Raw genomic sequence first — 72,089 nt, forward strand, 5'->3', positions numbered from 1 at the left:
TTATTCGTGAACATTTCGAATATTATTCTAATGCTTAATATGACTTTATGACTTCGAGTCGATCTATATTATTTTTAAAAATCTTTTATTTGATGATCATGAATTGCGACATGAGTGACTTCTTTTTTAAATTAATATAACAATATACCTATACATAATATATATATAATATACTATTATACTGATATGGTTGTATAGTGCTATACAAATATACATATATAATTTATTATAAAACACTGTACACAATAATTTAAATTCAAAAACGAAAAAATGTCAATTTAAAATTTCACATTATCAGCAGGAAGATATTGACTATAGAATTTTTAAGATCACAAAACCAAGCACACTATATTATGTGATGCAAGAGAAAGAGAGATATAAATATTAATGCTAGAAAACGAAATCAGAAAACATGTTTTAAACCACACCCCTGTTGAATAATATTCCAGTTTTTTCTTACACACTTTTTGTTTTTGTTTTTCGTTTGCTTTCCGTTTCAGTTACACACAAATACTTTTATTCGCTTTGTCATACTAAAACTAAATGTAGAAGAGTCGAGGTTTTTTTTTGTTTTGTTTTCTTTCTCATTTTGTTTCCTGTTCGTTCTTTTTCAGTTTTCGTTTTTTTGATTTTGTTTTTGTTTTAAAAGATCATTTCAAAATTTTGTTTATATGGCGGTAAATCTTTTATTTCATCTCTACACTTTGTAGACTACTATTGTTTTGTTCTTCTTTTTTATTGTTATATTTTATTATTATCGTGTATTTGTTGTTAGTATTCCACATTTTGCTATTGTTTTTTTTATTGCTTGTTTTTTTTTTTTGTTTAAGATGCTTGCGGTTCTAAAGTCAAACAAAGAATGAATGATCATTTTTAATGTTCTTGAATCATATTGGTTGAATTGAAAGCTGTACTATAAAAAAAAAAATAAAAAAATAAAATTAAAAAAAAATGTAAAAAAAATGAATAAAAATAAGAAAAAAAACAGCGTGCGGTCCACCATTACTTATTTTTGATTGGTGGATTTTGGCATCATATTAATTGAATCGTAAATTGACTATAAAAAGGCAATCATCGACTGATTCGACTTCAATTAATCGTTTGTGTCCGTCTTATAAGTTGTTATATTTATCATAATCTATTATCATTCCTTAATTATTCTTGTTATTATTATTATTAATTTGTACGTTTGTTTGTTTGATGGTATATATACATAAATATTTTCGCTTTTTTTTTTCGTTTTGTAAAATTTCTTTCATATTTTTCGTGTTTTTTTTTTTTCAATTAGTTTAAATTAAAAGATATTATAAATTTTTATATATATACATATGAGTATGTATGTATATTGATTACATTTACTGCAGTTTATACCGTTACATAAATGTACATTATATTTTTTATATCAATATATAACTGTAATTCAATAATTCAATTAAATTTTTTTATTATTATTATTTTTGTTTTTTTTTTTTGGTGTCTAAATATCCATTAAAATATTTTTTTGGTTTTTTTTTTGTATTTTTCGTAAAGAAAATAATCCACAATGTAATTTTTACGTCAAAGAAAAAAAAAAAAATTTAAAATGGCGAACTAATTCAAATTACGAAGAAACAAAAAAAAAACAGCACAACTCGTCGATATCCGGATTTTAAAATCGAAAATTATAACAATAACGGTAAACAGTTATATAACGATTTCTTGTATACCTTAACGGGATTTTAATAAAAAAATTAATACAATTGTGACATTTTTAATTATTTTAACATTTTTAATTATTTTTTTACTTTTCTAAAATCATAAAATATTTTATTTAATTAAAATAAAAATTTTTTAACTATTTTTTTTTGTAAAATTTTACTTTTATTATAGTTTATAATATTTTTTTGAATATTTAATATTATTTCAAATTAAATTGCAAAAACGATAGAAAAAAAATTGTGTGTTTTTAGTTACACAAAATTAATAGTGTTGTCGATGGTGAGCAATAATATACTGTATATAATATTAATAAAAATATAACTACTCTTGTTAATGTTACTTATGCTACTTGCTGCTCTGTTATTGCTGCTACTGTTGCAACTAAAATAATAAAAAAAAAATTATTTTAACATTATACAGCAAATCAAAAAATATAAAAAAAAAAAAATATAAAAACACAAGAAATCATCAATTTGATTTCGGTTTCAATTAAACTAATTAACAAAATAATCATCCATATATGAGATGGGATCCAATTTAAAAAAATAAAGTGATTTCTGTATCATATATTAGCTATACAAACACATATACATATATATATATATATATATAAATTTATTATCCAAATGCAAACATATATAAATATATTTTGTAATATAAGTGTTTACTTTTTTCAAAAAAATATATATATATATACATTTATATATAATAAGAACAAGTAAAACATCAATATTTTATTATATTATTGTTGTAATATTAAAGTGATTACTAAATTACTTAGCGTATACTACCACAAATATTACGGGATTATTAGTAAATTAGTATACATACATAATAATATACATATAGTGTAATGTAACAAAAAAAAAAAAACAAAAATACCATCACTAAACAGCAGCAACACTGAAATTATTTGTGTATACAAGAAACATAAAAAAAAGAAACCAAAGCAAAAAAAAAATCAAAATTTTTAACATTGTGCCATTAATTAATTTCATTGTTCAATAAATTAATAATAATTTAAAAGTGGAAATATTTTTTTATAAAATGATTGTAATTGAAACAACTTAATATTAAAAAAAAAAAAACAATCAACAAAGTAATGAAAAAAGGAAAAAAAATTTTATAATAAAAAAGTAGATACAAGGAAAGTGAAAAGAAAAACCAAAAAAATTGAAAATCAAAATTGAAAAATGAAAGTGGAAATTGAAAACAAAAAATGAACAAAAAAAAAATTAAATTTTAACATTAACAGATAACATAACAGAAATTTTGAATTTTCTTTACTTATTACTGTTATATTCGATTTGCATTTAATTATTAAAATTATTTTGTTTTTAACTATTTGTAAACTATTTAATAATTATTATTAAAAGAAAAAATATAGGAATAATTTGTGGTTTTTCATTAAAAAAAAAAAATTATTAACATATTTTTGATTTTTTTGCATACAAGTACATAATTAATTAATTAATTTACCGTAATTAATATTTATAATAACATGTTATATAGCAATTTAAAATCTACCATATTATTAATTGTAGTTGATATTCTGAGAACTGAAAGAATTTTTTTATTCTGGATTTGGATGATTAAATTTTAGTAAAGAGTTTTAATTACGTGCATATTGATTAAATATTTAATAAATAAGTAAGAGCACTTTATGTATAATTTACTGGAGATGTTTTACATATTAGGGACCACTTAAAATATTTTATATATTAAAGTGAATGTTACGAACTTGTTAATTAATAGACCATAAATTAATTGAATTTTTTATGCAAATATTCATTACACACTTAAATGTTATAGTAGTTACTACAATATTAATATTTTTAAAATTTTAAATTTAAATTAATAAATGATTTGTGAAATTTTACAAAATCATATCAGAAATGATAATACAATTAACTAAATTTCTTTTCAAGATTCTAAATTGTTCGTTGTTCTACATTAAAATCTATTAATTTCTGGGCGAATGTTTAAAGTATTTCTTTTAGAGCTATATATACAATGAAAATATTCTTCATATAATTTCAAAATTTTTAATCTTATATGATCAATTGAAATTTCATTTATAGTCTTCTTCCAAACTATGTTTCTGGTACAATGAATACTGGGTACAACATCTTTGAAAGCTTAATCAAATGTTTCTTTTATCCAGAAATTTTTATAATATAAAATTAATTAAGTATTAAATTTAATTGCAGGACTCTAAATTTTTCTATTGCTAAAAGAAATTATTGTTTCAAATTAAACTCATAATAATTGATGAACAGTGATGAAAACTTGATAAAATATTGACGGAGAAACACGTTTTTTTTTTATTTTAAAATAAAAAAACTCTTAACAGTTTTAAAATATTAAATAATTTGTACACAATAATTGTGATTTATGAATAATTAAAAATTTATAGAAGTGAAACTTACTTAGTATGCATAATATTAAGAGTTTTTAAATTATATTGTGAATTCAAGACACCATTATTCTAAAAATTTCTTTATTCAAAATAAATTTGCCTGATAAAAATAAAAAAAAGGCACAAAAATGGAATCTGGTTTCGAAGATCAAATTTTTAGTGATTTTCCTGGGCCGATGAGTCCATTAGGACCAAAACAACTTCATCATCATCATCATCCAACACATCATACACATCATCATCCAACACATCATCAATCAACTGGTCATATACAATTAATGTTGGGTATGCCACCGCCAACATCATCATCAGCATCAGTTTCTTCATCAGCTACAGCTGTTGTAACAGCAGCAGAATTATGTCATTTACAAAGATTACCGGAAGTTAATAGTATTTTACCGGGTGGATCACCTAAAATGATATCAACATCAGATCCATATATAAAAGCAACAACAATTGATTATGGTAATGGAAAAATTGGATGTTTTACACCAAGTCCTAAATATGATTATATAACTGCACATCAATATTCACCGTCGGGTGCTAGTGGTGGTAGTGGCGGTGCCGGTACAATTGTTCAAACACAAAAATTACATGATTATGGTAAATTAGATTATCAGAGTCCAAATTGTAAAATTGAATATTCACCATCACCTGGACCACCTACATCACATCATCAGCATCAACAACATCATCATCATGGTAATAATGGTAGTAATAATGGATCAAATAAATGTATTGATTATGAACAAATGCAAATGTTTAGTAATGCTGGCGGTGGGCCAGGAAATGGAAATCAACAACAGCAATCTCTATCATCAGCTTTAAATAGTGCACATCATCAACAATTAGCTCAATCACAACAAACATTAGCAATTGTTGTTAGTGGTGGCGGTGGTAATGGTAGTGGTGGTGGTGGTAGTTCAACTGGTGGCAATAGTAACGATAATATTCAAGCAAATTCAATGGATAATCCAAATATTAATGGAATTGGTAATAATAATAACGTTAATAGCAACGGCAACAATAATAAGAAACAAAAACTTTCTATTGATGATGGTAATTGTATTAGTTCAACTGGTGGTAATGGTTCACAAACTGTTACAACAACTGATTCATCAGCTGGAACAACAATTAAGAAAAATGATAAGAAAAAAGGTGATCCCAATGGTGTTAAAAAAAAGAAAACAAGGTGAGTGGAACATTTTTTTTTTATTATTTGTGTAGTTAAATAAATTTTTATAGCAGTGAATGCATTGAATGTATTCATTAAATAAAATTTTTAAGAAATATTCGAATTGAAAGAAGCATTGGTATATGCAGTTTGTATTTATCAACTTGCTTTGGGAAATGTTTCTTCCCCACTCTTGTTCATTCTAAAGACCGGTTTTAGGAAAAATTCGAATAACTTGAGATCGGTTATTGAGCTTTTTCATGTTCTTTGTTACAATGTGGACTATGAGGTAGGAATTAGCGGATTTTGATCTAGTTGTCAGTAAAGTTATTATTCCTAGGTTCAGTTTTTAATAATTTGAATGCTTGACGGCTATTTATATACAAGTAGCTTGTGTTGTCACTCACTTTCTTGCTCGCTTTTGTTTTTTCAATAATAATAACAATGATTAGCCCATTTACCTTATGTATCTAATACTATCATACATTCTGATCACTACTGACTTTTAATCATCGCTTTCCTCTGCCTGTTTAAATAATAATCATCTTGATTAGCAATGTGAAAGCCGCATGCAGTATGTCTCAGTGATGATTGTTTTGCTACTCTTCCTAGAATTTCTTGATTTTGTTCTTGGACTTGTTGACAATTACAAGCCATGAAGAATATTAATCACTAATATTCAACATTATCGACAATCTCGTGCAACTAAACATATATATATGGCTCCTACGTTTCAATGAATATTAAACTTGGGGTCCACATCGAGACCTTTCACCATTTAAGATACGATGTTAAAACTATTTTACAATTATTGCTGCTGACTCGCGAATTTTAAGTCGTGATTTTTTCTTTTATTAAAATAATTTTTTCTTTATATTTTTTTACTTAATCCTATAATTAGCTTCAAGGCAATTAGAAATTTCATAAAAATAATTTTATTTATTTATTTTTTTACTTAATATTTCATTCTTTTTATACCTCCATTTTGTTTTCTTACTTAAATTTTCATGTTATATGCCGTCGCCATTTTTTGCTTTAAGTTATATTCAACATTTTTCTGTTTTATTTTTTTCTGCGTTTTTTTTTTTTTATATTAAACTTTCCAGTATCTTTCTATTTTATTAAAAAAGAAATTCTTTATTTTATATTTCGTAGAATACGAGAAACGAAAGCAAAAAAATGCTTAATGAATAATACACTGGGATATCTAAAAGTTTTGGTTAATCTAAGTGTGTCCTTTTTTTTTCGAAATTGCAATAACATTAAAATGAAATTTTGTTTTTGTTTTCTTTTGAAAGTGGCCTTCCTTTAACGAAAAAAAAAAACCAAAAGAAAAAAATAATTTAAAACATCTAAGGAAAAAGGGAGCCCATTAAAATATAAGCAAAGTGAAAAACAAAAACTTTCCTTTTCTTTAGAATTTTTTTTTTCTGTGTACTTAAATTTTCGTAACCACAAAATAAACGCTTATTTGTTCGTCCCTTTCTTTTTTATTTGATTTCGTTTTTTTTTTTTCTGTTTTTGGTCAAATATTTTTTTAATACTTGAATTTTACAGAATTTATTTTTTGCCTATAAAATTAAGTTCAGCAAAATCACCTCGTACCTTAAGGGTTACTTTTTCACTTAATTGAAGGAACTTGAACTTGTTCGTTTTTTTTCGTAAAAAAAAAAATTTTTTTTCATTTTCTGAGTGTTCTGTTCAGGATATTTTTCTAGTCTCCTTTTTTTTTTTGCTTTTTATGTTTTGTAAATTAAAATTTCTCATTATTTTGCAATGAGTGTGCCAAAAATAAAAAAAAAAATTAAAATTTTTTTTATTTTTCTACGTTCCAAACAAAACTAGGATACTAAACAGAATTTATTTTGAATGGTCATCTCAAAGTGGTTTCAAGTGTGAGATATTGGTTTTTCATATATATTTGTATAACAAGTAGGTTTAAAATAAAGTCATAAATAGTGGAAGAGAGGTTTTGCTTCAATACCGTTTCCATTGGAACTACTTGAGTTTATATTTAATTTTGACTGGAACTTACTATTAATTTTATTAAACTGAAAATAATAGAGTGAATATGATTTTGAACATGAAAGGTTTTAGTTTTTGTAATTTCCCAGAAAGGAAACTTTAGGTGTTTTAACACTATATTTTAATTAACTTAAAATTTTATTTAAAATGCATTGAAAGAAGATTTTGTATTATTTTTCACATGCAACATAGTACTTGGAGATCTGGAACTAGAATTGATTTTCTACTTATTTAGGCTCTCTACTGTATGAAATGTATTTGTATTGTATGAAATGATAGTGCTGCCTTTGATTATATTCAATTCTCTCTTGTCTCTCTCATCTATACATTTTGTGAATTTTTGTAGTATGTAATTATGTTGCGGAAACATTTATGTCTGTAATGCTTTTAATTATGGACAATTCACAGATACACGAAACCTTATAAATTTTGACTGTAGTATTTATAAAATTCAGTAAAATTATTTTGACTGACGTTTGCTAATTAACGGAAAGATATTAGTTTTTATAAATATTCATAACACTACGAAATAGCGAAAACAAAGTGTGATCAGATTACTTCACATGTGACATGCTTAATTAACGAAAACTTGATTTGTAATGCTGAGTAACATAGAATATGGCAAATCATTTTTTAGCGTGAATAATAAAAATTCGCTTTATTCTCGCGTTTCCGAACTCTAACAATGTTGTAAACAGTCCTTAAGGCTTTACTTAACCTTAAGTATTGAATTGAAGCTTAAAATATCTTTTTTTTAATATTTTCCATACTCTTTTTTTTTTATTAGGTGCTGTGAGACTAAAATAAGTGCCTATTATTCAGAATTTTGATTAATTTAAATTTTTGATCGATTCTGGAGAACTCATTAAATAATCGTTATATTTTTTGTTATTGAATCGATTAATTTTTTTTTTTTTCGATGATTTCGAAAGAGTATTAATTTTTCGGAAGAATATTTAAAAATATGTTAAATACAGGGTGCTTCAGAAGGCATACGACATTATTCACAATTGGTTGGAGGATCAAAAATGGGTAAAGCTTTTGTTCCGGACTAGGTGTGGAATCTCAAGGATTTCCGAGTTACAGGGTTTTTAACGAATTTTCGCAAAATTTTTATTTGTTCAAGTTTTTTTGCTTACAATTTCCGTTCCGAATATGTTAGGGCCCTCAACAAAGGAACTAATATCCACTTTTGGTCTTCTAATCAATGGTATGTTGTTGTATACTTTTCTGACTCACCCTGTATATTATCAAAAATTAAATATAATATTGAAATTAGACATAATTCTGCTTCTTTTCTATATTGTATTGTAAGATAGATCGAGCGAGTTTTTAAATTTTCGCAAGACCAAATTTTTTAACTTTTGTTTTAGTGTTTATAATTAAGTACTGAATTTCAATTTTAATAAAGCAATTAAATTTTTTTTTATTTTGTATTAAAAATCGATTACTCTTATTTGCTGTTTGAGTGATTCTATACAAAAGCAAAAGCAAAATACGGGATTAACCTTCAAATACGGAAAATAATTTATTTTGAGGTCGAAAGTAATTTGAAAGAATAAAACACAGAAAAGAATGAATAGAAAATGTTTCTTGGGTATTGGGTTTTAGTTTTCTTTTATTTGCTGCGTTTTTTTGTTTGCTTTTTCGCTTTTAAAACTGCTGTTACAAGTTTTCAAAATGAAATATACTTGGGATCCTTTTCTTTTTTATTTTTTTTGTTTAACTACATGGTCTACAATAAAACGTTATTGTGTAGAAGGAAGTTCATTTGTATATTGATTTATATACAAAAATATACGAGTAAATAAATATTTTACTCTGTTGTGTGTCTATGGTTTTTCCACAATTTACAAAAAAAAAGTTTCCTTATAGATATGAAGGTTAAAAATGTATATAGGTATGCATATTGTTAACTGTACTACATTCTTTCGAAAGAGCTCAATAAATTTACAAATAAGGAATTGTTTGTTATTTGCCGCTATTTAAGTATATACATGTATTTTACACTTGTGTAGATGCTGCAAAAGATACGAGAGGTACAAAGGTAAAAGTTTTATTTTTCAGAGTAAATATTTAGAGAATGTTATTGATATAAATCGATGATCATTATTGGGTACATAAGAAGAAAATATAGTTATTTAAATGCTTATTTATGTAGGTATTTTTCTTAATTTTTTTTTTAAGGTTACTTTATTTTTTGGTTTGCATCCACGTAAAATACAGACGAAAGACGGAATTTTAGGTTTTTGCCAGAAAGTTTTTGTTACTTATATGTTCGTTATATTGAGTGCCGGAAAAATTACGAAATTAAAACAAGTTCAATTTAAAAATGCTGACTATATATGAGAAAAAGAGTGAAAAGAAATTTATTATTTAAAATAAATTAAGAGCTGCCAAAGTAATGTTGCTTTTAGATTGTGTAAAAAATGAAAATAAAAATATTAATAGTACTATTAAATTTTTTAAAATTTATTGTTTCCTCCGTATCATTCCGGTTAAAATACCAAAAATGGAAAATATTCAACCCTTATACTTAATATATCAAGCGAATGTTAACATAAAACTCATTTACTGCTAAGTAATGCTAACCAGAGAAGAGAAGAGTTCATCACTTATGGATTTTTTCTGTGTACCATTTTAAGCGATTTCTGACTCAGAGTGTTGTACAGCACAATTTTTTTTAACAATCTTGTTATGAAAGGTTTAGAAATTGCGGTTTTTTTGGCTATTGAATTTTTCGTCTTTGTGATTCGTTATAAAACATAGAATTGTCAAAGTTTAAATCAACTAAATTTTGTTTGCCATTTTAGACAGACTTTCATTTAAGCAAAATTTCCAATATTTCGTTGGTTGGTTCGTTGATTTGTTGGTCAGTTAGTATAGTTGTACTGTTTTCAGTTAGTATAGTAGCTTTCACTACGGCGTGATCACCACCGCGTCATTGAGCGTATGATTACTATCTAAGCCACACGGTTCGCTTGAGGAACATATCTAAATCCCCGATGCTAAACTTCGAAATTTCGCCAAGTCCCGCTATGGGCGTTATTTCAATATTTAGTTTTAGAATCTATTAATTTTAAACTCCTTCCCGGCGGCTTTCCACATCATTTTTTCTTTAAGTCTTAAAATTGTAACTCAAAAAATGTATTTTTTATTTGTCAATTCAGTTAGTCGAAATAATAAGGTTATTCTTCATTAATCCAGAACAAATTTTTCTGTTTATCGACACTTAGCCGGGCTTTTTAATTTAAAAATATTTGAAACCATTTTTTTTTAAAACTAAAAAATTTTAAGTAGTCAAAGTTTCCCAACAATTAAGAAAGGGAATAAAAAATTTTAAAATTCAAATTTAATTTTACATTTACAAAGAAGTTGCTATTTGGGAAGATTTTCAATGGAAAATTTATGTTTAAAAAAAAAATAAAAACTTTAGAGAAAAAAGAAAATCAAAAAACGGTGAAATTTTCTTCTCCTTTTTTTTCGTCGAAAATTTTAAAAAGATATTTTTATAATTGTTAAAAAATAAAGCTACCGTTTCATTTAATGAATTCGGAAAAAAAAAATTAAAAGTTTCTTTCAAAAAGGATCAATGAATACAAAAAGAAAAAGTAAAAATGTTTTTTGTTTTTGTCCTTTTTTTTTGTTGTTGTTGTTTAGGTTTGAAAATTATTTTCGTTTTTCTATATTTCTTTTTTCTAATTAACGTATTGCGGTAAATGAGTCGAAGGTATTTAGGTGATTTACGTTGTAAAACAAAAAAACAAAAACCCCCGAAAAATTTTTCCTTTTTTTCCCTTCCCTCATTTTGGAAATTGTCTTTTTCTCTTTTACAAATCGTTGTAACCAATAGGTTTACAATTCGTTTTTTCCTTTTTCATTAAATTTTATTTAATAAAATTTATTTTTAATTCTTTTCGACATTTTTATATTTTTTAATGAATCTGACCCTGATAATGAATTATTTTCAAATTATAAATTACTGAAGGGCGGGCAGTCCAAAATGATAACATTGTTGTAAAAAATGTTATTTATTCTCATCTATATTCCAGACTTGGGGGATACTCGTATTTGAAAACTTTGTGCTCATGTTACAAATAAATTTGAGTACAACAAATTGAATTATCCTAATTGATAATCCTGTGAAAAATTCATTCAAGTGGCAACCTTACACAAATGGTGAAAACTTTCATATATATAAAAATATTTAGAATTAAATTTTTTTTATAAATCTCAATTATTTTCAACTCTTTTTATTCACAAAACGTTTACTTTGAATTTTTTTTTTTGAAATTATTTTTGATTTGGTGCATTCTATCAAAGATTTTTCGGACACTATGTCCAAAAAAATTATTATCCGGTTAAAAATTTATTGAATGTGAGTTATTTTTAGCAATATTAGTGAAATTTTACACAATACATAAATAGTTTATGTGCTCTCTTTGAAGTTACCAAATACGATAAATACACGATCTTATTTGCGAGAGTGTTATAAGATTGAATATGTTAACATTAAAATTAATTAACTGATTTAAGCAGGTGATTCTATCAGTTGTTATTTTTACAATTTAATTCAATATTGTATTAGGCAGCGGTAAACCAATATAAATTGCATGTCAAATCAATTTTGCTGTATAGAGATGTAAACGTTTTTCTACTGTTGTTAAATGATAATGCTGCAGTATTGATGGTCAATAATTATTACCGTCCCAATATTTGTGTGCAAAAGGAAGTATTCGAGTGAAAATTTTCAAAGTTACATATAATATGTAGATGAACTCGCGATTTAGTAAATTCCACAGATTTCTTCGGCAGGCTACCGAATATTGGGGAAGAGATGTCCTCTTGCCTCAATCGGTTCTCTTAAAAATCCAAAATCTACAAATGTATTAATTTACTCTTATTACTACATATTGTCTCTATAAACTTTTATGATAGATTTTTCCATGATTTTGTTGTGATTGTTTTCGACTGATTTTTATTTGTACATTTTTTTTTTCATTTATGCAATAAGAAAATCAACTCACGCGAATATATTAAAAGTTCAATATTAAAATTGCCTCGTTTTAACTGAACGTAGTTATATTGATTTTGAAAAACCTTTATGATGTTAAAAAACAAAGATCAAATAGATTTTTTTTTTTAATAAAAAAGTGTACATATTTGAAAATATAGTCAGAGCATCCTTGAGGTTATTTTTAAATTGTGAAATATTAAAGGTTGTTTACTATTTACTCTATGTACTTGTAGTTTGTTTTTATTTTCACAAAAATAATTTGTTCTTTTTCTACCGCACAAATCAAATATGGTTGAGAGAGAATGAGTGTGAATTGGTTGAGTTCTTTTTTTAGTCTAGATACCTTTTGAAAAATGTTTTTTTCTAATAAAATTAAATTTAGAAATTAAAATTGAAATTCAAAATGAAGAACATCAAATGAAAAATATTGTTATGAAAATAGCCAATAAAATTTCTTAACTCTTATCAACATTAAAATTTTTCATATGAAATTTGAGTTCATTGGAAACTAAATATTGACTTTTAAATATTATTTATGTATAGTTTCCTTTATACATTCCACTAATAAGGTTGCGGCCAAATGGAAGGTAAGAAAACAATTCCTTTAATATTTGTATACAAGGCTTATAGTCGATATTTTTCGTCCCGACCGAGTTTCTTTAATATTTTATACATATTTTAAATATTTTCATCCATACCACATATGAATTATTTTTAAAATCAAACATTAAATAGTGCGCCAGCGCTTATGACTGTATTTGAATTGTACCCTTTCCCATAACATAATTTTCGCATGCGAACAATTTTCTGAGGTTGTCATAATAGCAAATAATTGATTCTAGATACAGATTTCGAGTTTTTTATAAGTTTTTAAAGAGTTCAATGAATTGAATGCGATATTCGAATTTTAGTGTCATTATGAGGTTAAAAATGCATCTGCATGCATACACACCTCATAATAAATGGAATTACAAATTTTAAGTAACCGCATATAAAGCATTCCCTTATAATATATTGAAGTCTCTATATACATAATGTACTGAAGAATAAAGAAAAATATTTGTTATTTACATGGCTGTCTAAAACAAAAATGGAAAATTTAAATTTTAAATTTTTTATTTCTAAATTTTCTTTGAATCAAAATATTTTTGTGTTTGATCAGAATTTCTTTGTTATATAAGCTAATATTATTGCTCATAAAGGGAATGGAAAATGTTATTTAATAAAGAGTGGAAAATGTAATTCTAAAATAAATTTTACATTTCCATACAAAGTAGATTGAAAATCAAAGAAATATTGAATGTGAATGAATTTTCAAAATCCAAATCGAAAAAAGTTTTTATTGTAATCACCGCATTGACGAATTAAAAAAATTTTGTTTATGTAACAGTTAAGTGTGGTTTAATTCATGTCAAATTTAACAATATGCATATGTAGTCTCACTTAAGGTTGATTTTTTTTTGCGCCTGTAAAAAATTTTAAATTTTAAAAATCGTATTTGATATTGAACTGCTAATGCAATCGGGGAAATTGCAAGAAATTGGTTACCCAATCAATTTTCAGTGTCAACCACGTACTTATATTTCATGAAATTCCGTAAATAAAAAACCAAATTACCTAGGACTAAACGAGACTTGTTGACATGGTTCGAGGTTATCAGGATTAATGCCCATTTTCTTCAATCTACGACTTGTCACCTCAGACTTCTCGCTATTAATTCTTCTGAGACTAAAAGTTTTGCCATATCATCTATTCCTAAAATTATTTATCTACGATTTATCACCTTAGATTTCCCGTAATTAATTCAACTCTGACATAAATAGTTTTGCGATATTTAGTCTTGTGCTGTCACCACTGTTGAATTCAATTGTTGTATTTCCCTGTTTACATTGATATCACTAATTTGTGCTGTTACTTGAATATAGAAGTTCAAATCAAAAGTTAATTTTGTAAAAATACAAATGAATGGTTCTCACGTCTTTGCTTTTTAATAAATTTTTATTTGAAACAATGTGAATAATAATTGTTTATTTTTCAAATGCGCCTACTGAATATTGTGAATATTATGGTGAATTGAAATTGTGAAAATGTGCCTACGGATAAATCTATATGTTCAGTAGAAAATTTATTCTTCAGATATTATGGCTATATGCAGGCACTTGAAATTGAAGTAACTCAACAGAAATGAAGTTTTTAGTGGTTAATAAATGTTAGACCACAACTTACGTACACTTAATCATTGTTGAATTATAAAATTGTTGAATATTTTGAGTTTTTTGCATAAAAATTTTATTTACAATCATTTGGTTTGTAATGCTGCTAATAAAGTCCTTTTTAATTTAATGAAAGGAAAAGTGCTTAAGATTTTTTGAAATTCGTTTGTAATGTAAAATATTCTAGTTTCAAAATATTTGTATAAATTTTCACGTCTTCATTATTGTAGATATTGTATAATTTATTTACTCATAATTATTGATTTCTAATTTTTATAATTGTAAATTGTGCATGAATAAAGTTAATTAAAATTCTTAAAATTCATATAGAAAATTTTCGAAAAATAGTTGAACTAATTAGCTATGATCACTCTACAAACTAGAAACTATAAATTGAGATATTAACATTGACATATTAGTAGTTCCAGCGTGAAAAAATCGGCATGAAATGTTCAAATTCAAAAGTATAAATAAATTAATGCCAGGACAGTAGAAGCGAAATGAAAATTTCTAAGTAAAAATTATTCAGCAAAAGCAAATGAAACTTAACAGTTTACTGTCATTTCAAATTAGCGTTTAATTGATTAATGATTTTATATGGTCCATATCAGTTATATCTAAGATAAAATATGATGACGCATACGGTCAAAAGCTAAAAATTTTTTTAAAATTTTTTTTTGCTCAAGTGTAATTTATGTTCTTTATTTACATTTTTCATAGCAGCTAAAATGTCCTTTATTTGATTTTTTTCTGACGTATACTTGTAACAAGTGTATAAGGAGATTGATTTATGTACTTTTTGGCTGTGGCTCCATTTTGTTAGATTTTCTAAATCAAAAAGTACAGCTATGCATCAAGTAAATTTAATATGAATGAAATATTTTCTCTTTATTTCTGCTTCAAAATTAAATGTTAAATTGTAATATTAATGATTAAATTTAGGAAAATTTTTTAAAAAATTTATACAGTTCTTAAATGATTTAAATGTGAAAATATAAAATATATTGAAAACCTTTGAATTCTTTGAGATGAAATTATGATATTTGACTGGCAAAAAATAAATTTTTTAATTTTGATACCCTAATATCATAATGGCAAGGAGATTTATTGAGCTAGAGAAAAACGAAGAAAATTTCTCCAAGATATTTCGCATTTTCGACAGCCACTTTATATTCATAACTGTGTTATACATTAAAGATAATTGTAATCAATTGTAATACACTCATTTTGTATAGTAAAATAAATGCCATAGCTCATGTTTAGATTAAAATTAAATTATTGTAATTTATGCATTTTATAATTTGTAGTAAAATTTAATCATCCTCGAAAATGCAAATATTGGGTATTTAATAGTTTTGTTAAATAAAATGAAGTGAACGACAAATATTCAATGGAGTTTTATTACACGAACTGAATATCTATATGTACTGAATACAATTTCCAATAAGAGTGGAGCGCCAGTATTTCATTAAATATTAGAAATTTTTGCTTAAAAAAATCTTATCGCTAATTTCAATTTATCCCAAACAATAGATTCTGGAAAATCCCCCATACATTATGGATATTATTTGCATATATTTGATTTTATTTCAATGCAATATAAATTTATAGGCATAAATTCTTCTTCAAGATCTATTACATAACTATATATACGTTAATTTTCAAAAATATAATTATGCAATTAATTGTTTTTCAGAGATAAATTTTTCTAAAAATTAGTTTAATTCCAGTCAACAAAGTGTTAACAGATAATTAATAAATAACGTGATAATTCGTATTTCAAGAGTGATTTTATAATATAGTAGTGCTCAACGTTTTATAAGCCGCTACAAGCTACGGTGTACTAAAAGTGTGAATAGATTTTAGAGAATAAGTTTTACGTTAAAACATCCTAAAAATATTTTGTCATGTTCTTGGAATTTTTAGCAAAATATTTTATGTATTTGTAACACAAAATTTCTACATTATGGGCAAACATGACGTTCTGCTTGAGGGTGAATCGAATCTTCGCTTGGGGACCACTGAGAGATGTCATGAGACGAAACTGTTTCATCCATTTTGCTCAAAGAGGTTTTCTTGAAAGTTACTGGAGATGGATTGAAATCGTGTTTCAGCTTTTATTGACTTCTTCACTCGGCACTACCCGGTGAAATATCATTTGTATAAACTGGGTGAATTAGATTTAGTGGGCCATATATATTCTGTGTGATTCGACCGTCAGAAGGCATAGATCGTTTGGGTGGAGCTTTCAAAGTTTTAGTGAGTTCACTTTCAACTCTCTGAGGGTTATCTCCGAATATTTACTTGGAAACGCAATGGTATTTAAGTGGGATATGGGAGACCATGGTTGTCTGCAGTGGTTATCTGAAAGGAAATAGTTCTTTGCTCATATTTCTCCCCAATTGTCTGAAATCTAAAATTTACAATATAAACTTTGAAATGTGTAATATTCAAGAAGCATTCAATAAAGAATTAAAATCAAATTATATTTAATTATTTAATGCATAAAAGATTTACGATTGATTTAATTAATTAAATTTCAATTAATTTTATTAACTCTTTAATATATTACGAGTGCAATGTGAACTGTACAAAGTATTTAAATTGATGATGAAAAATAATTTTTTTTCACCTCATAAAAAAGACCACATTCTTCTTAAATTTTTAATAGACCTTTCAATTCTATCTAGGTATGCACGTACATTTAAGTAAAATAAATTAAAATTCCAAATTGTATATAATATGTTTGTATATAGGTATGTAGGTATATAAAGTAAATGTCCTTTATATTTACCTAGAAAATAATTTTTTTTTGTACTGAGTACAGAATGGTTATGGTGGTTGTGGTCAACAACCTTTATTTTACTTAAAATATATAGATACTATATAGAGAGAAAATTAAATGGCAATTTCATTTTATTCTACCTTCTCTTTTCTATTATAAGTGTATATATTTTGAGTATATTTATATACTATATGCGTATTATTGTACAATATACATTTATAGTGTATAGCGGGCATGTTGTACTCGGCACGTGAAATCAGTTTATGAAATCAACGAAAATTTTTTATAACAGCAACATTAGATTTGAATTGTTAGTTCTATAATAATTTACCAAAAGGCAATACGAAACTGTTTTTGCCAAAGCTAGACATGAGCAAAGTAGAGGAGCCAAAGCCTTCTTCTAATCCTTGTCACAGCAGATCTTGGTAGTTAAATTATTAAATATATTAAATCTACCCATAGTTTTGTTAAGGTTCCTCACACCTGTCATACAATATGTGGTTGAATTTGTATAAGTATATAAATGATAAGTATGTATACAAAATATTCTTTAATCATTCCGAGTAAAAATGTGCATTTTTGCAGGAAGAAATTGATGTGTAAACACTCATGTGGATATTATGTGCTTATACTCGTATCTATTTATAATATTTAATTGGAAGAAGGAAATTGTATGACCACAATATGTACATACATTAACACAAGAACATCGGAAAAGCATTAAAATTAAATTCGAATTTCTATTGATCTGAAGCAATTTGAAAATAAATTTGAATTGAGTTTGGAAAAAGTGTTAAATTTTATTCTCTTATATGAATTTATGTAGGTACTTTTGTTATTTTAAAATATTTTAGTTGCTTCTATTGGTGTTGAGAAACCAAAAATTTTTTAGACCACAAAACATAGTGTACCTTTGATAAGGACCCGTTTATATACCAAAAATTTAGTTGAGAAACGGTTTAATTCCTTAACATAAAATTTATAGGTGGCCTTATTTCTCTATATGTAAGTAGTTAATTTCCACGTATGGCTGCTTTCTCTCTGTCATTAAGGTACTGTAGCGAACGTAAACTCTTTAGGTCGCTTTCAAATTATTAGTTTAGTCATTTTACATAAACTATTGAAATGAACTGGAAAAAATTTTAAGAATCCCGTTAAGAATGAGCATGAGATACAGGTACGTCATACATACGTTTAAAATTTCATTCATATTAATGAGCTCTGTAGCTTTCCTTACCTTTATTTATAATACGTGTGTATGTGCGCTTTGTATATTGTATAAAAAGTTGTCATTATATACCTACCACTACATATACTGGAGTTTAGGAACTCTAACGATGATACTTTGACCATTTTATTTTTTTTATTTTGTTCGCTCTCGTTAATGTTTGTTGTTAGCAGGAAAAAAATTATTTTATCTTTTTTTTTATATAGAATATCCTTTTCATATGTGATATTTTTTTTGTTTTGTTGGCTCGTGTTTCTTGTTGCTGCTAAAAATCTTTGGAAAGGAAAAAAGAAAAATGTTTTAATTTTTTTCTGTTCTGCAATGTTTTCGAGGTCTCTGAACGAGAAATCTAAGTTTTATCTTAATGTTATTCATGGTTTGTGTAAATGTTATAACATGTTTAACAGTTGTATATATATATTATAACATTATAATTATGTCATTCTTGCACGTTTCAAATAAACAGAGAATAGATTCATTTTATAAGTTGTCTGATTATAGCTATCTAGTGTGAATATTATGCAATTTTATATTATGATTACGTAAACGATTATTGTAATAGAGGTTAAAGAAATTTTTGTTTTATATAACAGTGTAAAGGAAAAAAGTAGAGGATTTACTTAATACGTATATAACACTTATATATAAAGGCATTAAACAATTAAAAATTTCATTTGTTTAAATGAGAAAATAAGGTTTAAAGTGCGTACAGCCTGCACGAAATATTAATACTTTTTTTTTTTATTTGGAAGAAGATGATTGGGGTGGCTACCAGTTAAAAATTCTCTAACTAAGGTTAATATTCCGGCTTCGGATGCAGATTAAGTCGTCAAATTTCCAAAATATATTAAGAAATAAATTTTTTAACAATTTATTTAAACACACGTGTAAGACACGATTAATACATGATACTTCCCTAAATGTATGCAATACAATATACCTCCCTAAAAGTATGCAATACAATCTGCGAAAATTTCAAAATGCAAAAATTAAAAAAAACCGTCTGTAATACAATTTTATAATTCGAGATTATACAAATTTTGATTATCAAGTGCTTAGTAAATATTACTATTATAATTATATCTATTCAATTTTATATAAGTATGCGACCTAAAGTGGTCTACTATATTAAGTACATACTTATTCTCAGCTGACGTATTTTCATTTTATGCGCTGTACCTGCAATAATATACCTTCGCATTTATTTGAAATACTCATGTTGTATGTATATAGCTATTCTTTCATGAAATATTCTGTAATTATTCTATATGGCTAATAAAAGAATGTATCTGGAAAGATAATACTCGTATAAAATGATAATGGCTGCTTTGACACTTGAAAATAAAGATGAAATTATAAAACAAACAAAGCTGTAAAGAAAGCAAACAAAGACATTTTATTTGCTGCGGGAGAACATTAAATTTTCGTTATATTGAATAATTGAAGTAATTTTTTTAAGTTTGGATTGATTTTTATTTACTTTTTTTTTGCTTTACGGCTGCTTTACAAAATCAAAGTAAATATCATTGAAAATTAAACTTAATATAAGTTTTTTTGAGCGAATTACATACATATACACGTCTGCATATTTTTTTCGTTGCAGCCTGGTAGAAAAATCGAGGTTTTAATTATCATGAAATTAATTTGTTTTTAATGGTTTGGTTACAACACATAATTATGAGTTATGGGTGATTAATACAACGAATAATCGCCAAATTTTGTGAAAATCAAGAAAATTATGTTGTTTGCAATCACTACTACCCGTCTTGGTTGGTTGATGTGGCCCATGCAGCAGGTTGATTGCACCTGAATTAGCACAAATGTGCCGTTTTTCTACCACTAGGCTCATCTAAACCACCCAGTTCTCTTGAGGAATCTATTTAAATTCCCGGTGCTAATATTCGATATCCCGTTTAGCCACATTTGCTCTGCACCACGATCAGTCCGGCCTCGCCTAGAGTCGCACACTTGCATCAAAAATGGTATGCTCTTATCAAATTTGGTGCAAGTGTTATAGTTTTTGAGATTTTCAATATTGAGTTTGTCCAATGTAATACTTCGAGCCAATTTTTAGTTATTGAAATGCCGGTCATTAGAATTTTTGGTATATAGTGCATTTTCTCTATGAAAAACATTGCATTCAAAATAAAGTTATACTGGTTAACCGGTTAATTCCCTGTTCGAAAGAACACTTTGTTTTTTATTGAAATTTCATTTTTTTGCATCCTCTTTCCATTTTTCTTTTATTTTTATTTTAATTTTTAAGACACGTTAATACAATTAAGGTACCAATGAGCTCACATTTAATGAGCTGAAATTTAAAATTTTCTCAAAACAGAAGAGAGAAAAGCAATTACTGATCCTTTTGAAATATATTTGAGTATGGCATATTAAAATGTTGTAAATGCGATAAGGAATAATTTCAAGTAAAAGTGTAAAATAAAAAACGAAAAAAAAAAAAAATTATTTATTACAACTGTTCGCGTTATCATTTGGTAATAGGATTATTTTCTTTTATTTTCCAACTAAATATTTTTATATTGGCCATTAATAAAAAATTACAAGGATAACATAAATTTAACCAAATGTATATAGTTGGTATGTACAATAACAGTTTATACTCGTATGTACAATAGCACTATATGTTAAATATTTGTAACCCTTTATGTATAATTTATCTCTGTTCTGTTATTTTAATGACGTTCATATAATTTTGTTGTAAATAAAAGTTTTATAGCATTGCCTCAAATAAAATGGAATGTAAGATTTGTTAAAATAAAAAACAAAAAAAGAGGATGTTGTTTTGTGGGCACAAGTGAAATAAAAAGTATTTCTAAAATTCGCAAGAGAATGAAAAGAAAAAGTAAAATTTTTAAATTTACAATTTTATTAAAAAAAAGTGAAGTTTTGAGATTGACCCTTTGTTTTTATAGTAAAATTTTTATTGTTATTTGTAAATCTGGTACTCATACAATAAAATTTATGATTTGTGGTCCGAATTACTGGGAAAGACTTAACGTACATTAGCATACAATTTCTTATATTTTTAAATTTGAATTCATATTGGATTCAATATAATTTCATGACTTTTAAGTTATGTCTTTCGGAAACTAGAAAAGATTGTAACGAAAATTCTGATATTAATTAGAAAGGCAATCCTGAGCTCCGTAAATTATTTTTAATTATGTATCTACCTGACGTAGTAACGGAGCTATACTAAAAATTTCGAAACCTTTTGAGCTGTGAACATTATTTCCATATAATTACCGACTTATGACGATCTCTACAATAGTATACAAGAGACACAGTCTGTGTATAAGTCTTCCGCAGAATCGAATTCTATTACTCACGATCAGTTGATTTGACTTTTGTATTACAAAGAGTTTTCAAACAAAAGCAGAGCTAGAAATTTCAGCCGGATATTTCTACTGTACATTGATCTGCATTGTGAATTACTAAAATCGAGTACCTGCTATAAAAATCATTAAAAAGATCCCATAAAGATACGACCGCGCAAGATTTTAATCTATTCATTTAAAAACTGAAATCTGTAATTTGTTGCTCAATGACACGTTTCAAAATTGGTGTCCATGTTACTTCAAATTCTGAGAATGTTTCCAAATATTATTCATCTTAAAAACAATTAAATTCTGAAGACATTTTTTAGCAAACCAAATTAATTTTTTTATTGGTTTATTTTACGAAAATTCATTACATTTACTTAAAGTAAATTCATTCTTAAAATTTCTGTGTCTCTTTGTATTCGAAATTAATAATTCAAATTTAAATGAAATATTTAAAAATTTCTATCAAAAAGTTTTTACGTTTTAAAATAGAAATCAGCATCACGTCCACCTGTCTAAACATCGATAACATTAAATTAAAATATTTTAAAAGAAAATTACCTATATAACCACCTATGTACATAACAAAGTATAATATAAGGATAAAATTATAAATTACATATACAAACTTCCAAATAACAATCCTGGGTAAATTTTGGTGTATTTTACATTGGCACATGTACAAATATACATAATTGCATAGACACGTGTTAAGTTTGTACATTAATACGAACTGTAATACAAGTACAATATCAAGTATATATATATATATATTTGAAAAAAAAGGAAATTATAAATAAATTTCTTTCTTTTAAAGTAAAAATTTGTATTTTTGGTATTTTTCCCAGTTTGCTTTCCAATAGAAGTGTTTCCATCACAGAAAATATTTTGTTTTAATTGTGTCATGGTGTTTTAGGTAGAGATTTGAATTTCTTTAGAATTTTTGTTAAAATATGTAAGATTTTAATGATATTTGCAAAATTATGTGGTATGGCTATTAAACTGGCACAGAATTTATAATTGCTTCTTTTTCTTACTAATTTTTGTAACGAAGGATTTTAGGTAGACAAAATTTCATTTTTTGGATACATATAAAATAATGGACTGGAACGAGCACCATTTTGGAGTATTCCAGGTGTACAATATTAAATTTTCTATAGGAGTAGGTACTACTGGTTTATTTTTAATTTGAAATTTTTATTGATAAAGAAATTTCTTATTTATTTTTATTGATAAAAAAAAAGAAGAAAGAATATTAATTCAGAACTGCCGCGATGTTCATAGAGACATTTTTATATGCTTCATTGACTACGAAAAAGCTTTCGACTGCGTGCAACACGACAAATTAATGGAGGTTTTGAATAAAATAGATCTGGATGAAAAAGAGATTCGGTGTATCAAAAACTTATACTGGAACCAAAAAGCTCAAGTTGTTACGAGAGATTTCACCACCGATGAGATAGAAATAAAAAGAGGAGTGAGGCAACGTTGCATATTATCGCCTTTACTTTTTAACCTATACTCTGAAAAGATATTCGAAGAAGTAGCTGATAGCGTAGATGTTGGTATAAAAGTAAATGGAGTAAATATTAACAATATACGATATGCAGACGATACCACCTTGATTGCTGGCAGTATTACTGAACTACAACAACTTTTAAACTCAGTAAATGATCACAGTATGCTCTTCGGTTTAAATATGAATATTTCTAAAACCAAATTCATGGTTATATCCAGGACCAACACATTTAATAATCTAGTTTTAACCGTGAATGTCCAAAATATCGAAAGAGTTTCAAGTTTTAAGTATCTGGGATGTTGGTTAAACGAAGACTGGAATTCAGATATGGAAACAAAATGCCGAATTGAATACGCGTGCAGCTCTTTTATAAAGTACCAAAATATATTTTGCAATCGGGATATACATCTCCACAACCGTATTCGATTTGTAAAATGCTACGTGTGGTCAATTCTCCTCTATGGAATGGAAGCTTGGACACTAAAAATATCAACAATGAATAAGCTAGAAGCCTTCGAGATGTGGATATACCGTAAGATGTTAAAAATCCCATGGATAGATAGAGTTACAAATGAAGAGGTCTTAAGAAGAGTAAATAATGACCGAGAATTATTACTAACAATAAAACACAGAAAAACAACATTTCTCGGTCATTTAATGCGTAACGACAAATATTTCATACTGCAGCTGATTTTGCAAGGCAAAATTGAGGGAAGAAGGCGTGTGGGAAGAAAGCAGGTGTCTTGGCTCAGAAACATCAGACAATGGACTGGCATATGAACAGTAGAAGAGCTGGTACATGTTGCGCAAGACAGGGAGGCATATAGAAATGTAGTCGCAAACATCCAGTAAGTGGATACGCAGAAGAAGAAGAAGAAAGAAATTTCAAAAATTCTTCGAAATAAAATTTTCAAGCCGATTAGTAGCCTCTTGTTTTTTTCTAACTGAGGCAATGTAAAATGAATGTATAAGAGAAATTTAAATGTCCTTAAGCATTCAATGCGCCCATAAATATGCAATAATTTTTTTTTAACAAAAATTTTGAAAAGATTTATTTTTGAGTTTGAGCACATCAGGACTTTTATATGCATTTCACTTCTCTGTTCAAAAAATTATTTTAAATAAAAATTTGTTTTTTTTTTTCTATTTTAATCCTTTTTGTTTTTTTTCTCTAGAGTATAGTATTAGTGAGGAAAATTTCATAAGTTTAAGAAAATGTCAAAGTTTTAAGAAAGTTTTTAATAAAAAAGACAACAAATCAAGTTTTTCAATTTTTTTTTCTCCCATCGTTTACTTTAATTTTTCTTCTTTTTTCTCCAAAAAAACAAAAAATACAAAGGATTTTTTGTCTGTGGTTTTAAAATAATTTTATTGCTCGTTATCCCTAAAACGTACATTATATTGAAAAGTCAAGAAGATTTATAATTTTTTTTTTCTTCTTTCTTTTTTTTGTGAAATGTTAACAGTTTCTGTTGAATTTTTGTTACATGAATAGAAAAATCATAAAGTTATGATATTTTAATTTTAAAAGTAAAACTCTCTATTCAACAAATTTGTTTTTTAATGTTATATGCATGTAGAAATAAGAAGAAAGCGACAAAAATTTTGATTTTAATGAAAAAAAATCTGATGTGGTCAGCACATAACCGACCGCAATGTGTATTGTCTAGTTAAGTGAAAGTGTTACAGAATATTATAAAAATGTCTGTTAAATACTTCTTTCCAATTTTTAGAACATTAGTAAGCTTATAGTTAACATACCTAGAAAAATGTAAATTTGGCTCTTAGTAGAGTTTTGCTTTGTGCTACCCGAATTCCCTGAAATGCTCGCCAGTTAGTTTCGGTAACAACCAGAACTCAAATATCAAATTTCAAGAAACTCCATCAATTCGTTCCGTAGATATGGTGAAAAATGTAAAATCGGCCCGCAGATCAGTTTTCGAGCCCTGATCTTTCCAAAAAAGTTATATGTTCATTGCTTTAATATGAGGAATTCATATATGAAATTTCAAGTAAATCGGTTGAATATGTTCTTCAATATGCTCAAAAATGTAAAACAGGCCCGCTAAAAAGTGCAGTTCCCGAGGCCTGATATATACCAAAAGTTGATCGATCCGTGCCATGGTGGAAACAAACTTACATATAAAATTTCATCAAAATCGGTTCAGCCGAACTTGAGATACACGCGTGCACACACAGACCGACAGACGGACAGACCGACAGACCGACAGACCGACAGGTTGCTAAAAATAGTTTATTTACACTTCCCTACTATGGAGAAGTACGTTCCCACCGAAAACTCGATATGCAAAATTTGTTGCCATCACATAACCTACCTATTGTTTACACAATACGGTCGGTAAAAAAAGTACTTATCAAGAGAAGTAAGAAAAACTCCAGTTTTTTGATGAGTAAGAGAAAATCTTATTTCTTCATAAGAACGGAATAAAATTTTGGAGCTTTGGAGGTATGAAAAAAATTTTCGTTTACAATACAGGAAGACTATTGTCATTGAACTGATCTAGCATAATTTAAATGCATGGGATACCGAAAATTAATCAAAGCTAAACAGCATTGTAAATAAGATGAGAAGATTTAAATCAGTAAGATGGTTTACCGTTATTCTCATGGTAATTTGAATAGGGCTTCAAAAAACTTCTAATTAACATAATATTTTAAGTGACTTTTACAATGAAATTTAAATTTTCTGTTTCAACTATTTTAATTAAGCTAGTGAAGAAATTAAATATATACTCCCCTCAAACGTCTTGAAGACGTCAGCGAAGAAATATTGTCTATTGTTTGTTACCGGGTTAATTTTCGGGTAATTAAATCGGAACTCGTGGCCCGTTTCTATAAATACAAATTCGTTTTGACTAAAAAATTATGCAAGAATTCCTCTTTTGTATTGGTCTTTTAAAAATCTTTTAATAGAAAGCGGATTTTGAAAAATTTTTTCTTCCTTTTTTGAGACTTTAACAGTCAATGAATTTTCGACTACTTTTTGATTCCTTTGCCTTGCCAATTAATTATTTGTATGTAGGCAATAAGAAAAATTAATGCAAACAATTTCTTAATTAATTCTTTATATATGAAATATTTGTATTAAAATCTATATAACACATTGTTCCCAAGTAAAAAGAAAAACCAACGGTATTCCAAAGGACGTTGTGAAAATGGAATTTATTTTGTTTTTTTTCAGTTTGTTCTTGTGCTTATAACTGTTTTAGTATTATTCTTGCAAATGCATAGTTTAAAAATTATTTTAGTTATAAAAAAATTTTTTCTTTTTGCAAAAAGGATAAAGGATGCTCAGAAAGTTTTTACTTTCTCGATATTTGAAAAAAAAAAATAGAAAAAAGGATTGAGAATGTTTGCAAAAAAGAGATTTTTTTTTGCCATTTTACTTAACTTTCTTTTACAAATTTGAAATTTCAATGTAATTTTTTTAGGCTTTTTTTTTTGTAATTCTGTAATTCAAAACAAAGTGAATCTAGAACACTTTTAAGGCTCAAACTTAGAAAAGTAAAATCCATTTCACACATAATTATTTCCCTCACAATTCTCTTACAGTAGCACAATTTCTCTCATATAGCTCGTATTTATTATTTTCTAGAATAAATTATAAATTTTTATGTAGCATAAGCTTTAATATCTTCAAATTTATGTTAAAAAGGTGTTATAGTAATAACACAAATTCAATAATGTTGTTATAAATAATCCAAACTTTAATTTATATAATTAAATTCTATAAAATATATTACGCACGTATTAATTATTCCGATGTTGTGTTTTTGATGAAATTGATTGATGGATCGGAAATTTATGTCAACGTGTTACGTGTGGAAAACAACAAAATCCTGTTACGTACTGATATACATAATATTAATTATTACACATATATATATATATATATATTGGAAGTAATTTAGAGAAAATTATATTAATTTCATTACAATTATATTTAATATTATATAGTTTATCATAAAAGGATAATCAATTATACGCACATTAAAATAATATTTATGCTCACGAATTACAAGAATAAGAAACAAGTATACACAAACATTTTACTTTGTTTATTATATTTAAGTAGAACATACACGTTAACCCAGTCTAATATATACGTTCTATACGTTCTTATAATATATTGAAATTTTGGGAATAAAGTTATTAAAATTTTGTAATTATAAGGTTTTATCGTGTATAAGGATCATATTATTTTAACAAATGGACTCATTTCCATATTATTTCCAAAGTCTAGTACACATAAATTATTTAAATATAGTCAATTTTAGAAAATTTAAATTATTTGATGTTATAGACACTTGGGTTTATAATTTTGGAGAATAATATTGTTATATTTATTTTGAATTTGTACGTATATCACGTGAATATTAATTTCTAATGAATAATTAAATTCATTTTAATGTTATTCAATGTTCGTATAATGCCCTTATGAAAAAAATTTAAAATTTTATTATTCTTCAGCTAATACCGTAAATCCTTTAAAGGAATATATAGGGAAATAAATTGTTATGAAAAATAGAAATTGTTATCTTAATTCTTAATTATATAATTAAATTTTTAAAATTAAATTATGTAAAATAATGAGTAATTAATCGAGATGCTTTAATTAATTGTGTATGCAGTTCAAAAATATTCTTGATTCAAAAAATTTCTTAAAATTTTCAATGTTTTCAAAACAAAATTTCATTTTTTAATTGAAAATTTTTAAAAAAATTTTTATTGTGATAACTTAAGGAAAATTTTAATTGAAAATATTGAAGAGAACTAGTTTAAAATAATGAGTACTTAAAGAATAGCTAGAAACTAGAAATTTAAGCTATTATTAAACAGTGTATAACATCGTTTCTATTAATATGTTTTAGGAAGTCAGAAATTATTAATAATGGATAAGACTGGATTTTCAGCTCACAAAATTCTGTTTATCACAACACAAACCAATTTTTGTCCCCAATTAAATTCTGGAACAATTTTAGGTTCAATTAAAAAGAAAATATCATTTTTCATCTTTTTATTATAAAATGAAAATATTATTGTTTTTTCTTCTTGTTACTATAAAATTTATTAAAATATTTTGCATAATAAATAAGTAAAAGCGTTGTCTAATCTTACAATATAGTGTAGGTACAATATGTATATTAAGTTAACTACTTTATTGTAACATAAATTTAATTTAGATCATAAATCTATCATATACACGAATACAGAGTGTTTTCTAGTTAATTATAATTGTTTTACTAGTAGTGTGCCATTTTAATGTTTCGAGTTGAGTGAATTACAAGAAAATGAGTGTTTTTCTGAAAATCCAATTGTTAGTATAGAAATCACTTAAAAATTTTATTTGTAATAAATCACTCAAGAATGTTAATCAAGATTTTCGTCCATAAGAGGCCTACAAAAAAAAAATTATTTAAAACAAATATTAGAAAAAGTGCTCAATAATAATTTTTTTTAACATTAGAATCGTCTCTAATAAATCACTCAAAAAATTTCACTCAAAAAAAAATACTCAAAAAAATGAGTGGTTTTTCGTGAAAACTTTCGCGACGGCCAATGTTGTTTTGAAGATCCAATCCCCAATTATTTACATTGATTCATTGTATAGGCGCTCAAAAAGTGCGTTCTATCATTTAAAAAGAAGAATTTGTTCAAAATAGTTGTAAAAGAACCAAAAATTTGCTTAATATTTTCATAGTATTAGCAAAAAGATTCCTGATTTTAAAGAATCTGATTAAATTTCTCGTATAAGATTCAAGGGAAGTTCTCTAAATTGCAACAATTCATTAAGCAATACGTTTTTCAATATAGAAGGTGAGCCTGCTTTTGTAGCATACCTGTTTAGAATTTCTATCACCCTATATATCTTGTATGTTTCTACATTTTTAGATGTCACGAGTTACGTCAAAATAATTTACAAATTGTATAGGTACCCCATTTATAAAATATAATTGAGAGAGAAATATTTCCCTTTTTAAAGAAAAGTAATTTTATTTTTAAAAAGAGATCATTTTTAATACGAAAAAAAAATTTTTTTTTAAGAGAGAAAAATACAAATAAAAATCAGATAGGATCCAGGAACAGTAAGTTAGGTACATACATATTTAATATTTTATTTTTAAAAATATTTTTCTATGTATGTATGTATGTCTATATTATGTACATGGATTTAATATCCTCATACACATATTTGATATATGGAAAAATTGACATGGAATTTACCTATATATTATTTTTTTAAGAGCATTTTATTTTATTGGACTGGAAATCATTTTGAAGAGGGAATAAAATTAGTTTTCTTCTCTAAAATATTTCTTTGCAATACTTCAAAGTTTCTGTGTAATAGCAATGTACATACATAGTTAAATGGTAATTTTCTTATAAAACATACAAACATTTTTATATTAACATATAACCTTTGTTGCTATGAAATCAAAAAAAAATTTTTTGAAGGATCATGTTTAAAATAGTTTGTCTACCAATATAACATTTTTATATTTTAAAATGTACTCAACTTAATAATATAAAAGAAATTTACTCATATATGTAGATTTAAATATTTTGTAAATGTAAAATAAAAACTCGTATATCATAAGTATTATAAGCCTGTAACATGAGTTTTATATGTGCGAAACTAGTATACAGATATATAGTAAAGAAACGAGAAAGTTAAAGCAAGTAATTGAGTACAGCTATAGTTTGTATAAATGAAACGTTAATTCTGTTATGTAAGAAGGCATTTCATAACCTAGATCATGGAGAAATATTAAAGCCATTGGAGTTTGCTAAAATATTTGTTCAATTATATTGGCAACTCCAAACATATCTATTTTGCATCAAGATTGATAAATTATAATGAATTATGAACAAGCTCATATTAATACAAATTTTTCATATTTTTTAAATATTCTTAGCTTTCATATGAAATACGTAATTTTTATTTTTATGTAACACTTGTTACAAACATATCCATTGAGGAAAGCTTCAATACTCCTTTACATTTGTAGAGTGTCCCTGATGACCACCGTGTAGATTTGTACCATGCATTGTCATATTCCATCATGTAGATCCTTTTTAGTAATGTAATTTTCCTTTTTAGAAATCGTTTCATAATAGATTTCTGTCGCAAACAGGTTAGGAGGTAGGCTTTTAAAGGCAATTTTTTTTTGGCAGACTTTATTAAAGTTGTACGATCCAGTTAATTCTAAAAGACGAATTGGTGGATAATTGGCAAATATCCTTGGTAGTTGAAAGTGTTATATCTGAAATTAAAGGACACAAATCAGGCTTTTTGAATCTTTGTTTTTGAACTAAAGGCGCTACGATGTTCGATAAGTGCTTTTTACATAGCCTATAGCACCACGTACCATTACATCTAACACAGCCAACATTATATACCTTATTTTCAATAAAGTCCGCCAACTTCTTGAGCTGTTGCACTAGAGGTCTATTATTCAATAGTTTTTTTTTTCTAAAGGAGCAAAGTAGTAAATATTAAAGCGTCACTACAGGCACACTCTGTTTGTATTCCCATTTAAATTTTTTTTTGTTTGGAACTATACCAAAATCACACTAAGTAATATAAATTTTGTTTAGGACCAAGAAATGGAACTATGTATGTGTAATAAAAAGTAGCAAAAATGGTCTATAAAAAGAAAGCAAAACATTCTTGTTTATATTATTTTATACAACCATTAAAATTGTAATAAAATTTTCACTTAAATTTAAAGCTTTTCCGTGCTTCTATGTTTTAAAAAATATATTACAGTATACATACATACAAAATAGAGTATACATACATAATAATGTACAAGCATACTTAATGTAAACATAGTTGTTAAATTTTAGTTCATGATGTCTGTTATATTGTGTATATGTAGAACAATTTAGGAAATCATTTAATAAAATAATATCACAAATGGCTGGTACTTCTAGTTGATATGGTTGGTACTTGTAGTACAATATCGTAAGAGAATAATTCCTTTTTGCTTAAATTTCTTTATTATATTGTGCTTTCTTTCTTAAAATTGTGCTCTGATATAAAAAATAAGTTTTTATACAGTGAAAATAAATGCATGTATACTAGATCCAGGTCCGGTTCTAACTTGTTCGGTACCCTACGCGGTTTTCAAAAATTGCGCTTCTATGTTTGTATATATGTAGGTTCATGTTAATGAGTTAATAAATATGTAAATAGAGATGGCAAAATTTAGAAACAATTTTTATTTTTTAAACTTAGTTTTTTTTTAAAATTTTGAATGGCGTCCCTGTTTTGCGGCGCCCATTGCAAATTATTACTTTGCATACATATGATAGATCCGTCGCTGACTAGGCTACAAGTACCTATAGAATATTGTTCATATACAAATAGTGTTGTATTTTAATTCTAATTTGAAAAACTAAAAAATTTTAGTTATGATGTGATATTTGAAAAAATTTTGAAAGCATTTTTATTAAGTCGGGACACAGATATCTTTCTTTTTTGTATATTATATAAATATATATACATATATATATATAGACAGATCAACATAAATGATAAAGTCATATTTTATAAAAGACAAAAAATAGTTGTCTTAAATTTTAATAGCTTTACAATTTCATTGTGTAAACATATAAGTCGTAGTTTTACACTAAATGTTATTTTTTATTAAATGATAACAATTTTCTCAATTAAAATGTCTAAAATAAATTTATTTTAATAGGGTAAACAATAAAAAGAAATGAATAAAAGCACCGAAAACACCATCAGTCAACTATGGTTATAATTCAAGATTTTTTAATTTTCTTAATATGAAAAGTAAATTTTGAAGTTATGAAAATTTTTTAATAATTCTTTATGATACCTATATAGGTACGAGTATATGGCAGCTCACATTAAAGTTGTTGATTATGAATTAAATTTAATGAGTGGCTGAATAATTTTTAACAGTGTTAGGAGTCGGGTGTTTGAAACGTTACATGTGAAACGGCATTACAAATCTTTCCAAATAATATTTGGTACTATAGTTGACAATACGAAATATTATTTCAAACCGAAAATTTTACAAAAATTTTGGAAAGTTTCATTTTATTTTAGTGCTTTGTTATATAATGTTTCCTGTGATGAAAAAGCTATAAGGCTAATAAAGTGAAGGGTGGTGGCAGTTTTCACTTGGTGTATTTCAATAAGTGTTATTGCGTACTAGAAAATACTTGAAGGGTTATTCAGATTTGATTAGTTGCAGTGCTTATTGAACACCTTCTCTCATTGATTTATCTGAAAAAGATGGTCAAAGTGGGGAATGGGCTGTGCCGTCTCTATACCTAGAGGATTGTGAAACGAGAGAGCATCTATTGTGTAAATGTAACGTTGTGACTCGCTTGTGGATGAAGTGCTTTGGATGGAGCTTAGTGTTCTTTTCTAAGGTGTTATTGCTAAGCGTGTATGTAATATAGATATAGAATTTTTCAGAGTCTGGAAATATCACTCACATAGACGGGACCACAAAGCACAAAATATCCTCTTAGTCGAGCTATTCTATTACGCGAGGGGAGAGGACAAAATCTTGTGAGAATAAAATATTTTCCAATATAATTTTTCTTGAATTAAATAAAAGTGGAAAAATCTTTTCAGTTATTGACGTGTAAATTATAGCAACAAGTAAAAGAGTTTTTATTTAGTCTTCTTAGTTTTTACTCTCGCGTGTACAACACGACAAAAGTTCCACCCACATATTTTAATACGCTTATATAGTTCACACAACCACTGTTATTTCGCAAGTTTTAGAATTATTTTAGTAGAAATTCAAGTTCAAAACTATTTCAGACATTTTGAAAATTGTTATTTTTCTTTGTTCATACAAAATATTTTTTTGCAAACCATATTGGAAAAATAATGTTCTATTTCTTTAAAACTTTACCTTATAATTGTTTTAAGACTTTAATCTACATGATTTTTAAAATTTTAGTCGAATATTCAACAAAATACATGCATACTCGTATATATATATAGAGATTTAAGTAATTCTCTATAATATACAAGATATACTCAATAATAAAGTAAATTGAGAATTTTTTAATAAAGTTTTCTTTCTACAAAATAAGTGTAGAGTTACATCATGAAATATGTATATATGTATGTGTATTTATACATTATATGGAACAGTGTGTATAGCTATTAAAGTTATTCATTTAATTTTTTATTGAAAATTTATTTTTTTGCATTGTTTCTTTTGAAAATTAACAAGTAATCCGACTATTATAATCAATTGAGCTTGAAATTGGCAATTAGATATTATGAAAAGATTTATACGTAATAAATTATTGTTTTAATATTTGTTATATAGTTTTCTTTATAGCATTGTAAGAAATTTTGAGTTTGTTATATAAAAATCTCAAATTTTTTCGTATACCTACTAGCTTATTATGTAATAAGCGTTTATATCCAATAGCGTTTTGTAAATGAGAATATTATAAATCGTTGTATTTCTCTTCTCTTTTGAATGCGAGTTGTAAATTTATTCCGCATGATATTTTTGAGTTTCCTTCACATTTGCGCCGCAGTCTAAATGTTGTAAATGAAAATTTTCTAGTTATTTTTGTTTCTAGTCATAATTTATATTTTCTAGTCATAATCATGCTTTTAAACAACAGATTAATGTGTTCTTGCAGAAAAATTTCTACCACTGGCAAAATGTAGTCCATTTCAATAGGAAAACTCGGGATCTTGTGCCTCCTCCACCCTTACAATTTTATTTATATAATTTTATTTTATTTTTTACTCAAAATTTTTCATAAAACTAGATTTTAATTACGAGTTTCAAATAACTTGTTCAACAACCTACTAAAAATTTTCAATATTTTGTTTTAAAAACTCATAAAGAACAATTTTTAAATTTTATACGTAGCTATGTTTTCATAAATTTTTTTTTTTTTAATACTTTAGATATCATGTTAAAAAAAATAACAAGAAAATATTAAGTTAAAAGGAGAAAAATCTTAAGAAACTGAAACCTTAAGATCTTTTTACGTATTAATTAAAATCTAAAATCAAAACTTTTTTAATACTATTTTGTAAATTTATGCGTTAAAAGGCAGAAAATCAATCTAGCTATATTGTAGTTAAAAATATTTTTCATTTACTACCTTAAAATTTAAAATAAAAGTTCTAATAACTATCTGCTCAATGCCGGAAGAAATTTTTAAATCTAATATGAAATATTCTAGAATTTTTGCTGAACTTTGTAGCTAGCTACATAGAATTAGTAAAATAATTGTAAGTTTATGTAAAATTGCATAAATTTGGGCGTAAATTTTTAATTATTGTGATTTTTTATGGAATAATACTGTCATAATAGTATCCTGATAATTTGTTTGTGTGTAATTAATAAAAAATAACTCATTTTTATTGAGTTATTGCATTGTAATCAAAATTTTATAGTCAAAATACACCCATTCTGTTTAGCTACTTAATTTTAAAATTACGAAAACAAAAAAGGACACAAAACTGCCATTATTAATATTATTGCATTAAGCATTTTATATTGATAGTTTTACAATCCTCGATTTTTTTTTGATTTTATTTTTTCACTTAAATTTCATTTATTGTCCGATTTTCAAATATAAAAGGGGTTCTCCTTATAAAAAGAAAATGTCGAGAAACCAAATACTTTTTTTTTCCATTTTTTTTTTTAAATTAATTCTAAAAGGTTGCGCTATGAATGAGAAAATTACTTTTCGTTGCCTTTGTGTCACAATAACTTAACACTATAATTGATGGTGAAATGAAAAAGGACTAAAGGAATAAAATTGGTTTTTTTCGTTGTGTATTTAACAAGGATTCAAAACAATTTAACTGTTTTTTAAAAGTTAAAAGGTGACATTTTTATTTATTGCTAGAAAAAACTTACGAGACGTTTTGCCGTTTTTGTTTTTACTTTTTTTTAATTTTTGCTTTATTTTTTTTTTTTACCTATTTATTTACTCCCTTTTTGTTTTACACTCTGGATTTTTTGAAAATTAAATTTAGTGCTAGTTGTAATAGTTTAAGAATATTTTAAACAGCATGGATTTTTAACAATTTAATGGTTTTAGATAAGAGCTAAGACAAAATATAAAGTATCTACTATATTAGAAATATAGAAAGGAATGAATAAAGATAAAGAAGTGTAATTGAAATGTGGGATTTAGACTCTTTTTAGTAGATTTAATTTAAAAGACTCTTTGAAGATGAAAAATATTTTACAAAATTACAAAAGTTATCTTTCATTTTATAAAAGAAATAAAAGTGGAGATTATTTAACAGAATTGAGTGTTTTGAAAATCGGAAAGAAAAATTAATGTAATCTTGTAAGAGAACCATGATTTTTTAAACTCACTTAGTTTTATTTTGTATAAAAGGTAATTCAGTAGGAGATACAAAAAATTTATATAAAATATAAATCATAATATTATAGATTTGGTATTTGAACAGTTTTCTAGCACTACAAAGGGGAAAAAACCAGAGTTTAGGTCATCAGAAAATTTTGTATAATAACAAGTTGTTTAAAAAATTGAATGGAAGGCACACAATTTCGAGTTATTAATAGAATGAAGATTAAATGCTATTGTCATGTCCAATTGCGACAGTAGTAGTAGAATAGACTTTGTTGCTCAGATGACATCAAAGAGCTCTAGCGTCTTATCGAAGAAATTTCGGTCTTTATTTCGACTTGGGACACCATAGTAAAAAAGTAAGATTAATGTATAACAGAATGCATTAGAAAACTTAATTCGCGTTTATCTAGTCAAATATCCGAAAAAAGACGAGCGCAGGGATTTTTGGGGCAACAACCAAATTCTTCGAACTTATGGATACTTTTTAGCCGTGTCTGTGAAAAACAAAGTTGAAAATTTATAATAAAATGAAAAAGTTATTATTCATAAATTATAGAACGATACCTAAAGTCAAATAGGAAGCCGCAAAATATAAGCCTTATTGAATTTAGTTTTGAAGCACTATTTCACCACAATGCTTCTTAATATGCAAATGTAACTGCCCTTGTGTATAGTGTTACAAGTAAAGTCTTAAAAGTAAAGCATTACAGTGAGGAATGTATATATAACTGAGTCAATTCCGGATGTAAGAAATTGAATAATTTAACAAAATTAGCCGGCTTCTAGGCTCTCATATAAATAAATAGAACACAAATTTTTAAAAAATTATTAAAAATTTTCTAATTTTATCAAATATTGCTTTCTTTCAAATTTATTTTTTAATTTTAAATTTAATATATTAAAAAATTTAAAAATATTTACCAACAAAAATATTGGACAAAAAAAAAAAGAAAAACCAAAGAGAAATTAAAACCAAAAAAATTTTCCTTTATTATTGAGAAAATTATTTTAATATTTCAATAAATATTATTTGGCTTTTGCGGTTTAATTTATGGTTTATCAAAAGAGTTTATAACTATTAAATATTTAAAATATTGTAATTTGTAATGAAACTTAAATAATTATAATATGGTTTCATTATAATATTATGTAATTGTTAATTTACATATATTTATATACGATCAATATATATATAACAATATCTTATGTATGAGTGTTTTATAATTCCCTTGGAAATGTTCAAATACATTCAATTCAAATATTTATTCGAGGAACTTTACTAAGTGACAATAAAAAATTTAAGTATTGTATTTTAAATTTATTTTGAAAATTCATAGAATGTTAATGGGAGCGGTCTTTATAAAATAATTCTTGCTAAAATAAAACTGTAGTGAGTAAGAACTCCTTTTTGAATTTTTAATTCAGCCGTCAAATATATAAATAGGAAGTTGCTTTAGTCATTATGCGGTAAATATCTTATTCGTATGCTGCACACTTTCTCGATTCTATCAAAATATATTTGAAATTGGAAGGCTGTTAGATTTTTTATTCCATATTAATATTTTACATTATTTAGCTTTGGTAAGGCTAGGTTGACGTGGCTCCCGAAGGGTACACATAGGCCAACTAGGCCCGTTGTGGTACCGTCGGATCTCTCTTTTTCCGACTTCCATTCGAAACAACCCGAGCCCCTTAAAAACAGATTCATGTTCATAACGCTTACATTTGGTATATCCGTAGCGCGCTCGAAGAAGTAAGACCCAAAATATCTCGGCCGGCATCGTACACAAGCATAGAAGGTTGGTTATCATTTCCTTCTCCTCTTTGTCACAGCAGCTCTTACACATATCATTTACACGGGATGGACTATTCTTCTTGCATGTTCGCCAATCACTTATCGTTAAGTTATACTCGTATCAAAACAAGTCTACGTCTAATGCCATAATTTATGAGGATTACAAGTGGAATAATAAATTTGTAATAGAACATGCGAGTTCATACAGGTTAAGAACAGGACTAAGCAGTATGTCAAATCATTTCTATATTCAAACTATTCCAATTTTAATGAAGTAAATCCGAATAAATATTTCTGAATAAAGTCTTTAATCACATTTCTTTCCTTTTAAGAACTCTCTTCTCTTAAACTAAATTTTAGTAAAAATTACTTTCTATTTTCTTTAAATTTTTTAGTTTAAAATTACAACAGCAACATAATGTAATTAAAATTTAATTTTCACGGCAATTCAATTTTTTTTTTTGTTTTTTTTTTTATTTTTTAAATAAAAATGAACTTAATTAATTATTGCACAATTTCATGATCATTTTTCAAAAAATAAGAAAAATAGGTGGAATGATGTAAAAAATAAATTATTTGTAATTTGTAAATAAATGAGAGAAAATATTTCTTTCTTCATTCCCAATATAATTTACTGAAGTAAAATTAAAAAAAAAATCTGATGCGGCCAGCACATAACTGATCGCAATTGTTAAAATGCTGCCTAAATTTATGATATTTTCAATAAATATTGATTTTAAATTCTAAAAAAGATGGGAAGTAGACTTTGGTTTTGGTAAAAAAAAATGAAAATTTGGTTCTTAGTAGAGGTCTATTCCTTGTGTACTGATTCCACAGAACTCAAATATTAAATTTTAAAAAATTCCGTAAATTTCTTCATGTGATATGGTCAAACATGTAAAATCGGAAGTAACCAATCATCAAGTTCTTGAGACTTGAAATATCCCAAAAGTTAATCAAACGGTCTAATTCTCAAAGTTAATTCAAATATAAATTTTCATGAAAATCCGTTCAGACGAACTTTACAATACTGATCTGCACAAACCGACTTATAAATAGACAGACACACAAACAGGCATAGAGAAACACGATTCCGCTGAAAACTCTACATGTGAAATTCGGTGCCATCACATAACCTCCTTTATTTTATGCAATGCAGTCAATAAAAATATAACAGAATAAAAAATGAAAATTTTATAAAAAAATATGTACATACATACATACTTCCTTATACGTATATATAATTATGGCAAATGGCTGTTAACAACAACCTCTTAACAATAATTACAAATACCCAGTAATACTCACCCATAATAATCAGGTTATACTTGACTTTTGTTTTTAAACAGAAACTACACTATATAACATTACACTAAAGTCTGTATAATTATATAATATATACTGTTAAAGTTAAAAATCTGTACATTTTGTGTATTTATGTATGCACAAGGTTATATAAGTTGATGTTAATTGTACCCGATGGTATCGTCATCATTAATTAAGAGGTATTTATTTTACCATATATAACAAACAACAAGTGGTAAATGGTAGTTGTGAGAAAAAAAAATGTAATAAAGGGCATTACAGTAAAATGTTAAGGACTAAACACACTCGTGGCCTGAAATTTTTTTAATAATTTCCAGTTTTCATGATAAATTTTCGTAACTTTATTTAAACAAGTAGAAAATTCTCAAATGACGTTTATCATTATGTCCTTTTTTAAAGGAATTTGCAGTCAGATGTCAGATCAATAGACAGATTAAATAGTTTTGATTGGAAAGGTTTTTATTGTGAACATAAGCTTTGTTTGAATTTGGTGTGTTTTATTATGAATGCAAGTTGGTGTACTTTAAAGAGTTGTGGCAAGAAAAATAATTGTGTTTCGTATGCTCTTTTAATTATTCATATAAAATTGATTAAACGCAAACCTGAATTTGGAAATTTATCTATGAAAGCCTAAGAGATCCTATGAAAGTAATTTCTAAACTACGTTAGGCTTAATATACAAGCTGATAGTTCGAAAAACTGAAAATAAAGTTGGACTTCCTTTTTTGTGTTGTGACGCGATTTAATTCTATTGTTTGGCTTCTGTGTATTAACGAGAGAATCATTAATTTCGTAATAATTTTTCATTAAAAAATATTTTATTAAAATTTATTACCTATTTATACTTCAACTGATAAAACCTTATTTTTTTTTTTCATATTGCAAAAGGTTCAAAATATTGCAGAAACAGTTAAACTGAATGCATCTTACGGCACTTAAAAAATAAATCAGTGCGTTGAAAGTGTAATTTATTTAATGATCGATTTATTATGATTTTCACACTCATGTTCTTTTCCGATAAGCTTTAAATTTTCCTTGTTTAATGTTTAACGTCATATTTCTTTTATAATTTTATGGCTGTCTGATAGGAAAATGCAATTTTCTTGAATTCAATAAACTTAAAAGAGATTTTTTCTTTTTCAATAATTTTAATGTAATTTATTATTATAAAATAAAAAAAAAATTTATATTTTATTGATATTTATTAAAAATAAAAAAAAAAAATTTTCTTTTAAGGACAACATTTACGGCATATCAATTAGAAGAATTGGAACGTGCCTTTGAAAGAGCACCATATCCGGATGTATTTGCTAGAGAAGAATTAGCATTAAAATTAAATTTAAGTGAAAGTCGTGTTCAAGTATGGTTTCAAAATCGTCGTGCAAAATGGCGTAAACATGAACCACCACGTAAAACTGGTTATATAAATACAGCAAGTACAACTGTTGCAACAGCATCTGGAACTTTAGGTACTAATTTAACAACACCATTTGCAACATTTCAACAAGCGACTACAGTTACACCACCTGGTAGTGTTGATAGTTGGACAAGTTATCAACCACCATATGAATTAAGTTCACATTTTAATCTTTTATCACCAAATAGCCCTTATGGATCATTTACAACAAGTCAATATGGTACATATGTTCATGATAGTCAATGGTTTACAGTACGACCAACTTATGATTGTGGTAGTCCACCAAGATTAGATTTAGCTAGCGGTGAAGTTATTGATACCGGTGGTGGTGGTGGTGGCAGTAATAGTGGTAATGGTGGTCATCATCATAAAACAACAAATGACCATCCATATGGTACATTGGATGATGGACAAATGGATAGGTAAGGTGATTTTCAATTTATTTTCTTGCAATTTTTTTTTTTGTTTTAAGTTATGTTTTATTTGATAAAAAAATGTGTGTGTTAAATTGCTAATTATAGTGCAGAAAGAGGATAGAGCGATTAGTAAAAATGCTTTTCTGCACTATTAAATATTATGATATGTAGACGCTTTTCTAAAATATTTGAAAAATATACAAAATAAGCCATTCATCAACGCATTTTTCCTGTCATACGACTTCCATGAAAGCTTTTGCTATTTAACAAAATGGCTATGTCATACAAAATTTAAGGGCAATCTTTAACTTAATAGTCATTTAAATAAATGACTTAAATGCATAGTCATTTATCTGGACTGGTTACCAAAAGCTAAACTTTTTTAAAATTTTCACTAATTTGTACTTTACACAAGAGAAGTGTAAGTTTCATTTAGTAGAACCCGTAGAATATGAAATTTTTATTCGAATAGGTGCAAGAATATACTGGAAGACTGTCGATTTTTTAAAATTATTTTACAATAACGTCTTACAATAACCCACACATATACCTGTAAAATAAATATCCTATTGTGTTTTTGTTAATTCCTTATTCACCACGCTTCTGCCATCTAATTCCATAGATGCTATCGAAAAAAAACGCAATTGCAATTTCTTCTCAAAATATTGAAAATAGGTCAAAAATCAAAAATATTCAAGTACTTCTCTTTACTCTATCATAATATATGTGAAAGATATTCTGAATATTATTAAAATAAATAAAAATATGCAATAAAATAATTATGAGAAAAACAAAATTGACAAATCGGCCCAACAATTTATTTATTTTATATATTTAGCCCCAAAATCTATTAATAGAATATTCTTTTATAGTTAATAATTTTAAATTATTTTGACCTTGCTCCCTTACAATATTCATCTCAAATCAACTCTTCTCAATACAAACACCACAAAAAAAATATTATTGTAGAAAAAAATAAAAAAAAAATATTTTAATGACTTTATCCCTTGATCCAAATGGAAATAAAAGGGGGGCAGGGGGAGGAAAAGCGATAGTACCAAGAGCAAAAATGAAAATATAAGAAAAAATAATTTATGAAACCATTGGCATCGAAAGTATATGACCGACCCATAAACAAAACAAAGACAACCCACACGATCATCTTTTGAACGTTTTGACTTTAAGCATTTTGTAAAATTTCTGTTTTTTTTTTTGTTTTATTTTCCAATTTCTTAATTTCATTATTTCCTTATTTCTTGCAAATGTGTGGGTGTGTGCGTGTTTGTATAATCAAATAATATGAGAGTACGAGTACAATATTTGTAAATATTTTTATGTCTAACAATTTTTCTCACAATTTCAACACAATTCTTTTTTGTTTTGCTTCTTCTTCTTCTGGTTCTTCTTCTTGTTTCCTTGTGCTTATGTTTTTTCAAATATAATTTTCTTTGTTTTATCCTTTATTGGTTACTGATAGTATTTTATTTTTCTTTTCCTTCAAAATATAATAATTTTCTTTTCATATTATAAATCCATCGTTTGTGAAAATATTTTTGTTAAAAAAATCAACCAGAAAATTATATTATGTTTTGTGTCAAATATACACTCATACTCACATATAGATCGTGAATATACGAATAATAATAAGATGTAGATGTTTATGTAGAAATAAACTGGTCATAACTAAAGATTTTATTAGTTTTTTCTTTCCTTTTTATATCCATTATCCTTTTTATTTTTGGTTCTTTATGGATTTTTTTTTTCTCTGTTTGTGTATTCTTGTATTCTTCGCTTTAGTTATTTTGGGTTGTCGTTATTTTATTGTTTTCTGTTTATTTCTTGATTTTCTTATGTGTTTAATATTTAGAAATAAAAAGCGATTTTATTGCTTATTTTTCTATATTATCATTATTATTGCTATTTTGTATTTTTTTTTTGAACAACAATGAGGCACAACATAGTTGTATCCAACTGATTTAACAAGCATATTTTTTATTTTTATCCTTTTTTTTTTGCTTTACCGCAAGAAGGATATAAACGGAAAAGATATATAATATACAAAAGGATTATTTTTCATTTATAAAAAAGAAAAAAGTGGAGAAATGAAAAACTATAGTAATAAACGGATAGAATAACATAGGCAATGGCTAGCTTTTATAGTATACAGAGATGAGAGGGAGAGAGAAAGAGTGAGAGAGAGACAGAGAGAGTGAAGGAAAAAAAAAGCTACTTTTTCTTTATTATTTCTATTAAAAGAATATTATAATAGCCTCTTAATGAGAAAAAATGAATAGTGTAGAAGAAAAAATAAGAAAAACGAAAAAACAAATCAGAATTTAAAGTAGTAAGAAATTTTTAATGAACTTACTGATATAACCGTTATAGTAAACCGGCTTTGACTTTACATATTGATGGGCTCAGAGGCAAAGTGGCCTAACCCTCATTCCAAAAATTTTCATCACAATGCGGGTTAGGTCACTGTTGCTCCAAAAAAAAATAAATTTTGAGTTCAGACCAAAAAAAAAAATTGTGCTTTCTCTGGGACTGGGAGGACGGGGTCCTGCCATTATTGGACGTGCAGATTTGAGACTATGAGGGTTCTCACTGCACACTGCCTCCCGAGGGTTCATCTGAAAAGGATGGGCAGGGTGGCGGACGAAATCTGCCGTTTATGCTTGGAAAAGGACGAAACCATGGACCACTTATTGTGTGAGCGCGAGGCAGTTGCACGCCTGCGCCTGAGATGCTTCGAGGGGAGCTTTGTAGCCCCGGAGAGAATCTCGCAGCTTGATGTTGCTGCCATATTGCGGTTTGTCAGGCAGGAGCCCTGGTGTAGAGCTAATGTAGGGGGGTGGAAATCACAAAAGATGCTATAGGCCGACGTGAGAAGGGCCTAGGGGCCTCGGTCCCCAGGACGAAAAAGAAAAAAAATATCGGAATATTGCCGATAAAATTAAATTTGGGACCTAATTTTATAACATATTTTTAACAAAAAAACAAAAATTTTGGGAATTAGGGTTAGGCCACTGTGTTTTTGAGCTCTATATTACCAATTAAAATCAAAAAAAATAATAAAAATTAAAACTAGCTTACAAATCTATGGTTTTGCGCCCTATTGCACTCGTATTTCTTGTATCTTAAGGATCTTGGTTCATATTGCTCCTTTCACCACGGAACAATAGTTTAGCTTCTTTTTATAAAGGATTCGTGAAGCTCGCACTTTTATTAATACATATAAAACATCGAGAATTTAAAATTTGCGAATTCCGAGGCACGATAACTTTAAACAGAATGGAAGTGTATCTAAAAACTTTTAAAATTTCATTTCCATAACATCATATGTTATACCATTAAATGAACACACCATACTTTGTATTGAACTTTAAATGAATATAAAGCTTAAAAATATAATATGTGTACAAAATATCTAACCAAAATTAATATACACATTTTATAAAATGAAACATTTTTATAGAAGCAAAAAAATGAAAACAAAGTAAATACGAAAAATTTATATTGAATAAATAGAAAAAAAAAAGGCTATTGAATTCAGAATATGTAGACTTAAAGCCAATGAAAACAGAAAAAAAAATTAAGTAATAGTAAGATATTAAATGAAAAAAGAGAAAGAAAAACGCCACGAAAAAAGAAAGAGAAACGTCTATATCAAACTCAATGGGTTTTCCTTTATTTTTTCTCCTCGATTTTCTTATAGCTAAAGCCAACTAAGAACAAAAAAACGCGATGCTTTGCTCAGCATAAAATTTTATTATGAATGGTTTTTAAGTACATTGTATTCATTTATACATATATATATATATATATATATATTTATAAATTTCTCTATTATATTACAATTTCCTTATATTATCGTTAGTTGTTAAAAAAAAAAAATTCCTTACATTAAAAACCTCTCACACATAGACAACGCATAATAATTTAAGTTATATAAGAAAAGGAAATCTGGTAATATAAAGTACGTGGTAGTTTTTATTTCTTGACTTCTCCTATATTTTGTATAACAAGAATAACCACGAAAATAACAACAATAATTTAATATTATGGGAAAATGACTGCGTTTATAATTCGGCTTTTTATTTTTGTTTATGAGTAACTCTAAAATATGATAGCTATAATAGTATAAGATTCAAGTGAATCCTTACAACAATTAAATAAAATAACTGTTATACTACTACTATTATTTTTATATATCATTATTATTTTTATTGTGAAACGGTTGACTTAGTTGATTTTATTTCACTGTGAGCTTCATAATTATTATTGTTATTGTCATTATTACTGTTATGTTTTTTTTTAAAGATGAGTTCCCTTTGTTTTATTATTTTAAATGAACGCGTTTATTGTTTTACATCAGATCATACTGTGCAAAAATTAGCTAATTTTTATGCTTTTGCTTTCATTATTTTTTTTTATAATATTATTAATGGATCACAAAGGATATTTTGTATAAATATCACATTGTATATAGAGTCTCGAATATATTGTATGTAAATATATATTATTACTGAAGCACTAAATGAATTTTTCAAAAATTAATTTAATTAAAATGCAAAAATAGCAAAAATTATGAAACAAAAATTAAAATGATGTCTAGCTGTTATTTAGCGCGAAGACAATTTAATTTTTAATATATGTCCTCGAAAAACGGTAGGTGAGATGGATGTTTAAAAATTTCTTCTTCTCTCTTCTAAATATATTTGCTGTTGTACGGATATAACAGTGTTAAAGACTAAGTACTTGTGTATCTGCAACGATAATAATATTGTTAGTTTTATGTTAATTATAAGACTAGACCTTGTAAATAAAATTTAGTTAAATTTTTTTGTGAAGAAATGTGTCTATTTATAAGAGATCTCTCTTATGAGAGAAAGAAAAAGGGAGATATGTGTATAAGAAACTCAATTCTCTGACTCATTATACAAGTCATTTTTAGGGCGAAGATTTTCGCTAACAGATAACAAAAACAGAGCCTGGAAAATACTATTTGGTTTTATTACCAGGCAGCTATTTGGGCGAGGGCCTGAGCATTACATACAAACAATAAACTACCGTGATTTAAATACAATTAATTCGTGTATCAATTTTCTTTTGTAAATTGAAATGTAAGAGCAAAAATTTCGGAAGGATTCTAAATTAAATTGTAATCAAAAGAAATTCCAGAATTAATTCCAAAAATGAAACATGCTTCTTTATTTTGCTACAATTTCAAAACAAAAATTTTTTATAGTCCAATATGGTAGATAAATACAATAAATTTAACGCTTACTTGAAACTTGTATAACTTGTATATTTTAATTGTATTTGCATAAAATTTTCGTATCTCTTCATTATTTCCCTTTATTAACCCAAATGTCGCCCTACAAAATTGTTTATAATAATTTAGTTAAATGTATTTTTAACATGCAGCTACTTTAAATTTTAAATTAAAATATTTTTTTTTATATATTTTTTTTGTTTTTGAAAAATAATATTAAATAATTAAAAATTAAATCCCAAAAGTATGAAAAACAAAAATTCTAATTCACTTATAGTTTTCAAATTTCAATTTCATTTTAGTGTTAATGGTACAATAACAATTGTTGGTCCTAATATTCCCACAAAATATTTAGATGAACAACAACAACAACAACATTCAGCTAATAAATATTTACATACAACATCATCGACATCATCAACATCAGGAAATAATATTAATAGCCTTGATGATAATAATAAATATCAAACAAGTTGTCATGTTGAACAAGATCAATCAACAATTACATTAAAACATAATCAACATCAACAGCAACAACATCAACAAACCGGAGAGAATACTTCACAACAACAGCAACAACATATAATACCACATCATCAACAACAATATTCAACAGTATCAGTATCATCAGCATCTATAATTGGAATATCAGCAGTATCATCATCATCAGTTGGAATAGGAGGAACATCAGTATCATCATCATCGTCATCATCATCATCCTCATTAAATAATATAAATATTGTTAATAGTTCTATTGGTAATAATGGAAATAATAGTACTGGTGGTGGTGGTAGTACTGGTGGTAGTGGTATTAATTTAAGTGGAAATGGTATTTCTATTGCAACAACATCAAATATTAGTAATAATAATTCAACGGTTAGTGGAAATTGTACACCTTCAGGTAATATTGTACATGATGATACAAATGGAAATAATTCTGTTACCATTATTGGTACAACAAATACATCATCAGCTGGAACTGGTGTTGGTGTTATTAGTAGTGGTGGTGGTAATAGCGGTAATATTGTAACTAGTATTGGTGATCCAACAATGTCATCAGTAATTAAAAATGATGATACAACGACGACAGGAGCCGCAACAGTTACACATTATGTTTTGCCATCATTTTTACATTGACGGTAGAAGGAAAATATCTGTTTTTTTTTTATAATTTTTTTATTTTTGTTCTTTTTTGGTTCCTATATTTTCTGTTTTTATCTTCTGGAAAAACAAACAAGATGGTTTTTCAAGCTGTCTATAGGTAAAATATAGTCAACAAAATTGATGATAACGTGAAAATTCGAGTAAAATATTAAAAAAATAAAATTTAAATATTAACACTGAATATTCTAATACTCGTATAAGTAGCTATAGATTGTGATGAAGCTATAACAGTTATTTGGATTTTGGCAATTATTATAATATGTGTATATAAATATGTATATGAAATTGTGTGTATAGAATAATAATTTGTTTATTAGTAAGCCGTTTGTTAACAGTGAAAAATATCATTAGGTATATATACCTTTATTATTGAAGGGTATTGAAGAGTAATATGCGTATAAATAGTGAGATATAGTATGTACTTATATGTATATTAGGTATAGGATGATTAGGTGCAGGTAAATCAATATGAATCTTAAAGAACAATAAATAATTTATAATATTTTTAATTTTTTTATCTCGTATGGCATACCATATACCATATACACGTTTGTGTTATGATTTTTTTATACTAGTAAATTTTTAAAAGATAGAAAATGTTATACTTAATTAATAAATCTTAAATCTCAATGATTGCTTGCATGAAAACCTTATAAACTTTTAAAATGGGCCCAACAAATCAGTGCTATCTTATTTTCTCAGGTGTAAGAGAAAATTCAACAATATTATTGTTTCCAGGAAGATAAACTTACAGTTCGAATAACATGAAAAACGGGGCGGAAAAAGCAAATTGTTGCTGTAACTATTTGTTCCTTTAAAACCACTATATCACGCTACTTCCAGAGCTCGATTGAGTTTCTAACATCTTGGACATAAAATGGATCTTTTGATGCACAAATATTTAAAATGATACACGTTATACCATACGAGTAAACAAAACAATTCGCGCTCGAATGACAAAACGTTCTGAGTGAAGTTGTCCTAAAAAATGTCAAACTTTCCAATGGAAGTGTCAGATTGCACCTGGCAGCACTAGTATTGCCAGGACCCGAAATATAGATAGTGACCCTCGTAAAACCATGTTAGATAATGGTAACTAAATTTGATATTTCAAATGAAATCAAATATCGCGTTTCGATTCTATTTTTTTTTCAAAGTTTTATTCATTTTAAATAACTTTAATATTGTGTTCCATATTTTACTATAGTTTCCTGTATATGTATACAAATAAAATATGGCTTCATTTTCATTAGAGAAAATTTATTATTAAATTATAAACATTAAATGATAGAAAAGGTAGATTCGCATGGAAATATGCTCGTATTTTACATATATGTACATGCATATTTATGTATGTATATATAGAATTATCAGGAATATGTTGAAAAAACTAGACAACATAATATATCAAACTAACTGTATTCGTATATTGTACAAATTCAACACATTTACAAATTGCATACATATAGGCAGCAGTTTTTTTTTAAATTTGCTATTATCATTGTTGTTTTTTACTTTCTTCATAGATATACATATTTTGTACATACATTATTTTATATTTTGCTTATATAGCTATTAGGAAAAATTTTACATAATATTCTTTCTATTTAATCACATACAGCTAAGATGTCTTTATTTAATTTTTGTAAGGTAGCTATACACGGTGAAAATTTCAAAAATTTATTAGAAAAAAACACAATGTGAGAATGAAAACATATTTTAATATAATAATATATATACATATATATTATATACAAACACACATTTATGCTCATATTTTGTTGATATTATGTTAATCATCAAGTTTTTATATTATGAAATATTTTAACTTTTCTGGGAACCTAAAGTTAGGGATTTAAATTGTAATAATATGTATAATTAATATGATGTATAATACGTTGAGTACATAATTATACATATACATACACATACACAGTATACTAATTATGTAAAAATATGATAGGATTATTTTCTACATACATATATAGCTAGTTTTTTGTAATTTGTTAAATATATATGTGCCGAGTATTATATTTATCTATATACATACATATAATATTACTAATTATACTTATTACATTTTAATTATGAAAGAGAATAATGAAGAATTTTTTCATTAATTTTTGACTAGAGGTGAAAATATTTTTCAAGTTTATATAATAAATCTTATATACATGTAATACAATACAGATTATAGGCATAGATTCCGCAATTTTTGGAAGAAAAATTTTCTCCTTTAAATTTTTAAAAGATTTAAGGATAATATTCTTTGCATACTTTTATAATATTTTTAAAAAATATGTGAAATATGATATAATTTAGGAAGGTGTAATATAGGTGATTCTTATTAAATTTGTTGTTTAAAAATGATTAAGGAAAATTTTCCAGTTTATAAAATATTTCATATTTGAACGTTTTTGAGTTTCAATAAAAGGAAAATATTTAAATTTGTGGCAATTTTTGTAAAAAAAAATTAAAATTTAAAATTAGTTATTAAGAAATTAAAGGTGACTTAGTATTTGACTAAAATTCATAATTTTTTTTTTTTAAATTTAAAGAGATTAATCAAATTTAAATGCGGGTTTTGTATGTTTTGTTCTGATTTGCAACTATGAGTTTGAGGATAAGAAATGCTTATCTTATCTATGAAGAGAAAATACCTTAATATTTTCTCAAAGTAGTAAATCTTTATACCGCCTGCTTATTGGTATCAATTACAAAATCAACTGAGTGTTATCACAAAAAGAAAACCATGTTATTGATTCAAAATACCCAAAATTCATGGACTACTCATATTTCTACCGATCGCATTGCATAAAATAAGGGTGGTTATGTGATGACACCAAATTTCGGATGTCGAGTTTTCGCTAGGAACGCAGACTTCCATTGTAGGGAAGCGTAGATAAACTATTTTGAGAGAGATATCGGTATATCTGTGTATGCATTCGTGTATTTTAAGTTTGGCTGAAGAAATTTTGATAAAATTTTATATTTGAGCTTATTTCGGGTTTCTTATGGACTAATCAACTTTTGGGTTGTCAGACCAGGAAGTGGTTTTGGGAAGTGGTCCTTTTTGCGGGTCGATTTTACATTTTTGCACATGTTTCAATTTTTTTTGAAATTTAATATCTAAATATGGGGTGTTAAAACAATGAATCTATACTTTTTTTTTTGAAAATATAAGGGGTCGGAAATAAAAAAAGAAGCCAATTTTACATTTTTTACCATACCTATGGGACGGATTGTTGGAATTTCTTCAAATTTCATATTTGAGCTCAGGTTTTTACCAAAACTAACTCGAGAGCTTTTTAGAGTATTTGAATGGCACAAAGTAAACCTCTATTATGAGATGAATTTACATTTTTTGAGGAATCTCCTGTAACACTTTCACTAAACTAGACAATATACATTGCGGTCGGTTATACGCTGATCACATCAGATTTTTTTAATATTTTAAATTATTCTAAACTATAAACCATATTTGTTCTTCTTTTTACTAATTCATGGACTATTTATAAACAATACGCAATCTTAAACTATAAAAACAAAAGTTAATAATTTATTCATAGTTTTTTTTAAGGACTTGTTTTTTATGTTCCGGCTATGAAAATGGAAGAAAAAGAAAATATCCTTTCATTTTCAAAATAAACTTGCAATGCCTTTTATAGGCTGTTTATTGTATACGTTTCGTCCTCAATTTTTTTTACAATTTACTTTACTGTTGATATTTTTGATTGAAATTTTGTTGTTTTACACAAAATATTATTAAAAATAAAATATTCAGATTTATTTTAAATTAAAAGGAAATCATTGCATGCACAAACATATCAAAATTTTCCATAAATCACTTCCATTTTATTTAAATCTATTCAAGCTTAAATAAGTCTAAGAAAAAAAATTGGCCAGATATTTTCACAACAATTTGGTTTTTCTTTGTTAGCTTGAAAAATTCATGCTATTTTCAGTTTCGAATTTAGAAAAAATTTAAGAAATAATTTTGTTTGTAATAAACAAAAAAAATTTACCCAAACTCGTTATTAAATTTAGAACATGCAAGTATGCATAAGATTCAAAAAATTTTAGACACTTTTGTTTTAACTCTAATTTTAATAAACCTATTCTGTAGCCGATCTCTTTACCATTACTCGTAAATCAAACAGCTAATAAAAGAAATTAGACTATAAATCTACTTTATAAAAAGCAATAACAAAAAAAAAAAAATTGCGGAGTTCCGAGATAAGAAACAGCAAAACCTGCATTTATACGTTTTCCATGTTATTTCCTTTATCATAAAATTGTACATGCATTTAAAAAAAGAAAATGAAGAGAAAAAAAAAAAATTATCGAGCGGAAAAATGACAAAAAAAAAAGAAAAAGCGAAAAAAACATAAAAATGTAAAACTTTTTTGCATAATTTTTTTCTTTTTCGTTTATTCCCAGACTCCCACCCCCTTCCTCTCTACTATATAAATTTTTGTCTAAGCTACACTAAGGATAATATTGCAATTCTTTATGCTTTTGTACGGCTTACTACTACTGTTTGTCGTCATTGCTGCAACTCAACTCAATGTAATCTTTATTGCCAATTATTTGAATATGAAAGTACAATGAATTAAAAAAATTGTGAATAAAGAAAAAAAAACAAATATTATTTAAAAAAAAAGAAAATAATATAAAGGAGAACAGACAGAAATGCATAAATTAAAGTAGATCGAAAAAGAGGATTCGAGAGTAGAGAGTTCGGAAGAGATCCTTAAAAATACATAAAATAATTAATTGAGTATTCTGTTTTACAAGAAGAATAAAAGCCCTGTACCAGAACCATAGTAAAAAAAAAAAATTTTTTTTTATCGTAGTTATGATGAATGCTATTTCTTAAATTTAAGTTTATGTTAAAACAAATAAAGGGAAATTTAAAACAATAAAATCAACAAAAGAGACAAAAACAAAAAAAAAAGAAAAATTTTTTATAATAATTAACATAGAAGTTTAATTATTTAACTTTAAATAACGGTTGAAAAAATATTACATAATTATAAATAGTTCAGCTTTTATACCGTAAATATTATAAGCTTATATAACGATATTATACCCCACATAATGAACACAATATAGTAATGTTCCAGAAAGGAATGAGTTTTCCAAGAGAAATTTCTAATTTATTAAAATCTGAATTTATAATTTTCAGACCTACGTTAGCATCCATACAAAATTGGACATTCCATGGAACAATATAATATATTAAAGCAGTGAGAACATTAGAAGTTAAAGTTGCATTTTATTATTGAGACGGAATGAGAAAACAAGACTTAATTATGGTGTTGGCTAAATTGTTGTTTTCAAAAATCTATATATAGAAACTCATTTATGACACAGATTAACAAAGAAAAGAAGAGAAGATGCGGGAATACAGTTTGTGAAAATGTTTTCGAGACATTAGCTTGGGTTATTTTCTATGTCGTTTTCACACAAAATGGCTATGATTTTTGATTTTGCTGAGTTTCCAATTATTAATTATTTTGAAAATTACCATAGTTTTCTTCAAAATCATCAGAAATTCTTATGAATCTCAAGTAATATGTGTTTATATATTAAGAATGGTGTGAAAAGAAATCCGGTTCTTAAGCACAACAAACTTAATACAAAACTTTGAAAATAAATTTGCATGGCAGCAGCTTTTCCGGTTTCAAATCGAAATTATAAATAATATGAGAATCTGAATTTTAAGTGTATATAAGAATTTATTGATTCTTGTCACATAATATTTGCTACAGCCTGTATACATTTATAATTAATTGAAAGAAAAAAATTCAAAATATTTCTGGTTTATTTTTAAATAATTTTTAATTATTGTGTACTAAATTATATTTTTTTTCTTCAAAAAGAATAACAAAGAAAATTTCATGTTAAAAAAAAATGAGAGAACAAAAGAAGAACTACTTCTGTAATGCTTCAATTCTAGCTTGTATTGAAAATTTTTTTCCTTAGACTCTAATGTTTGAACGTTACAATCAATTAATCTTTTCCTTTTCTTTTTATAATATTGAAATTTTTTTTTTCGAAAATCGCTTTTAAAAAAAATTCTATTTTATTATTGTTGTTTTTATATTTAGAAAATTTTAGTCTGATTTTAAGGTTGTTAACTTTTTGTCCCTATTTTAAAATTAATTACCTTATGTTGTCATAGTCTTGTAATAATTGATTAACTATGGTTTTTTTTGGGCTAAATTCAGATAGAAAGTGAAATTATTAAAATTAGCATCGTTTCCGAATATTCTGACTACTTATTGAACCACATAATACGGAAGAAATCCATAAAATTTTGTCATATTGTAGGAGTTTGTTTGGTTGCCCCGTGAAATATGCAATTTTATTTTGCAAAAATAAAATTTTTGTTTTAGTGCAGGTACCATTGAAATTTCAAATAATTTAAAATTTTGTGTTGCAATGCCTTAGCAAATGCCATGAAATCCAAAATATGTGAATTGTTTTTTCTAGAAAATCCTAACTAATTACAACTTTACATTTATAAACTAATTACAAAAAACTATTGCCTTAGAATTGAAAATGGAGTTTATTGACATTGCATAGTGCTCACCCAAGCATAATTTTGTGTTAATTTAGTGTTATTTTGAAATATAATTGTTTTTTTTTATTGTAATAGCTAAGCAACTATAATTAAATTGCCGGAATATTTAACATTAAGTTAGTAGGTAAATATTTTTTGAAGTAGAAGAAATCAAGTACATACGTATATACTTATTTTTATAGTAAAATAATTAATATCGTAATAATGTAATTTTTTCCCGTTATTTACCTTCACAAACAGTTCGCTTTAAAGTCCAGGATCTTTAATAGAAATCAAGTCATATTACGAATAATTACCACGATATTTCTTAAAATTTTATGAATTTCAGTCGTTTTAATGGCCTACTTAATAATGTGTTATTTTTATAAATAAGTGCTACTAGGTACATTTTTATAAAAATGTTTGCTTGAGCCTAAAAATAGTAAATAATGCACTGGAAATTATTTGTAAATTATTGTAAAAATTTTTTATGCTTTCTGTACAGAAATTTAATTGTAAATTTTTGATGGCAATTAAAAGATCTTATAAATGGAAGAAATATAACAGATTTTTTTAATAATAAAAATTTTTTAGCTCAATTATAACATTTTCCTTTAGTTTTGTTCATTCTGTTAGGAAATAGTTAATTTCATTAATTCGGTTAGAGTTTTGGAAGAACTTTGATTTTTAATTTACTCAACTTTATAATGGCATTTCAATATTTTTGTAACTTTGCTTCATGATTTTATTTTTTGTTGTATTGAGCCTTATTAACCAGTCAATCGTTATTCAAATTAAATCAATCCAGCTACAAAATTAATTTTTTAACTTAAAATTTTTTATTGCAAATCAAAATAATACCAACTTCAGTTTTGTTTAATTCGAAATTTGCTACCATTTTTTAATTAATTGACATTGAGCTGTTGGTCAAATTATTTGCACCATTATATACAGGTAATCCGAATTTCCAAGATAAACTTGATATATTTGTATATTTAATTCATTATTATCGAATGATTAAGAAAAACTGTAAATTTATTTTAACATTTTAAAGATAATAGGGCTAGTTAAGAGACATGCAGTTAGATTTCGTTAATTTAAAAAGTAGGTTAGAAGGGGGGCTTATATTTCATAATTCAACTGTTATACTGTATATATTATCGGTTGTTATACAATGTACAACCAATAAAAAGTTACCGATGAAGTTTTTTTTTCTTTTGACTGCTTGGAGGAACATTTAGCGTTAAATGAGCTGGGGAATCATCGAAACATTGAGAAGTGTTGCAATTGAGTTCTTTTTATAATATTTATAATATTTTTCATATTCATTTCAAACCTATCATCTCTTACAAAAAAATTTATGAATTCTCAATTCTTTTTCATAATTAAATTTTTAAATTGTAAATTTTAATAATTTAATTTAAAAAAATTTTTTTAGTATAAATTTAGTTTTTTTTTTTATTAATTAAATTTAGTTATTATATTTTTTTTTAAATAAAAATTTTGTAAATAATTCAACAAAAATTTTTTTTTAAATTTTTTTTTTTGTTGAAAAAAAAAATTCATACAGCAAAATCCAAAAACGTCTTACCATTAGTATTATATAATTTAATGTTATTACGGTAAAATATTCTTATACAATAGAATTAAATTTTAATTATTTTTAATATTAATTTTATTAAATTAATTTGAAAAATTTTATTTTAAATTTATGTGTATTTAGCAGAAATTATTTTGTATAATTTTAATAAAACATATTGAAGGTTATATTTTTTTTATACATTAAATCTCTTGTTGTAAATGTACAAGGATAATTGTAATAATGTTTAAATAATGTATATGAATTACAGTAGACACAGAATATTTTTTAATGTAAATTGATTAAAAATGATAATTTTTCGAAATATTGCACACTATATGGTTATTCTAACCGCTTAGACTAGGCAAGAAATTGTAATTTTGGGTATAATAAAATTGTGTAAGTATTTTAATTGTGCCATTTATTAAAATTAGAAGAAAACTGTTTATTAAAAATTATTTAAAATATTTGGAAATTACAATAAAAAGCAAATTAATTGTGTTAATTAAGCTCAAAATTGTTTTTTAATTGAAATTGTACAATTTTTAATTAATAGAAATGCAGAATTTTTTTTATATTTAAAATATTTTGTGAATAAGAATTAAGAAATTACTGGAACTCTTCTGCAACAGGAAATTTTTAAAATGATTTAAAAGAGAATTAATAAAACATTTTCATATCACAACCATAATGTGCTGCAAAAATGTTGTGCATTAAAAAATTCTTGTTTTTATTAGTTTATTTTTAAAATAATTGTAAATTACTTAAGCCTTACAATAATACCTTTAGTAATATTGTAATTTTAATGTTTTAACATTTGAATTCGGCGATAAAACAGGGCCTTTTAAAATTACAAATATTTTTTTGCCAATAATTTATCAATTTTTATTTTGCTGTTCTAGCCCTCTTGTCGTTTTCATATTAAATCTTATTTTTAATACTGAAAAAGATTTCCGGACATGCACACGCTCAATAAATCAAATTATTTCTTAATATTATGTTAAGATATTAGAATTTTGTAGATTAGTATGTATAGTACTAAAATACGAACTAAAATATTAAAAAATATCTCTTTTATCCTTTATGAGTTTCTGTTATCCTGGTTCAACTGTGTGTATCAATATTTTTATGTTATATATAGATACTGTTATATATATCAAATATATCTAATAAATAGCTATGTATATTTTAATAAAAATATGTAAATATTTTAAAAGTGAGATAAAAATTATTTTTTTTTTTTTTTTTTGAAAATTTGTATTTGAATTTTTGTCATTATGCTTTAATGCATTCCAAATGTGCCTTTAATACTATTATGAAAAAATGAAAAATTCTACACATTCGAAAATTGAATTTATATTTTGTATAAATATTTTTATATATTTTATGTATATTCTATTATAATAATAATATGTGTGTACATTTGTTTTAATTGTATTCGTATAATAGTGTTGTAAACGTTTGTAAATAATATTATGTATGTAAGTTATAATTTTAATATATGAAATATTTTGTATGTACACAATAAACATAATCTATGCGTATGTAAAAATTCTACAACGAACACAATTTTGTAAAAAAAAAAAAAATAAAATAATAAAACTATTATTTAAATTTTATTGTGAATAAATTTGTTAATTCTAAATGAAATTTTTGTAAATTACTTATACAATTATAATGTTTATAGGTGATTAAAATTATTATTTTGATTTAAAATTCCATATGTTAATATATTAGAATATTATAGTTATATGAAATATATATTTTACTTTATTTATATACAGTAGAGTCCTGGTATAACGAATTTTTAATGTTGTTAAAAAATTTTAATGTCAAATTTTTTTTTTTTTTAAATTGTATAGTAATTTTTTATAAATTCATTAATTTTTTATTTTTATTTTCTACGAAATTGTTATAATAAACTAAAAATTGTATACGAAAATTGATGCAATGAAAATTTATTTCAATAATTTTTACTCTTTTCCTAATTATATTAATAAAGAATAGCAATCGTGTTTTTGTAACCTATATTTTTTTGAGTAATATAAAATTAATTGTTCATTATAATAGAACTCTACTGTATTGTAAAAAATTATACAATCTATTATAAGGTTATTATTATTTTTTTTTTTGTAAATAGATAATGTAACAAAGACAAAATTAATTATTAATTAAATAATATGCCAATAAATTTTTCAAAAACATAGAAAAAAAAAATTTGAAATTCATTTTACAATAATTGTATTATTGCTTATATATATATGTATAATTACTTTAAATTAATTATTAAAAATAATGTTTATTTCATACAAAAACAAAACAAATAAAAAATAAAAAAATTTATTATTTAAAATTAGTATAATCATTAAAGAATAATATAATAAAGTGTTGTAGGTTTAGTTATTACAAAAAATTAATAAATTTATAAAAAAAATATAACAAAAAAATTTTATTTTATTTGTGTTTTACTTTAAAGCTAAAAAATTAGTATTGAGGGCTAATTAATTGCTTTGCAATTGCTCTAATAAAATTCCTATTATAAATCAAATTTTTTAATAATAATTATTATTTATGACTTTAAAATATAAGAGAAAAAACATTTGAATTATAAAATAAAATATTTTGGAATAAGTCAACGATTTTTTTGATACTGATAAAGCATTTTAATATTATTGGAAATTAATTAATAATTATTAGTTGGCAATTAATTATGAGGAAAATCCAATTTTATAAAATGAAAAATTATTTATGTCAGACGATTACTTAATACGAGCAATTAGTATAGCAAAATAAACTATCACTTAGCAAATAGACGAGGCTATACTATAACTAAAATCGTCATCATTTATAGATGGAAAGAGAAGAGATAGGGAGAAGGAAAAGGGAAAAATTTCATATTAATATTTAAATTAAAAATTAAATAATCAAAGCCAAGTATACAAGTACTCTATGGCGTGTAAATTAATGAAAATCTTCTAAATTCTATTCGTATAAAAAACAAATGAATAGAAGTTAATTACGTGGAACATACGCCCCATTAACTCTTATATCTCATAGTTCGTGCTATTGGATTACTGGGTAAGTTACTGTAACTTACTAATTTCTTACTTTCTGTAAGAAATTCGGCTCAATAAAACGGGGACAACCACATTATTTACCACAAGTTGATGAATGAAAATTGTATCAGAAAACACCTTTTGATAAAGAGTCGATGTTAAGTTTAAGAGCTGAAGTCTACATTTATAAGGGCATAACTTAAAAGGATCGGATCAATCCATATCACGAAAAGCAAAACTAAAGAAATACCTGCGCACAGCCACAGGCCCTTGTTATGGGTTTTCCTAAGGGCTAGTCCCGGAACGGGAACCTGTGGTCGTCCAGAACAGTGTGAAAACTGTAAGGGCGTCTCTTCTGCACCGCTTTCATCAGAAGCAGAAATGCTGGATGGGCCGGATCTGAAGGACGACGACGTCATGCATCTCCGCCTACAAAGGGGCGGAGAAGACATAGTTTTGGTCCAGGAACCCTGACTGGCAGGTGGAAGGATCTGCGGACTCGAACTATAAGCTGTTTTATAGCAACAGCGGCGGAAAGGTAAGATCATGCATATTAATTAAAAGTAACTTAAATGCTTTTCTGATGCCTCTTTATAGCAATGAAGATTTGACTTCAGTCAGTCTCGAGGTTGGTGGCAGGATCTTCTGGTGGGCTTCAGTATACCTGCCCTATGATTATCAGGGGATGCTTGCCACTAGTAATCTGAGAGACCTGGTGGAGAAGGCGCGGTCTCTTAGCACTGGTCTCATCATTGCGAGCGATGCCAACGTACATCGCGTGATTTGGGGAAGCTTGAATACCAACACTAGTGGTGAGTCACTTTTTCATTTTATCTTGAGTACTAACCTCTTACTATGTAATAGAGGCTCAGATCCCACATTCGTTACTAAAAATAGGCAGGAGGTTATAGACATAACCATTGCCTCACAAATTTTTTTTGGTTCGGTTACGAACTGGAAAGTATCGCAAGAGCATTCCTTTTCGGACCATCGCTATATAGAATATGAACTCGTTGCTAGGCAGATTTCTCCTTTGACTTTCAGTAACCGCAGGCGGACTGATTGGCCTAGGTTCCGAGACTCGCTAAGCGATCTCCTTGGATCCGGGGTCCCTTCACGTCCTGAGACGCCTGCGGACCTTGACAGTATGGTTTGTACGTTCACTGGAGCCATATATGGCGCCTCTAAGGAGGCGTGCCCGTTAACTTGGATAAGAGGCAACAGGAAAACACAATGGTGGTCTGATGGGTTAAACGCCTTTCGTAAAAATGTAGAACTCAGTTTAATAAGGCGAAGTTTTCTGGGGCACCATCTGATTGATGCGCTTATAGAGATGACCTAAGGAAGTACAAGAAGGAGTTGAGGAGGGCTCAGAGGTTGTTCTGGAGGGAGTTTTGTGGCAGGATTGGAGGGACCGCGGAGGAGACTGCGGATGGCTGCTGGTGGCTCCTGGACCAATTCCGCTTCGAAGTCTCTGGAGCAGCTCGTGGATACGCACTGTCCTGTAGATCGCGAAGAGCATGCTCCGAATAGTCATTTTGGAGAGTCCTGCGCGGGAGCAGTGATCACTAAAAGGGGAACACTCTGAGCCATTCGCGGCTTTGATCCATTTAAGTCGGCTGGCCCTGACGACATAGTGCCAGCAGAACTACAATGCGCTGCGGAGGTCATCCCTCTTTGGTTTAAGATCATCTATGAGTGCTGTATAGACTGAACCTACATTCCAAAAACGTGGAATGTTGCTAGGGTGGTCTTCATCCCTAAGGCTGTGAGAAGTTCTCACAGTTGCCAAAGAATCTTAGACCTATCAGTTTAACGTCTTTTCTATTAAAGATATTGGAAAAGTTTATGGACGTATACATAAGGAGTAACCTTAACCCGAGGCTTATATCTCCGGCACAACATGCGTATCGTAAGGGGAGGTCAACGAAAACGGCCCTCCACTTTTTATACACTACATTAAAAAATCTCTGTACTGCAGAGAGTATACAATGGCTGCTTTCCTGGATATTGAGGGCGCATTCAACAATGTTGAGTCGCGGGCTATCACTCAGGCGCTGTTGGGGCTCTCGATTCATGGCTCTGTGATTGCTCTGATAGGCAACATGCTGTCAGGCGGAACGATCAGGGCATTGAGCGCTCCGTTGGCAGGGGCACCCCGCAAGGAGGTGTGCTTTCTCCTCTTCTCTGGAAACTCGTAATTAATCAATTATTGGGACGCCTGGAGGAGGAGGGCTAGAAGGTGATAGCTTACGCTGATGACTTCGATTTTTCTGGGAATAAGTTCCTATTTATTTTACGAGATTAATTGTAGAAATATAAATATTTATAAATTTTTAATAGTAATTTAATTCGCCTCATATATTGTACAAGTATTAAGTCATTTAACATCATCTTTTTTATGAAAACAATGTTTTTGTAATTTGATTGATATTTTTTTTAATTTCGTTTTATAATTTCTGGAAACATGAGTAAGTACTTTAATTTAATTTTTCTTTTTCAATTTTCTGTTTGAATAATTTTTCAGTTTTTGTAATCATTTTCAGTTCGTTTTAGAATATAATGCTCAATCTTTGATCAAATATTTTGATTTAAAAACAAAATTACAAAATTTTGATTGCATCTATGTTAAAATAATATTATAACATAAATTTCTTATGTGTTATACATTTCTAAATATACTATAATACCTATACAAATGATATAAAATTTGATTATTAATAATAAATCCCGAATCCTTTTGGAGACCTATATCAAATAAAGTAAATTTATGTTTTATACCCATGTAATTTAAAAAATTTTTATTTTTTTTATGACAAACTTTGATAACGAAAGCCCAACAAAATATATGAGTTGTATAAGAAATTCATACAACTTCCTGTTAAACTTGGCGTACTTATTTAAAAGAAATTTATAAAGTGAAATTTGAATTTATTGCGTTGGTTTCCTACTAAATATTTAATGATTTCATTATTGCGAGTAACTCTTTTGAGAGTGCAACTATATATGCATTTCGTTTTAGCTCTCATTATACCTGTACAAATGAATGTTCGAAGCGAATTATAAATTTATAATTAAAAATTTTGCTATGTCTATATGTTTTTGATCATGGTCGAATTTTTAGTCGATTCAGCTAGTTCTGTACATCTATCCCCGTTGGCGATAAACGCTTTAATTGAAACATCGGTTTGAGTAGCTGTGATAACAAATTCCAAATATAATTACGTCATATCGCAGAAATCGTCAAGCATTGAGTTTGTAAATAGTCTACATAAACAGAGGTAAAAATCTCTAGTTATTGACGTTTGCTTTGTGTAGCAGGGCCACCACACTTCAATTAGGAAAAATGTTTTGCTAACATAACCCTGTGATCACTTAGACGAGGTTGAGCGTACGATTGTAGGTGGCCTATCTAAGGCATCCGGTTCTAATTCTAGCAAAATTTTAACAGAAATTATAGGAAAAATTCGCACAAGTCTTCCTGAGTTGACACAGCCAACTATTGTTTCTCATTTTTTTGTCAAAATTATGAATACTAAAAGAATTCCAATAATTATAAAAATTTATAAGTATATTAAACAATTCACATATTTATATTCTTTTCCAGCTTTCCACATGCTTTCATTCTTTTCGTTTAACCTTGGAGGATAATACGATGGATAAACCAAGAGTGGTCCAAATAGAAGTCTTTGTTAAAAATGTAATCTGTAAGAATTCAATTTGAAAAGGAATGAAATTTTTTTTGGGAAACCGAGAAGAAAAAAAAAATTCTATCCAATATTAAAACACGTGTTTAAAGCTTTTAATATTTTGTTTCGAAACAATAATCACAAGGATAAAAAGAATAACAAAAAAAAGAAAAAAAAAAAAACAACAAAAAAAAAGCATTAAGAAAGCGAGTAAAAATAAAATTGAAATTATTTTAGTAATACCATAAATCGAGTTGCTCTTTGTTTCAAACAGCTACTACATATATTTATAGGTCTATATGTACATACATGTATGTTGTGCTCACGTTACACACATTATGTATAATATGCTGTTTGAAGTAAATTATAAATATTTGTACACATGTGAAACATGTGAAAGATTAAAATAAAAAAGGTATAGCAAAAAATTCATCTTTCAAATCAATCCAGTTCCTTAATCAAAGTGGTAAGAATTTAACAAGGATACGGGTAACAAATATTGGTACATAGAGATGATGAATGCTTTCATTATGTGATGTATTTTTTTTGTCTTTTTTGAAGTTAAAATTGGAAAAAAGAAAATACGAACAAGTAAAAACGTTTCAGTCGGTATAAACCGATTGAATTATACCCTGCACCTTTCGTTGTTGTATAGGAATTACTCAAACCTGTGAAACCATTCTATAATAACTTCACGGATATGTCTGACCTATAATTGGACACACAACCGCCAAGTTTCATGAATCTGACTTTATTATTTTTCCAAATATTTAAAATAAGCTTAAATATAAAATTTTATATTTATAGCTTTATTAGTTATTGAAATATTTAATATAAAATCTTTGAGTTGTATGGCAGCTAGCCGAACCCGTTGTCCGAATTAGTCTAATTACAATAGTGTTCGTCCTTGGCACAAAAGAAAAATCTTGTGAAAGTTTGGTGTCGACTGTATTATTTGTTTTTGAGTTATCATGCAATTGGATGGACGAATGGACGGACATGTCTAAATTTCACAATTTTACGCTGAGCAAGAATATATATATATGTCCATGCCGCAGATGAGTCCTTCTAGTAGTTGCAAACTCCGTACCAAAGTTAATATACCCTTCACGAAGCAAAAAGACAGCAAAAGCGAATAATCAAATGAAATAGCAGTAAAAATATTTTGTTTTTCTTTCCTTCTTAAGTTAAAATTTGGCATTGAATTATTATTACTGGCGTCATTCATAATTTTAATCAAAATCATGTGATATTTTGCAACTCTTCATCGTGTAATATTTATCGACAATTTCAGTATTAATAAGGGAAGTATTGATTGTGTACATCTCTGTGTTCCGTAGAGAAATCCAAAGAAATATCTACCGTTTTGGGTATTTCTTTTACAGTCAGAATATCTCATATTTTTAACCAAGCTGCGAGAATAAAATTATTGAAAGTATTTGAAGTTTTAAACCTTGACTTTATTTCTTGAAAATTTAATACAGCAGGAGCCGTACGTCTTTTAATGGACTTACCACTATTGCCATAGCTAAGTCAATACATTTATATTGAATCAAAAATCATGTAATATTTTTGGTTTCCAATTTTCAAACGATCTATAAGATTTCGTCGACGTATTTTACTTAATAATAAATTGTCGATTTACAAGAACATTTGATGATAGCTTAAAACCCTTCGTAAACAAAAGGTATTGACTTGTAACACGAAATATTTTTGAAAGGAGCAATAGTGTACTACCAAAAAAACAATTTCTCATAACAAATGTTATTTAATTATCATACATTAAAATTTAATTTGTGTTGTTGAGAAGTTGAATGGAACTGTTTGAGATCAATCACGAATTAAATTTCAAACACAGAACCATCAAATCATCACCACAATATGAATATCATCAATACGTGCTGTACACATAATATGTAATTTAATATAAAGTTGGTGACAACATTGATTCTTCTCATTTCAGTTCAACATTGCCGTTTGTGACTATAATTTGTTACAATCATACAAGATTTAATATCTTCTCAAACATCAATCATACAACTATATACAAGATTCAGCAATAATTGTACAAACTATCAGCACTTTCTCAAATTTTTATTTCAATTTTCTAAAAAGGATAAGACCGATTGATACTCAAATTATTATTTTGTTTTGTTTTTTTATTATAAATTTATGAATTCTGTCAGTCAAATTATAAAGAAATGTTTTATATAAATTATATAGGAGTAATTATTTTAAATGTAAATTGATCAGAAATTATGAAAAAAAAACAAAAACCTTTTCAGTCAGTTAATTTCAATTCAGAAATCCTTCAGGATGAATGTTCACATTCATTTTTACAAATCATAAGTATGTACATAATGTTACATAACATATAATTTTTACAAATATGTACAATACAATACAAAATTCAGCCTGTTCTACAATTATAATTATATTCTGTTGTGTAAATGTTGGCGTGTACATCAGTTAAACATGATTTTTAGTAGAAATAAAGAGGAAATTTTTCCTTATTCTGATATCATGTTTTGGATTTTATGCGTATGTTGTAAAACAAAGGAGCAAAAGAAAAGTTACAGAAGTACAAAAAAAAAAAATATAATTAAAAGTTGTTGACTTCAAGGGTACCATTCAAAAAAAGATTACATATTCATGTTTTATTTATAAAATCATTTAAGCATATGCATACATACGTACAAACATAAGAACATTTGACATATGTAACAAAAAAAATCTACTGGGTGACTTTTAACTATTAGGGTTCCAGGTTTTTTGTAGTCTCTCAACCAATTGTTACAGAAAAATTCTTTAGGAAAGATATGTGGGATGGCTACATGAAAGTTGTCGCGCAGTAGGTCAATTAGAAATTTGTTATATACTCTACAATAAATTTTTCTTTGTTAGATGCATCCACGTTCCTTTAAAGAAATTCAACATATTTACGATTCCAAACCACAAAATCAGTACTCCCAAAAAAATGTTTTCCCTTTTGCATGAGACTAAGGCAATAAGCTAGGATTCGTTAAAAAAATGTTTTCTCCTTTGCATGAGACTAAAGCCCAAAAGACGTGTGTGTCAAATTGTTAGCGCTCATACCGTCCTTTAAAGCATTTAAAAATCTGTCGAATCCTTGACAATCACTTTGATGTGTTATTATCCAGCTACAATATTTTCTACATACCTAGCGGCTTTTTTTTTAGTTGGAGATTTCGGCGCCCAACAAGGGTGTTGATTGTGGAACCAATGATATTCAAGTGAAAAAGTCTACCTTTTTGTACGATTTCTATTAAAGGGTTTTATGAACTGTTTTTATTTTCGGATCTCCTTCTTGACCTTACAGATTTGTTTGAATCTGCAATATGCTGGAAGAGCTATGGTATAAACCGACATTCTCGAGTTATATTATTTGTCCAAGTAGACCAGATTTCGCCAAGCAAAAGAGAAATTACTAGTGTTAGACAAAAATTAATTAAAAAATAAGCCGAAAGGACGTGGTGGAGTAATACCAGAAATTGGTCTTTCTCTTTTACGACTCGAAAATTAATTTGAATTAATTTCCAAGAAAATGTTGAATATTCCTCGAGTCTACATCTTTTGGTTATCTCCTCGATAAACTGGGGTTGTAATGTGTAAGTTACTAAAACGCGATCAAAAAGAAACTATATTCTATTTTTAAGTTAATCACAGTTCATTATGCTCAACATACACCCAGTATTCGTAATATTATTATGGCACTAATCAGAAAAAATGTTTTCTTTTTTATGCTTCGGAAATTAGTGAAAAAAAAAAAAATTCGTTTTGTTATAAGTTCATACCGCTGTAAAAAGGATATCCACCTTGAAAATAATCATCGTAATACCATTAAGCTGTCTGGTGAATTGGGAATTGAAAATTATTTTTGGAAAATGAAAGAAATGAAATGTTTTGCTTTTCTCTTTCTATGTGAGTTACAATGTGTAGGAATATTATTTTTTTTTTCCTAGAAGCGATGATTCTTGTTCTTTTTTTTTCTAAAGCGATTGTTTTTCTCATTTTGAGTTACAATAATCGTTTTGAGAATATTTTGCTTCTTTTTTTTTTATAAATTCATTTTAGTAATGAAATTTTAGTATAATGCATACAGATACTTTAACGTTTCTGTCTTCAAAATACAGAAAAATATTAATTTTCTTTAAAGTTCTTTGTTGAAAAATTGAGCATTGTAAATTGAAAAGGTTAGATCTGAATTGAGTAAAAAAATTACATAAAGAACGAATATGTGTTGACGGTTTTGACTGGCAAGAATGAATTTTTAGTTGATTACTTAAATTCATGAAGAAATATTTATGACACGTTACTGTGATAGAATGTGGGAGTTTAGCAATACGAGTATCATATGAAAAATATCAAAAATCCTTAAGTTGAATAAAAACTTTAATTTTACTCAATTTTCTTTCAATGGAAACCAAAAGCTTGCTTGATATTTAACTTGAGCTGCATACCTTTTAAGGTATTGTAGGTTACCATAAGACATTCTTAACTATTGACAATTTTGTTCCAGTTAAAAACCCTAAATCGCCAACTATGGCTTTCGAAAGTTTTAAAAAATAATATTAATTTATTTTCCAGATTCACTGTCCGTGGAAGCATAAGGCTTCCACAAACCTTGAGGGCTTTAAAGACAACGGACTTGGTCTATATGCATGCCAAGTTTCACGTTACGTTGCGTATTTTTCTAAATTGTTTTCTGCCGTGTATTTTTTGGTCCTCCAACACTACTTTTCTCTTGCGGGTTTACGCTTATACCTACTTTGAAATTGTTTCAGGAGACTGTCGCTATGTAAGAACTATCTACCTGAATTTGCTCTTTCTTAATACCGTTGCGATATGCTGTCTTTGGTATGTTGAAGTCCAGATGTGTTCTTCACTTTTCTGGGTCAGAGTCCCTGATAAACTGATAATTCTCAGTTTTTTCTAAATATGATCAGCTGTTTCATACTTCTGTTGAAAAGTCTTATAGTTTTGCATTCCTGGATAAATGTGTATGTTTTCAAATCATTCATGAACCGCCAAATTTCTTCCCTATAATTTACTTTAAACCACATTCTAAAAGAAAATATATGTGTTTAATAGCATATTTATTAAAGTTTTCTATTAGACGACTTGAACAAAAATATGATGCTACAAATATGAATTGTTAAATTTGTTAAACTTAAAGAACACTTATTAAATTTCTGTCATAGAATTATTTAAGAGAAAAACTGTCTCCAAAAACAAACTAAAAAATTTAAAAATATTAAAAAATTATGAAAAAATAAATTAATGAATAAAATCCCTACAAACAACATTTAATGTAAAATCTACTTAATAGTTCAAGCAAAAAATATAATAATTTGTTAATCCTAAGAGTGTTATAATATTAACAAAAAAGAATTTATATACCTATATATTTCATGTGAGATATGCTGCCGTATCCCATATGCTATCTATTCTACATCCTATATATTATGTAATGTGCCTATATTTTGACATAATTTCTAAAATATTATACATAAATTCAATGTAATTATGCCATATAAATATAATTTTGTATATATAAAATTTTTCCAGAAAAACCTTTAATATTTAAAAATATTTATCTCAAATATATAGATGGTTATTTATATGAAAGATACCTGTAGCTATTGTTTTTATATTTAAACTAATATTTTAATCAGAACCGGTAGGATTTTTTTCGTTTTGTTTTGTATTTAACCTCAATATAAAAATATAACTAGGACCCCATTTGGAGAATATAATAACTAACCATACTATGTACATAATGTTGTTAAATAGAACATTTTTGTTTTATCATCTACATAAACACTATGAACAATCGAATATTATTTGTATGGCATACTTCCGATAATATTAATTCCTGTAAATGCATATAAATAATATGATTCTTAGTTATTTAGTCTGCCCAAGAGAAAACTGGATTTTGTAATTAGTATAACAGTTATATTATATATAATAAGTTGATAAGTTATTCAAGAGTTGATTGTAGCAAAAAAAAAAAATAAAATTGTTGAAGAAAATTTTTTATTTCACTAATTTTTTTTTTTATTTAAGTGTCCTATTTTTTAATTATTATATGTGTATGTAAATAATAATTTCAAAGGATATATTACATAGAAAAATAAAAAAGTATGTTTACAACTCAAAATTTATTCAAAAATTTTATGGTTGTTATTGTCTACCTATTCAACTGTTCTAAAATTTTTAGCTTTCACTTTTTTTCTAATTTCTGTATTTTATAGCTCTTTGTCTAATTTACAGGATATTAAAACTATATTAAAATTATTAAAATATTACATAATATACATATTTATTTATATGTGGGCATATTTCAATTTAAAATCCTATTTTAATGTCCATCAACCCCAAAAATATGTTCGACATAACATAGAGAAGGAAATTATAGAGACAAAAATACGATAATAGCTATAAAAATTCGTGTATATGACAAGAAAAACATGCTTGTAAATTTCCAGAAAAATAAAACATTTTCCATTAGGGTTAGAGATAAGGTGAATGTATTTAAAAAACCTCAGTAATACATATTTAATTTTATATATGTATATAATATTGCAGTTGAAATAATAAAGTTCAGAAGAAGAATAATTAATATAAAGAAATAATATAAAATCACATATACATATGTATGCATGCTCTACCCCTGAAACAGATCTCATATATTTTCCTGGGATATCCTTTTTGTTTATAAATAACATTATATTTCTATACACATTATAACCATAACATTAATGTTGTATGCACGTGTGTATATTGTGTATCATGAACATTTATAGGTGTTAATGCAGGAAAAAAGAAACTAAAAGGTAAAAAGTTCATTGTATTCATGTGTTTTTATTTTTTATGGTAACATTTTGTATTTTTTATTTATTTAATACTTTTAGTTATTCTTTTTGTTTTGAATTTGCCTCAAGAGTCTACTCATTAAATAGCTTTACTTAAAATTATAAACATACATATATACAATATTTAATATTTTTAACCCATTTTGTTTAACACCCATAGTAGCCATATACAAAAATTACGCATGTAAATAATGTAAATGCACACACTTAACCTAACATAAAAAAAAAACTTAGATCATGGCTTGCCATCTTTGTGATATTTTATAACAAATGAAGTGATTTTCTATAAAGTGAAAAGTCTCAATCGTAATCGGTGTAGGAGGAAAGATTTTTTTTAGCTGTCTTTATAGAAACTACAGTCTGGTCTTCCTTTAACATTTTAATAAAATTTAAAATATTTTTGATGAGTATAGTTTAATCTTCACCATGCTTCAAAAAATCTAATCAATCCCCAAGCCACCGCAGCCATTTTTGACTTATTGTAGCCCCCTCATGCCCCCGCCTATAATATCTCCGTCCCAATCACATAGCCGGAGATATCGCTAACGGAGTTGGGCACCAGTTCCCGAACACTTAGGGACCCATCTCCAAGACAATTGCGGCGCCGAACAGCCAATGCCGGACAGTCGCAGAGAATGTGCACGGCGGTCTCATCGCCACCCCCACAAAATCTGCACAGGGAGGAGCCCGACTTCCCCAGCCTATGCAGGTGGTACTTCACTGGGCAGTGCCCCGTGAAAAAATTCGCAATTGTGCGAACCCATCTCCTGCTAATCCCCAGCAAATCTGCGGTGAATCCGCTGGAGCACGCTGAAAGAAACACTTCCGCATGACGGCACCCTTTCGTGTCCCGCCAGTGACGGCCGCATTCCGCCGCGAGCAGGCAGGCATGCCTGGCCCTCACGGCGGAAGAAGGTAGAAGGCAGAAAGGCAGCGGCTGCACAAAGTCAGCCCCAGATCCCCTCCGCGTCAGCCCATCGGCAACTTCGTTGCCCGCATGGCCACTATGGCCCGGCACCCGAATGAGCGTGACTCTGCTCTCCAATGCCAATTTCATAAGTGCAGCAAGGCAGCCCCAGACCAGTTTGGATGTAACCTGGGCTGAACGAAGCGCCAGCAGTGCAGCCCTGCTTTCCGAGACCACATTGATGGTGCAGTTTCTATACCCCCTTTCTAAATTGATTCTCAGACAGATCTTTATTGCATGTATTTCGGCCTGGAACACTGTGCAATACGCGTCAAGGGTTGCATATACACGCGTGTCCGAGCGGACACCGTATACACCCGAACCCACCCCCGTCTCCGTTTTGGACCCGGCCGCATACCACACGCTCGAACCCGACTCAAGTACCGGGCCACCCCGATCTCACGTCTATCAATCGGGAAGCAGAACCCTGTACCTGTGGTCGAAGTTGTACTGCGGCAGACAGGTATCCGACATGGTTATTCTTAGAATCGGATCGCTCTCAATGAAGTCTCTGTGTGTCCTGTGGACCAACTTTAGCCCTGCCCTGTCCTCGCCAGAGAGAAGTCGGTAAGTCACTAGCCGAGCTTCCTTCAATATATGGAGGTGCAGTGGCGGCAATCCGATCATCACCTCCAATGCAGCGGTGGGACCCGTCCGCATTGCCCCGGTCATACCCAGGCAGGCTAGCCTCTGTAGCTTTTCCAGCTTGGCCCGCACTCCCACCCGCTGAGCCTTATGGCACCATACAATCGACGCGTAGGTGACGATGGGCCTAGAAAGGGCCGTATATAGCCACAGTGCTATATTGGGACTGATTCCCCAGGTCGCCCCGATGAAGCTCCTACACGTCCAAAAGGCCGCCGTAGCCCTCTCGATAACTCTATCTTTATGGCTATTCCAGGAGAGACGATCATCCACGGTTACCCCCAGATACTTCACCTCCCTAGAGTAGCTAATACGTTCACCAAACAGAATTGGGCTCGATAATCTATCCCTGCTTCTGCGTCTGGTGAAGGCGACCAAAGTGCTCTTGCTTGGATTTATATTTAACTCAACGCCCTTGCACCATCCCTCCACAATATGTAATTTTTGCTGTAGAAGTTCAGAAATAGTGCTCTCAAATTTTCCCCGCACGACGAAGGCCACACCGTGGGTGTATCCCCAGACACGTGCCCCGGAGCCCCTGAGAGCACCGATTGGATCATCCACTACAATGGGCCACAGGAGGGGCGAAAGAACCCCACCCTGCGGACACTTTTTTGCAGCGGAGATGAAGGGTATATTGTCAGCTATGGTGGACTTAATAATCTTATCCTGTAGCGTCCGATTGACACATCTGCTCGTCGTCGCATCAATCCCCCGTTTGTGCAACGACTCACAGATGACATGATATGGGGTGTTGTTTAAAGCTCCCTCTATATCAAGGAAGCAGCCAACTGCCAGCTCCCGCACTTCCAGTGAGTTATCATGGTCCCCCACCAGAATCTGCAGAGCGAGTACAGTAGACCTTCCTGACTGATAGGCGTACTGAGATTCATGCAAGGGGTTGCTTCCCAGTGCATCGTCCCGAATAAATCTATCAACTGCTTTTTCCATTGCTTTCAATAGAAAAGAAGTAAGGCTGATTGGACGGAAGGACCTTGGGTGGTTGCTTGGTCGCTTACCTGCCTTCGGAATATATGTCACTTTAGCCACCCTCCATGCCTGAGGGATGTAACCCCACGCATAGCTGGCACGAAAAATTTCCAACAGTGCTCTGGCGATATGTTGGAAACCCCTCTACAAAAATGCAGGATATATCCCGTCATCACCTTGAGATTTGAAGGGCCTGAAACAGAAAACAGCCCATCTAATCCTGCCCATCGTGAAGACCAGACGGGATGCGGAAGACCAGACCGCATTTTAGTGATTCCGAAGAATCTCCGAGTCAGGAAAGTGCGTTGACGCCATAAGCTCCAACGTCTGTTTTCCGTTCTCAGTCCTGGAGCCATCAGGTCATTCCATTAGGCCCAAAACGCCTGCATACTTTTTGGAAAGCACCCTGTGAAGACGCGCACTGCTGAGAGTTCATCAATGCCCTTGCAGAACGCCCTCCACGAAATTCTCTTCGCTTTCCTAATTTCTTTATTGTATTT

The 72,089-nt window shown here is 27.5% G+C and overlaps 1 protein-coding gene across 1 annotated transcript; it reads left to right on the top strand.

Moving 5' to 3' along the window:
• Positions 1-3,928: 3,928 nt before the first annotated feature.
• LOC129607935 (transcription factor mef2A) lies at positions 3,929-47,381 on the top strand. Its single transcript, XM_055519201.1, has 3 exons — positions 3,929-5,309; positions 40,161-40,763; positions 46,335-47,381. Exons 1-3 carry the CDS (start codon positions 4,246-4,248, stop codon positions 47,167-47,169), a joined length of 2,502 nt encoding a protein of 833 aa, XP_055375176.1. The 5' UTR covers positions 3,929-4,245; the 3' UTR covers positions 47,170-47,381.
• Positions 47,382-72,089: the final 24,708 nt, after the last annotated feature.

The sequence above is a fragment of the Condylostylus longicornis genome, unplaced genomic scaffold (assembly GCF_029603195.1).
Source record: "Condylostylus longicornis isolate FDR11 unplaced genomic scaffold, ASM2960319v2 ptg000030l, whole genome shotgun sequence".
NCBI lineage: Eukaryota > Metazoa > Arthropoda > Insecta > Diptera > Dolichopodidae > Condylostylus > Condylostylus longicornis.

Coding starts and splice junctions, on each gene's coding strand:
- LOC129607935 (XM_055519201.1), top strand. CDS start 4,246: ATGGAATCTGGTTTCGAAGATCAAATTTTTAGTGATTTTCCTGGGCCG. Junction 5,310..40,160: donor GTTAAAAAAAAGAAAACAAG/GTGAGTGGAACA, acceptor TTTTCTTTTAAG/GACAACATTTACGGCATATC. Junction 40,764..46,334: donor GATGATGGACAAATGGATAG/GTAAGGTGATTT, acceptor ATTTCATTTTAG/TGTTAATGGTACAATAACAA.